Source organism: Dendrobates tinctorius, unplaced genomic scaffold, assembly GCF_039654945.1.
Source record: "Dendrobates tinctorius isolate UK_male_01 unplaced genomic scaffold, ASM3965494v1 ptg000008l, whole genome shotgun sequence".
Lineage (NCBI taxonomy): Eukaryota > Metazoa > Chordata > Amphibia > Anura > Dendrobatidae > Dendrobates > Dendrobates tinctorius.
The window spans coordinates 28699729-28771817 of NW_027361676.1; the positions used below are offsets into that span (position 1 = coordinate 28699729).

The following is a 72089-nucleotide window of genomic DNA, read 5'->3' on the forward strand; positions in this document are numbered from 1 at the left end:
GTAAAACTTTGGTTAATTTTTTATCCCCAAGTTTATTTGATGAAAAGACTGAAAAAGCAAAGAAAACCTGGCTATCGGTAACAGGATTTTTAAATTTTTTTAATGTTCGGTATGTCAATATGCGTTTAAAACACAAAAATTTTGAAATGGACAGAATTTGGATGTTTATTCTATTAGGAGTTTTATTAATTGTGAAAGTATATATGTTTTATATGTCATTATGCAATGTATTCTCATATATGTGGGGTGTACTATACGTCGTCTAAAAGTAATAATTACTAAACACATCGCAGATATAAAAAAGGGAAAAGTTTCTAATACATCAGGAGCTGCTAAACATTTTTTTGAAAAACATACTGGGAGCCTGGAAAGTGTTGTATTTTTTGGTATAGTGAGGATAGATAGACCAAAAAGGGAAGGCAATTGGAGAAAACTATTATTAAAAAATGAGGCATTATGGATTATGAAACTTAACATCAGCATTCCCTTTGTACTAAATGTTCGCAATGACCTCATGTATTTATATTGAGAAAAGAGGAAAGAAGGAGAAAATTTTTATTTTTTTCCACTTCCACCTTTTTTATGTATAGTAAATGTATATTTCTAGATCGAAATACAGTTTTTTTTACCAATGTGTTAGTATTCCATGACTCCCTTACAATAAATTTAGATTACTGATACTTCAATGGTGTTTTGATGACTCCCTTATTATTTTGATCCTTTCTTTATTTTTTCCCTTTTTTTGCACAATAATTGCACTTTCCATTTTTGAAATTCGACGTATGTATTTATATATATTCTGTTTCCTTTGTTGTGCTATTTTGGCTCAAGGTTGTTTTCCTTCAATTGCATGGTTCTTTGTTGTGAACACTTTTGACCTGGCTTCTGAGTTTGGGCTCCATCTGGTGGTTGCTGGTGGTAATGGAGATGGTCTGGCTGACAGAAGTCAATCACCTGAGGAGGATGCTTGGAGGTCAGGTGTTACAGACTGGAGAGATTTAAGTGAGCAACCTTCCCTCAGTTGTTGCCGGTGATTTGGTTTTCTTCCTGAGTATTTTGGAAGTCTGCTTGCCTCCTGCTTTGTCCTGCATCTTTCAGATAAGTTTTTTGTCTACTTGAATCTTTTTGCATTTGATCCATGTTTTGCTTTCCTCTGATTTCTGCTTTGCTGGTGTGAGTTCAGCCTTGTTCCCTGCTGGGACCTGTTCCATATGCCACAGCTCATGTCAGTCTTTTCAGTATTTCTAATCCCCTGTTATATCAGTATCTTTTGTTTTGCGTCCAGTTCACACCAGAGTTCTTATTTAGTGGGGGAGAGGTCGTGTGGCCTCAGTATTTTTGCATATCAGACGTGTTGGATTTTTCTTAGGGTTTTTTGCATGATTGCAGACAGTGCCTTTTCTGTCCTGTTCTAGCTAGACAGTTTGGGCCCCATCATTTGCTTACTCTATTTTCTGCCTGTGTTTGTGTCTCATCTTGTCTCACCGGCAATATATGTTCGGGGGCTAGCTATTCCTTTGGGGTTCTACTCCGGGGCAGTTTAGCTTTCCCTTTTCTCTCTTTAGGCTTAGTTAATTCTTTGGCTGTGCTGAGGCGTCTAGGGCATCGTAGGTATGTCCCACGGCTAATTCTAGTTGTGTTGCCAGTTTAGGGGTCTGCAATCCGCTAAGTTACCAACCTCTCTGGTTATCTGGTTGCCTAGTCTATTCCCCTGCTATCCTCCTTGATTACCTAATCATAACAGTTCTTCACATATGTTCATTGTAAATAATTACATATATGAACTCACTAAATGGGCGTGATATTGTGTTTTTAAGCGATTGCATCATATTCTGTAATTTGTTATGACTAAGGCTCTTGACCAGTTACTGACTACCCGGATGTGATTTTTTAAATGATTTTCAAATAATAACAAAGATATTCTTGATTCAAGGATCCACCATTACCTTTTTTCTCTTGCAAGTCATCTTAAAATCTGAAAATTACTAAAGGATTTTTGGTCACCCATTGACAGAAAGCTGGGTTTGCATCCTAAGGGTACCGTTACACGTAGCGACGCACCAACGATTCCGACAGCGATACGATCTGGCTAAGATCGTTTGTGCATCACTTGTAAGCAGTCATACAGGCCGATCTTCATAACGACGCATCAGCGATCAGCGATGTCACTAACGACCACGGCGATCGTTGGTACCGTGTCACACACTGTCTATATAGCGATTCAGACTTTGAATAGGCGTCCTTCAGCACTATCTTTGCCACGCCCCTCCGCACCGATTGGTGGCCGCAGCTGCGCTCTCATTAATCTCATTGGGCGATGTATTCCAGAACGCCCCTATTGTCCGATTGGCGGCCACTACTGCGACCACATTTTTAAAATCGAACCTATTTGCGCTCCCATCATTTGTTCTGGAGCACAGAGCGCTATTGAGTTCTCTTTGCCTTATTAACCAGCCTAAACGAGACCATCGGAGACGCTACTGTGTTTGTTTCCTCTTTTTCTTCTGGAATTTTGGTCTCAATTTAAAGGTAAGCATTGTTTGCTTTAATACTAATTACCTTCTCCTATTGTTCAGGCATTGCACTGGCATGGTCATCCATTACATTTTTTAGGCCGCGCCCGCCACCACCATTTTGGTTTATTGCCAGCGTTTAGATGAATGGCCCATTTTTTTTCTCTCCTTTTTTTCAGCCATTGCACTGGCATGGTGATCCATTTTATTTTTTAGGCCGTGCCCGCCACCGCCATTTTAGGTTCTTGCCTCCGTATGCATTACTGGGCCAGCTTTTCCTTTTATATAGTAATTATAACCTTCTCCTATTGTTCTGCCCTTGCACTGACATGCTCACCCATTTTTGATTTCCTGCCACGACCACCACAGCCAGTTTATTGCCAGCATTTACATGAATGGAACACCTTTTTTTTTCTCCTATTGTTCAGCCATTGCACTGGCATAGTCATCCATTTTATTTTTTTTGCCCGCGCCCACCACCGCCTTTTTAGGTTTTCCTATAGTTCTGCCTTTTATATGTTCTTGTCAGCCTTTACATTTTTGGGCCTTCTTTTCCTTTTATATAATAATAGTTCGATAACCTTTTCAAATTTTTTTTTTTCAGATGTCTTCAGACAAGCAAGAGTTCATCCGCGAAATCATAGAGAAGTATCGCTCCCTGCCGTGTCTGTGGAAAATAAAATCCGCAGATAATAGCAACAGGATAAAAAAAAGGGAGGCATACGAGCAGCTTATTGAGCTGTTCAGAATTCACAACCCTACAGAGACAGTGGATGAAGCAGTTGTAAAAAAAAAAAATAGAAGGCCTCCGCACCGTGTTTAAGAAGGAACTAAGCAAAAAAAGTCGAAAAAGTCGAAAAAAGCAAAAAATCAGGTGCTGGTACTATGACTTATTGTACTTCACAAGAGACCAGGAGGTACCGAGAAGGATGGAATCCATTTTGGAAGAAGAACCCCTGATCCAGTCAGATTCACCCGCAAGAGATATAAGAACCTTTTTTTCTTCCACCAAAATAGCATTGTTGTGTTGTATGTGCAAACCAAGGTCTAATAGATATAGCATGTTGTAGCATGATTAACAAAACCTGGATTTCTTTGCTTTAATGTTCTTTTTTGTTTATGCTACTGCAGGTGCCCGATGAAGCCTTGTCAACAACTGCAGCCAGTCCCGACAACAACTGCACGACTATGGCCACATTGGAGGATAGCAACGAAACTGCCCTTTCGGTATTACCTCAGCGGCTGCAGTCTTCAACGCGAAAAAGAAAGTCCCCCAGCACAGATACACCTGAATTCATTGAAATTGCAAAAAAAGTTCTTACACTCCAGCAAACACAACCGGTAATCACCGGTATTGCACATTACGTTAATGAGAAAATTCAAACTATTGAAGAAAGTCAGCGTGTTCTCGCTGAGAGGATAATTCTTGAAGCATTAAGCAGAGCGGCAACGGGGAAACTCTGTGACACGACAGCCCTCGTAAACAGACACCCTCAACCGTTTTACGCCTTGACACACAATCAGGAACCTCTGGAGACAGCAATGCGGAGGGGTATAGACAATACACCAAATCAGAGTCATGGATCACCCCAAAATTTCTATTACACTCCACCAAGGCAGCGTTTTAATGACTCTGACCCATATTACCAGCAGTTGTGATTTGTGTTTTGTTTTGTTAACTTATTCATTTTGCTGTTAAAATATTGCCAAACTGTTATGTTTAAAATTTTGTGTACTGTTAATAAAAATTTATGTTCAAATGTAATTGTGGTCTACTTTTATTCATTCTCCATACAATTTTTTGGTTCTGCTACAATTGATGCGTTATGGGATGTGTTAACGTCTGCTGAGGTGCGCTATTGTTTAGGCAATTTAGGAAAGGCCATAATAAAAGGGTATATGTAATAAAACAGTGTATAACTTCCATTAAAGTGTGCATTGAAAAACAAAAATGTTTTTTAAAAGTAGACACAGCAGCGTGAATTTTCACTCATAATGTTTTAAAAAAATTTTTTAACAGTATTGGTTTAACATACAGAACACAACAATCCTAAAAATAGAAAAAAAATTATTGTCTGCGGTCCTGTTCAAGGTAAGCCACCAACCTCTCCAGCATCACCCCGTGTTGCTGTGTTTCTGCTGTTATGTCAGCAATCATCCGCCGCTGCGAGGCCACGAGGTCTTGTAGTAGGGTGTTCAATGCTGTTGAGGTAAGAGTAGAAGTTTAACCAGGCTTTATTCTGTTTCAATATCTAACAACAGGAACATGTTTCTTGTTTTACACTTACGGTTTTGGGGCTCCTGTGCCTCTTCAGAGGAGGAGTTTATAGCCCACCCCAATCCTGTGGCTGCAGCGGCTATGAAATGACACACAAACAAAAAAAATTAGACAGAAGGCCATCATCCTTTGAATTCCAAAATATCTGTTCTAACAACCATGGAGCTTTTAAATTATTAGCTGTAATTACCGGAAGATGATCCAGCAGCTGTGGCCTGAAGTGATGCTGGCGAAAATCCACCATCGGGGGAGGAAAAGGTGGAGGCCAAATTTGAAGGCGGGGTTCGAACAGGAGATGGGGTGGCAAATGTACGTGAACCATCTTGAGATGGTGGTCCAGATGGGGATGGTGCTGGTGGTGCGGGCGTGGATGGTGGAGATGGAGTCGGAGCTGCCGCTGGTGGTGCTGGTGGAGATGGAGTTGCTGCTGGAGAGGGTGGTCCTAGGTGGTAAGGAAAAAATGTACCTGGTGTTAACGTGGAAAGCACCCTTGATAGTCAACGGGTTAAATTTACTGTGATTGCATTTTCCGTGTTTCATGTACATTTCATATAACACTTTTTGAAAATGTTATAATACGTTCACTTTCACTTTCACTTTATAAAATATTAATGGTCCATTATTGCTATGCATTATATTTATGCTCAAAACTGGTGAGACCATGTGCGCGTTAACACGCTGAGACAGTTCCCGGGCAGCCTGCGCACTGTTTTCTTGAAAAAAAAAATTTTTGGCTAAAAAACACTCACCACAACGACGTTCATTGTGTTGCCGGATGCTGGCAATTCTGTTGCTGGACCGATAACGCAAGTCCGCAATTTTCTTTCGAATCTGGGTTGCTGTCCTTTCTATACCAAATTCCCTGTATAGGCCCCTTTTAATTTTACGCAACACTTTTTTTTTTGTGTTGCATTGGATGAGCAGTGTGGTGAAGACACTCATAATCTCTACTATCCATTTGGGTGATGAGGTACCGCACCTCAACATCACCCCATGGTGTAGCACGCCTGGACGCCATGTTTTAAATCTCTAATGTGCGCGACGCCGCATTAACGACGCCCACCTGTGCGTCGTGACATCATCAAGCTGCATGTGCGCCGGTGGTCACACAGCTGCGTCCGTATCGGGGCGATGGCGCAACTGCGACATAACATTGCCATCTATACTTTTGATGCATGAGTGGGCGTCGTTAGAGTGGCGTGGCGCACATTGCCGTTAAAACATGGTGTTCCTGCGTTCAGTACCTTGTTAGTTTCCTAAAGGTTGGTTTAACATCTCATCTGTGGCACCCTGGAGGAATATTTATTAGAAGAACCACATTCACACATTTTATTAACCCTTCAGGTCTTTGACTTTTATCTGTTTATTCTTTTAAATTAAAAAATTGCCCTTTCAAAATTTTCCTAATAAAAAAAGTACACTTTTTCCTTTTTTAAATTTTTTAAACTTTTTGGAAATTGTACAGCGGACCCCATTATGCAATTTGGCCTGTGTATGCTAAAACTTTATATGCGGGGGAGGGGGAAAGTTTTCTGTGTAAATAACAAGAAGACGCTGTTAGCGGAACCAATGTGATTTTTATGTGTATTTTTTATCGTGCGTTATTTGCCGAAACTATGAAAAAGTAATATTTTGGTTATCCTTTTTTTTTTAGTTTGGAATGGTTTTCCAACACGGGTTAAGTAAGTTAAACACCACCAGGCATATTTAAAAATAGACATCACTCCCCTTTCCCCATCACGCCCTTATGTGTGAAAGAAAACAATAAAGCTTTTTTACAGTGAAACGTAGCTTTTATTTTATTTCGTACAATAACAAGAAATGAAAACAAAGAACAGAATAACAACAAATGAGCTTGAAAACAACTACAGTGATCTTTAGGCCACTAGATCTGATGCTGCCATGGTACAGCACCAGGTCCGTTAAAATATGTACAGTAGTTGTCTCTGCAGGCCTTGGCATCATCCCTTGTTCTGCCGTATAGCACAGGTTGTAGTCCAGCAATTGCAGGATCATTTTCCCTCCAGTCGCCAAGCACCACTTCACCGTTGATTTGGTCAGCCGAGCCCACAAATCCTGGAGGACTGTACGCAATAGCATCGCGGCGTCTTAGGAAATTGTGCAGAATGAAACATGCCAACATCACAGCGTCTATGGATTCAAGCTTCAAGTTTATTGGTGTGTGGAATACTCTGAAGCGGTTGGCCATGATGCCAAAGGCATTCTCCACAACATGTCGTGCCCGTGACAAATGGTAGTTAAATATTCTTCTTTCCGCCGTGAGACTTTTTTGTGGGTATGGTTTGACAAGATTCACATGCAGGGGGAATGCTTCATCGCCCACAAAAACAAAATTTAGGTTGCCTTTTGTGTCACAATTGGGAGGCAAGTGCAGGTCACCGTTAGTCAAGCGGTCACCAAAAATTGTGTGCTCTAGCACACACCATCTGAAACTCTCCCATTCATGCCAACATCAACGTTTATAAACTCATAATTGGCATTTACAAGGGCCATCAGGATTATGCTGAAATAGCCCTTGTAGTTGTAATAATACGATCCGCTGTTTGGTGGTTGCATGATCCGTACATGTTTTCCGTCCAACGCCCCACCACAATTTGAGAACTGCCAAATGAGCTCAAAGTCCGATGATATTTTTTGCCATTCTGCCTTTGTTTTTGGAAACGGCATGTAGCTCCGTAGACCTTTTACTATTGCCTTGCAGGTCTCTGGGATTAAACTGCTGAGCAAAGACCTCGAAACTGCAGCAGAAAATTGCAAGTCTTGCAGAGAATGTCCGGTGGCATGGTATTGCAGAGTCACTGCCAATCTTTCGTCCGCCGGGACAGCAGCACGCATCACTGTGTCTTGACGTTCAATAAGCGGCTTTACAGTCTCCAGTAACAGTTGGAAGGATTCCTCTGACATATGAAGATAGTTCCGGAAGTCATGAGGATTCTTCTCCTGCAACTCTCGTACTAATTGCATATGTGAGAATTTATCCCTCTGCTGCAGCTATTCTCGGGTCCACATGCGACGCTTTCGTTTGGATCGCCTTTGTTGCATCAGTTCCTCTTGTTGCCGATCTCCCTCCACGAGTAGTGCAGCAGCAACTACAACACGCTCGGCGGTGTTCATATTCATGCTTTGCAAACTGCAAAATAAACGGCAAAGATTAGAAATTTGGATAAAGCAATAACAAAAAAGGAATGTTAACCCCCCCGTACACACAGATGTTTTAATGATAACATTACAGATAACAGATAACTCAATTAATTATTAATGGAAATGGTAACAAAAAAAAGTCCAATGGCGGTGGCGGGCGCGGCTGTAAAAGTAAAATGGCTGCTCATACCCGAAAAGAAAGCTAACCCATTCAAACAAAGAACAATGGCAGGGGCGGGTGCGGCTGTAAAAGTAAATTGGCTGCTCATACTCGAAAGCAAAGAAAACGCATTCAAACAAAGAACAATGGCGGGGACAGGCGCATCTATAAAAGTTATATGGCTGACCTTAAAAAAATAGAAAGAAAAAGATGCCTGTGAAAAAAAAAACCCTATTATGAGAGCCCAACCAGTACCTACCTTATGCAAAATCCACAAAATCGGTGAAAAGACACTGAAATCACGCAGTAGCAATTCCGACAGGGCCGATGACCCAGAGAGAAAACGCAGTTGTGACTCGCACGGCACCACAACAGATATACCAGCTTAACACAACGCTCAGGTACAATGGACTGGGAGCGACGCTACAGAGTCTTTTATGATGAAGTCGCTGTTGCGCCCACCAATTGGCGCTAAGGGGGCGTTACGAACACAAAGTTTAATCACACCTACGTTGCTGAGTTCGGAGTCGCCAACGAGGTCGCTCGTCGTTGATAAGGGGCGTCAAACACAGCGATGCATGCTGGTCAGCGTGACGCCAGCGATCAAAAAATGATCCTGAACGTTCACGCACGATCAGCGACATCGCAGCAGGGAGCCGGTCGTTTCCACGTGTCACACTCTGTTGCGTCACAAAATCGTCGCTTCAGCGATATAGCTAGCGATATCGCAGTGTGTAACGGGGGCTTAAGTCATGGGACTTCCAGCAGGACAATGACACCAAATATACTTCAAGAAGCACCAGAAAAGGATGCAAAGCTCTAGAGAGATTTGAAGTGGCCAGCAAGAGTTCAGATCTAACTCTCATTGAACACCAATAGATAGATCTTAGTTGAGGCTGGCAACAATTTTGGTGGACCTATTTTTGAGGTTTTGTGTGAAATGATGTCTTATGTTCTATTTTCTGGTGTTGTTACAAAACACACAAAGGAAATAAACATTTCATTTTTTGGAACACTTTCATGGGAGACAATACTTTTGGCTATGACTGCATCTATCTATTATAAGGTGGCAGCTGGACAAGTCCAGAATAGAGTATATGTATCACCGAGGTGCATGGCTTCGGTGATGTAAAAACTGGATAGCAGGCTCCAACTCAGTTAGTGCTGTGAGGTTAATAATTGAGAAGCATGGGTCCATGTTTTTAAGGAGCTGTCAGAACAGATGAGTGGGACTAGCTGCTCCCATGTCTTCACTCCTGATCTGAACAGTCTATTTGATTGGCTATGTGGAGGCAGGGTACAGTCACTGATTAGTAAGGTATTGCTTATTCTCCTTTAAGAGGAATCTACAGCTCAACTGTGAATGACGCCAGTTTCACATTACACCTTTTTTAGCTCTGATCTGTACAGCTCTCTCACTGTGATGCTATGTGGAGGCAAGGTATAGTCATTGATTACTCAAGTATTGCTTGTTCCCCTGTATTTATTTTGTGATGTTATGTGTGGGTATGTTATTTTAATGATTTTCATGTATTTATATAGTCCTTCATTTTTCATATTTTTACTCCTTTTTATCACATGAACATTTCTTTATACAATTTTACATCAGTCATACTGTAAAATAGCATTTTTTTCTTGTTTCTTCACTGCTTTAGGTATCCCCTTTGGAGCATTGGATCTTAATATTTATTGCACTTACTTTCCAAATATTTACTTTGCTTACATTTAGCATAACATCTGGTTGTCAACTTATCTTTTCTCTTGTTTATGTTGATGTTGGGGGAATTTATCAAGGTCTGTCCTCCCGTTTTCTTGCATAAGATGACCAAAAGATTAATTACGTATCCTTAGTGTTCCAAATATTGATGAATAAAAAAAGACTCCAACTATAGTTTGTTCTACTTAAAAACAACCGTAGACAGATGGAGAATTGTGCACAACTAAGATAGGGGTAGACAAGAATCCTCAAAGTACAATGCAAAATGCAAAATGGATAAGTACTTTCTAAGAAAATAAACTAAATGGACATGTGCAAGTTATTGAGAAACTAAAACAACATGGGCTCTCAAGGGAGACAAAGACTCCCTGAGAGACCAATGAAAGTGCAATATAACTCCAACAATAAAATCACAAATTTATTCAAAAATGATTAAACATTGCACCCTGGTCCTCTTCCTGACTTTCTGGCAATTATGTCTCATCATCGTCCACTTCTTGTCACACGTTCCTACTGTCTCCTTCATGTGAATGTGGCTGCTCAAATATTTGGGCATCGCTACATGCGATCTCCTATGGCCTCACTACAAGTGCACCGGGAGAGAGGCCCAAATCTCTAATTGGAAAAGTGAACAGCTCTTCGGACTGTCCAAGTGTGTGATCAGTTGTCTCAGGGCACTCGGCATTGTGGGAGGAAAGAGGATCATTGTGAAGAATATGCAGTACACACTCACGGCTGCTCATACTTGACCATGTGGAAGACAGGGTGGTGGTGGTGATGGCAAAGCGAATGGAAGCATTATCCGCTATCCAAACAACAACCTTTTGACACTGTTCTGGGTTCAATAGTGGTGTGCTACTGCAGCCCTCTAGTAATTGTGACAAAAAGGTCGAGTGAGAAGATGTGGGTGTTTGTTATGGCCCAATTTCAGCTTGCCCATGTTCTCGGCCTCGCCCTCTGCATGCACCATCACCATCTCATTAACTTTACTCTCCTTTGGCACATGTCTTGCCCATTTTAAATGGACTACAATATTTTGCATGTTCACCACAAATGCCTGACTTTGGAGCGAACTTACATGTGATCCGTGTGCGGGAAAACCACAGTTTAAAATATCTGGCCTTTAGGCAACACTTTTTTTAAGCAAACTGGTGTGAATAGTCTTGCCAACAAAGAGTTAATCCACACAGCCGGGAAGCTTATTCACCGCACAAAGAGTTGTGTAAACTGATACTGCAAGTATGTGCATTGTAAGAAGTGCTCCATAAACCAGGGTGCCACTCCAAAGCAATTAGTCACAGTGGCTATACCAAAAAGGAAAATGGATGGCACTCACTGGTTAAAATCTTCTTTATTCAGATACTTTAAAACAATGGCATAGGGAGGATGGGAGCAGGAGTGGAAATGACGACAGCCGTTTCGCGCAGCAGTAGGCTGTGTGACCAGTTGAAGCTCTACTGCAGCGCTAAATGGCTGTCGTCATTTCCACTCCTGCTCCCATCCGCCCTATGCCGTTGTTTTAAAGTATCTGAATAAAGAAGATTTTAACGGGTGAGTTCCATCCGTTTTCCTTTTTGGTATAGAAACTGGTGTGAATATCTAGGCTAAGACACAGCAAAAACAGTTCAATTAAGCCCCAAAATTCCCCAATTTTTATCGCACAGATAGGTGAGGCCTGTGACAGAGATCCCCCATTTTAAATTATCTGGCCTGTATTTTTTTATTTTTACGGCAAAATTGTGTCAATAAGTAGGCTAAGACACAGCAAAAAATATTTAAAGGAGCCCTGAATTGGCACAATTTTGACCACAATGATAGGCGATCCTTGTGGCGGACAAAGCACAGTGTAAAATATCTGCCCTGTAGGTAAAGAACTTTTGTAAGCAAACTGGTGTCAAGAACTTGTATAAGACACTCCAAAATTTTTTTTCATAGAATCATAGAATCGTAGAGTTGGAAGGGACCTCCTGGGCCATCTGGTCCAACCACCTGCACAAAGCAGGATTCGCTAAATCATCCCAGTCAGATATCTGTCCAGCCTCTGTTTGAAGACTTCCATTGAAGGAAAACTCACCACTTCTCATGGCAGCCTGTTCCACTCATTGATCACTCTAACTGTCAAAACGTTTTTTTCTAATATCTAATCTGTGTCTCCTCCCATTCAGTTTCATCCCATTGCTTCTAGTCTTTCCTTGTGCAAATGAGAATAAAGATGATCTTTCTACAATGTGACAGCCCTTTAGATATTTGCAGACAGCTATTAAGTCTCCTCTCAGTCTTCTCTTTTGCAAACGAAACATTCCCAAATCCTGCAACCTTTCCTCATAAGACAGGGTTTGCAGACCGGTCACCATTCTGGTCACTCTTTTCTGAACTTGCTCCAGTTTGTTGATGTCTTTTTTAAAATGTGGTGCCCAAAACTGGACACAGTATTCCAGATGAGGTCTGACCAAAGAGAAGTAGAGGGCAATAATGACTTCACGTGATAAATAATAACACAGGTCAACGAAAAAAAAATTTTTTTCTGGTGTCCAAAATATTTTAATGAATTTGGGGTATTTTTGGGGTGCTGATTCTGAATATGTCATCAGTTTTGCCAGATTGGCTCAAGTTTTTGAGATTTTTGGTATCTTATTTATAGCACTTGTTGGTAAATGCGACGCATCATCTCATTAATTTCTTTGGATTAGTACTTGAACTGAGCAGTTCTCAATATAGTTTTGTGTTAATTAGTGTTCTAAAAGTTTGTTCATAGCTTGATTTTTGCACTAACTTTATGTTGTTGTCTGTTTTCCAGTGAAAAGCATGAACTCATCATGAAGAAGTTGTCTTAACGATCCAGACTCATTCTGTTACATTTGTGGTGAATATACACTGCCAAAACATAGAAGAAACATAACACACTTCGTAAAAAAAGTGTATTTTGCCTATTTTGGGGTTATGCTTGGGGACCAAGACAAGTTTTGGGCACCACACATAGTGTGCAAAGCATGTATCGAATTATTACGAAAATGGAGCAAAGGACAAAGAAAAAGCTTCAAATTTGGTGTTCCAATGGTGTGGAGAGAGCCAAAAAATCATCATGATGACTGTTATTTCTGTGCAGTGCAAGTGCAAGGATTCAATAAGCATAAGAAACGAAAATGGGAGTAACATGGAATCTGCAAGAAGGCCTGTCCCTCATTGTGAAGATGTGCCTGTACCTGTGTTTACCATAAATAACAGTCATCATGATGATTTTTTGGCTCTCTCCACACCATTGGAACACCAAATTTGAAGCTTTTTCTTTGTCCTTTGCTCCATTTTCGTAATAATTCGATACATGCTTTGCACACTATGTGTGGTGCCCAAAACTTGTCTTGGTCCCCAAGCATAACCCCAAAATAGGCAAAATACACTTTTTTTACGAAGTCTGTTATGTTTCTTCTATGTTTTGGCAGTGTGTATTCACCACAAATGTAACAGAATGAGTCTGGATCGTTAAGACAACTTCTTCTTGATGAGTTCATGCTTTTCACTGGAAAACAGACAACAACATAAAGTTAGTGCAAAAATCAAGCTATGAACAAACTTTTAGAACACTAATTAACACAAAACTATATTGAGAACTGCTCAGTTCAAGTACTAATCCAAAGAAATTAATGAGATGATGCGTCGCATTTACCAACAAGTGCTATAAATAAGATACCAAAAATCTCAAAAACTTGAGCCAATCTGGCAAAACTGATGACATATTCAGAATCAGCACCCCAAAAATACCCTAAATTCGATGAAATATCTTTGGCACCAAAAATGCTGTTGACCAGTGTAATAATAATAATCTTTATATAGCACTAACATATTCCGCAGCGCTTTACATTTTGCACACATCATCATCACTGTCCCCGATGGGGCTCACAATCTAAATTCCCTATTAGTATGTCTTTAGAATGTGTGAGGAAAACGGAGTGCCCGGAGGAAACCCACGCAAACACGGGGAGAACATACAAACTCCTTGCAGATGTTGTCCTTGGTGGGATTCAAACCCAGGACCCCAGCGCTGCAAGGCTGCAGCTCTAACCACTGAGCCACCGTGCCGCCCGTGATCTAGACTGTATGCTTCTGTTAATACATCCTAGAATTGCATTTGCCTTTTATGCTGCTGCATCACACTGTTGACTCATATTCAGTCTGTGATCTATTAGTATACCCAAGTCTTTTTCACATGTGCTGTTGCTTAGCCCTATTCCTCCCATTCTGTATGTGCTTTTTTCATTTTTATTGCCTAGATGTAGTACTTTGCATTTTTCCCTGTTAAAAACCATTCTGTCAGTTGCTGCCCACTGCTCCAGTTTATTTATATCTTTTTGAATCCTCTCTCTCTTCTCTAGTATTAGCTATCCCTCCTAGCTTTGTGTCATCAGCAAATTTAATCAGTTTACCCTCAATTCCTTCATCTAAATTGTTGATAAAGATGTTGAACAATACAGGGCCCAGAACAGAGCCCAGTGGTACCCCACTTGAGACATTCTTCCAACTGGATGTGCAGCCATTTATGACCACTCTTTGGGTCCGATCACTAAGCCAGTTATGAATCCACCTAACAGTTGCCTTGTCCATTCCATACCTAGTCATTTTTTCAATAAGGATTGTGTGAGATACTTTGTCAAATGCTTTGCTGAAGTCAAGATATACTATATCTACAGCATTCCTTAATCCACCCAATCATTGATTCCGTCATAGAAGGAAATTAAGTTAGTCTGACATGACTAATTAGTTACAAACCCATGCTGACTCTGTTTAATCACTTCATTCTTATCCAGGTACTGACATACATGTTGTTTAATAATTTGTTCAAAGATCTTTCCTAGTATAGAAGTCAGACTCACCAGCCTATAGTTGCTTGGGTCCACCTTCTTCCCATTTTTGAAGATAGGAACAACATTTGCTCTTCTCCAGTTTTCTGGGACTTCTCCTGTTCTCCAAGAATTTTCAAAGATTATGGAGAGGGGTTCAAAAATTTCTCCTGGTATCTCCTTCAGTACTCTGGGGTGTAATTCATCTGGACCTGGAGACTTGAATTCATTTAGGTTAGCTAAGTGTTTCCTCATTATCTTTCTGTTTATAGATATCCTGGATTCTTCTATTCCCTTAAAAGGACAGTGTAGAACAGTTGATGTTACATTTCCTTTCTGAGAGAAAACAGATGCAAAATAGGAATTTAAAAGTTCGGCCTTCTCAACATCCTGTCTTACCATTTCATCATTTTCATTCTGTAAAAATCCTATAGCATCTTTGACTTTTCTTTTACTTTTGACATATCCCCAAAATCCTTTATTATTGCTTTTGACATCTCTTGCAAGCCTCAATTCATTGTCAGCTTTAGTAATCTGATATGTGCCCTGCAGGTTCTGCAGACAGCATTATATTCTTCTTTAGATATGCCTCCCTCTTTCCATTTTATAAACATTTCTTTCTTCCTTTTTAGCATGTGCTTAAGTTCTGTGTTCATCCATCCTGGTTTCCTTAAATGCTTCCTATTCTTCCCTCTTTTCGAAATTGTTAACAATTGTGCTTTGAGAATTTCATTTTTCAAGATTTCCCATCCTTCCTGGACATTTTTGTCTTTAAGGATATCCAGCCATTGGATCCCTCCAATTCTCTTTCTGAATCCCTTAAAATCTGCCTTTCTGAAATCTAACCTTGACGTCTGAGTCTTCACAGGTCTTCCTCCTCTAGTTATCCAAAATTCTAAAATAGCATGGTCGCTACCTCCTAGGATCCCAGCCACTTTTACCTCCTCAACCATTTCCTCCCTGTTTATAAGGATTAGATCCAAGGTAGCAGTTCCCCTTGTTTTCTCCCCTACCTTTTGGAAGATAAAGTTGTCAGCAAGAGGGGATAAGAATTTCCTTGACCTGTTAGTTTTGCCTGAGAGAGATTCCCAACAAATGTCTGGATAGTTATAATCTCCCATGACAGCTATGTCATTTTTTTTGGAGAAGTTGGCCATTTGATGCATAAAGATTTCATCCATATCTGCAGCTTGCACAGGCGGCCTGTAGTAAATGCCTACAATGGTGTCCTTTCCATTGTTCTGTCCTTGTATTCTTACCCAAACAGTTTCCACAGAACTCCCAGTCTCTGAAGCTTCAATCTCTGTGCAGATATATGCGTTTCTAACATACAATGCGACATCTCCTCCTCGTTTATCAAGTCTGTTTCTTGCAAATAAGTTGTATCCTTCTAGCCTTGTATTCCAATCATGTGTACAGTACCACAAAAATGGCAGAATTTTATACGCACTCAGATGTGATCGCTGTGATGACCAAACCCCTATTTAAAATAGCTGTATTTTAACGCTGTACTATGGAAACGATCTGGCTGTGTTCTACAGTGCCAACAAGCAAATGGAGAAAAAAGTGTGCTCTGGATTGCTTTTAAATAAAATAATCAGGAATAAGATGCAATAACAAATACTTCCTGGCCACTGATACCTGGGGCTATGTATATACGGGCAATATCTGTAATAGGCAGCAGCAGTCAATAATGGAATGGACCCTCTTGCTGTATGCAACAAAGTGCCTGCCTGCCTAGCACTGATATCTATAGACACCGTAATTAGTCCTTAGATGAACTATTGGTTTAGCTGAATTTGTGGATTCAACAATGGTATACCCACACTAACTGATACCTATTCTGTCCCTATTGCTGCAGCAACTCTCCCTACACTGATTCCAGATCTGAATGGGATGAACAGGGTGGCACGGGGTCTGATATAGACCTGATGATGCTGCATGGCCAGCCAATCACTGTAATGCCACAACCAACATGGCTGCAGCATTACAGTGCATGGCAGACAATTCCTGCATGTTGATTTGCGCTCTAAAGAGCACCAAACATGCAGGGCAAGGACCTGAACTCCTGCTGAGCAAAAACGGAAATGCACAATGCTCGCCGAGCATTGCGAACACTGTGACGCTCGGGTGAGTACCGAGCATTACCGAGCATGCTTGCTAATCACTAGTGGTGATGCTTAAGTACCAGGTGCCCCCAGGCAATAGGCCGGGGACACAAAGAATGCGCATGCTGCCTCTTTAAGAATCAGGAAGAGCAGGCGCCACCACCCTAATCATACAGCCAGGAAGTATGCATACAGCAAGCAGAGAGTCCTTATTTTATTACAGGAGAACAAAGGGTTTGGTAGAAATAGGTGTTAGTTGACTAGAACTGTGTTTATTTTTAAATAAAAAAGGAAAACTGTGTTTTGTTTTATTTCTAATAAAAGACTTTATTCTGGCTTTGTCTTAATCTACCATGCAACTATAGGATTAGTAATGGAGAGAGGTGTCTTATAAACACCTCTCCATTACTAAGCCATGGACTTGATGTCACCTGACAATGGCAAAGGTGAGATCAAACCCACAAATATGAACCCCACTTGCAACCGCTACAGGGCAATTGTAAAGAGCTGGGCAAAGCGCCAGAATTGGTGTATCTAATAGATGTGCCTTTTCTCGGCAGCTGCAGGCTGCTATTTTTATTTTGGGGGGCCTATATCAATGGCTCCTTACCAGCCAGTGAATACCAGCCCCCAGCTGTGAGTTTTAGCATGGCTGGTTGTCAAAAATGGGGTCCACCCCATGCCATTTTTTTAATGATTTATCTAAATCATTAAAAAAACAGCATGGGGAACCCTCTATTCTTGATAACCAACCTTACTGAAGCTGACAGCTGAGGGTTGCAGCCCCCAGCAGGGAGTGTTGCCAGGCTGGTTATAGAAAACTAGATTATGGCCCGATGCTATTGCATCGGGAGGATGCGATAGCATCACACCTCTTGCCATGTTAACCCTCAACACACACACTCCTCAACACACACTCCTCTCACCTTTCACCTTCTCCACTCACTCTTTCACTCCACATACGACCCCTTCTCTCACTCCGTCTCTCATACTCACGCCGTCATCGCCGCTGCTCCACGATCCCCGACATCTTCTTCCGCCGGCGCCATCCTGGATCCAGACGTTGTCCACGCCGGCGACATGTTCTTGCGGCGACGCCATCTTGAGTATCGTGAAATCCCGCGATAGTCACGATAGCGTCGCCGGAAGAACATGTCGCCGGCATGGACGACGTCGGGATCCAAAATGGCGTCGGCGAAATCTCGCGAGTTTTCGCCGACGCCATTTTGGATCCCGACGTCGTCCTCGCCGGCGACATGTTCTTGCGGCGACGCCATCTTGACTATCGCGGGATTTCGCTGATCCAAAATGGCGTCGCCGCAAGAACATGTCGCAGGCGTGGACGACATCGGGATCCAAAATGGCGTCGGCGTAATCTCGCGAGATTTCGCCGACGCCATCTTTTTGGATCCCGAGTCGTCCACGCCAGCAACATGTTCTTGCGGCGACGCCATCTTGAATCTCGCGGGATTTCACGAAATCCAAGATGGCGTCGCCGCAAGAACATGTCGGCGGCCTGGAGAACGTCTGGATCCAGGATCGCGGCGGCGGAGGAAGATGTCGGGGCAGCGACAATGACGGTGTGAGTATGAGAAACGGAGTGAGAGAAAGGAACATATGTGGAGTGAAAGAGTGAGTGGACGTGAGTGGAGGTGAAAGGTGAGAGGAGCGTGTGTTGAGGCGGTGTGGTGTGTTGAGGGTTAACATGTGCGTGTGTGTGGTGACGTCACCGGTTACAACTGGACGGAAGTTGTTACAACCGGAAGCTGCTTAGGGCATTTATTATTATAGATGATGAGGAAGAAGCCGTCTGTTGTTGGCGGTGATGGCGTGTAGAGGCTTCTTCAGCCAATATAATAGATTTAGAGTTAGGGGATTCGTGTGTGAGACGACGGCGTTTATAAGCCTTAATCTTGTCAAGTCGATGCTGTTTTTCCTCAGGAGTCTCATTAGCACGGCGTTGTTTTTGTCGTAGTGCTAAAGCTGCTTTCCTTTCACTGGCATTGGCATACTGTGCATCGGTATTGAATGGTGGTATTGATAGGGCAGAAACAGATTGCTGATTAGTTATGTCAGTGAACGGCATATGGGATGAAGTGTATCAGTAAATTGTTCCACATGCTGATGTGGAAGCATCCTGTTGTGAGTCTAATAATAATGATGAGGAAGAGGCCGTCTGTTGTCAGCGGTGACGGCGTGCAGAGGCTTCTTCAGCCAATCTTATGGATTTAGACTTAGGGGATTCGTGTGTGAGGCGACGGCGTTTATAAGCCTTAATCTTCTCAAGGCGATGGTGTTTTTCCTCAGGAGTCTCATTAGCACGGCGTTGTTTTTGTCGTAGTGCTAAAGCTGCTTTCCTTTCACTGGCATTGGCATACTTTTTGTTATGACTCATGTTGGCACAGGTAAAGGAGTCTATTTGGCAGTTATATGGCAGTGAAGAAGGCGTCCTGGAGTATTGTAGAGTAAACAGATACTAATTGACCCTGTAATTGCCCAGCAGTAGTTATGAAGTGGTAGTGGCAAATTGGCCCTGTAGTTAGACACCGGCAGAGGAGCAAGGCAGCAGTAGTTATGGCGGTAGAGGCAAATTGGCCCTGTAATTAGACACCGGCAGAGGAGCAAGGCAGCAGTAGTTATGGCGGTAGAGGCAAATTGGCCCTGTAATTAGACATTGGCAGAGGAGCAAGGCAGCAGTAGTTATGGCGGTAGAGGCAAATTGGCCCTGTAATTAGACACAGGCAGTGAACAGTCAGAGGAGCAAGGCAGCAGTACTTATGGCGGTAGAGGCAAATTGGCCCTGTAATTAGACACCGGCAGAGGAGCAATGCAGCAGTAGTTATGGCGGTAGAGGCAAATTGATCCTGTAATTAGACACCGGCAGAGGAGCAAGGCAGCAGTAGTTATGGCGGTAGAGGCAAATTGATCCTGTAATTAGACACCAGCAGAGGAGCAAGGCAGCAGTAGTTATGGCGGTATTGGCAAATTGGCCCTGTAATTAGACACCAGCAGAGGAGCAATGCAGCAGTAGTTATGGCGGTAGAGGCAAATTGATCCTGTAATTAGACACCGGCAGAGGAGCAATGCAGCAGTAGTTATGGCGGTAGAGGCAAATTAGCCCTGTAATTAGACACCGGCAGAGGAGCAAGGCAGCAGTAGTTATGGCGGTATAGGCAAATTGGCCCTGTAATTAGACACCGGCAGAGGAGCAAGGCAGCAGTAGTTATGGCGGTAGAGGCAAATTAGCCCTGTAATTAGACACCGGCAGAGGAGCAAGGCAGCAGTAGTTATGGCGGTAGAGGCAAATTAGCCCTGTAATTAGACACCGGCAGAGGAGCAAGGCAGCAGTAGTTATGGCGGTAGAGGCAAATTGATCCTGTAATTAGACACCGGCAGAGGAGCAAGGCAGCAGTAGTTATGGCAGTAGAGGCAAATTAGCCCTGTAATTAGACACCGGCAGAGGAGCAAGGCAGCAGTAGTTATGGCGGTAGAGGCAAATTGATCCTGTAATTAGACACCAGCAGAGGAGCAAGGCAGCAGTAGTTATGGCGGTATTGGCAAATTGGCCCTGTAATTAGACACCAGCAGAGGAGCAATGCAGCAGTAGTTATGGCGGTAGAGGCAAATTGATCCTGTAATTAGACACCAGCAGAGGAGCAATGCAGCAGTAGTTATGGCGGTAGAGGCAAATTAGCCCTGTAATTAGACACAGGCAGAGGAGCAAGGCAGCAGTAGTTATGGCGGTATAGGCAAATTGGCCCTGTAATTAGACACCGGCAGAGGAGCAAGGCAGCAGTAGTTATGGCGGTATAGGCAAATTGGCCCTGTAATTAGACACCGGCAGAGGAGCAATGCAGCAGTAGTTATGGCGGTATAGGCAAATTGGCCCTGTATTTAGACACCGGCAGAGGAGCAAGGCAGCAGTAGTTATGGCGGTAGAGGCAAATTAGCCCTGTAATTAGACACCGGCAGAGGAGCAAGGCAGCAGTAGTTATGGCGGTAGAGGCAAATTAGCCCTGTAATTAGACACCGGCAGAGGAGCAAGGCAGCAGTAGTTATGGCGGTAGAGGCAAATTGATCCTGTAATTAGACACCGGCAGAGGAGCAAGGCAGCAGTAGTTATGGCGGTAGAGGCAAATTGGCCCTGTAATTAGACACCGGCAGTAAACAGGCATAGGACCAAGGCAGCAGTAGTTATGGTGGTACAGGCAATGCCAAGCATCCGCACAGCAAGTCGGCGTGAGGTAAATGACGCAATTTCATGAATGCAAGATGGCGTCGACGAAATCTCGCGAGATTTCGCCGACGTCGTTAAGGCTGTGTGCACACGCTGCGGATTAGGTGCGGATTCATCAGCGCAGATTTTGTAAAATCCGCAGGTGAAACCGCAGGTCAAAAGACCTGCGGTTTTACCTGTGGATTGCTCTGCGGTTTTGCCATGCGGTTTTTCATCTCCTCAATAGAGGAGATGGCAAACCGCAGGAGAATCCGCAGAAAGAATTGACATGTCAATTCTTTCTGCGGATTGAAAACCGCAGATAATCCGCGCGGAAAATTCCGCACCGTCTGCACTGCGGTTTTTGATTCCCATAGGGAATCATGGTACTGTACACCGCAGCAAAAACTGCTGCGGGTCCGCGGCGGCCAAAACCGCTGCGGAACTGCAGCAAAATCCGCAGCGTGTGCACACAGCCTCACATCTCTTGCCATGTTAACCCTCAACACACCACACCGCCTCAACACACACTCCTCTCACCTTTCACCTCCACTCATGTCCACTCACTCTTTCACTCCACATACGTTCCTTTCTCTCACTCACTCCGTTTCTCATACTCACACCGTCATCGTCGCTGCCCCGACATCTTCCTCCGCCGCCGCGATCCAGGATCCAGACGTTCTCCAGGCCACCGACATGTTCTTGCGGGACGCCATCTTGGATTTCGTGAAGTCCCGCGATATTCAAGATGGCGTCGCCGCAACAACATGTCGCTGGCATGGGCGACATCGGGATCCAAAATGGCGTCGGCGTAATCTCGCGAGATTTTGCCGACGCCATCTTTTTGGATCCCGATGTCGGCGGCCTGGAGAACGTCTGGATCCTGGATCGCGGCGGCGGAGGAAGATGTCGGGGCAGCGACGATGACGGTGTGAGTATGAGAAACGGAGTGAGAGAAAGGAACGTATGTGGAGTGAAAGAGTGAATGGACATGAGGGAGGTGAAAGGTGAGAGGAGTGTGTGTTGAGGCGGTGTGGTGTGTTGAGGGTTAACGTGCGTGTGTGTGCGGTGACGTCACCGGTTACAACTGGACGGAATTTGTTACAACCGGAAGCTGGTTAGGGCATTTATTATTATAGATAAAGGAACCCATCCTGGGTTTTTCATTCATTTATTTAGTTATAGTGCAGACGGCGGGTAAGGAACACCCCCATCATCCGCTCCTGCTCTTGCTATTCTTAGTGGCAGCAGGTGTAGGTTGATTAGTGTACTAGTCTCAAAACCCCTCACCTGCTGTCATTGTTCTGACTTTAATATAACCCTCATCATTCTCCCCTGCTCGCGCCGATCACCGGCAGAGAAGGGGAGAATGATGAGAGCTGTCTTCAGCACCCACTGCTGGGGAACAGCACTTACTGTATCGCTTCTTCCCTGCCCGCTGACCATGTGGTATTGATGCTGCACACGGGCGGCACACGGTTGCCACACATGTGCCGCAAGTATTACACACACAGACACTTATATCTGTGAAACTGGCCTCACAGTTGAAGTGTACCTAATATAAAAATGACAGACCTCTTCATTCTTTGTATATGAGAAAAAATCTGCAGTGTATCAAATACTTATTTTTCCCACAATATGTAAAAATACATCCTCTGCATCCTCTTTGTAAATAAATAAAAGCTCAAACATAACATAATTATCTGCCATTGACAAGTTTTTTTAAAATCTGGCAAGGCTCTTTACCCACAAATGGACACTTCAGACTAATGAATACATACCCTTGAGGATCTATTAAAGATAAAAAAGTCCATTCAGTGTCTGCTTGTTTATACATACATTTATCAAGATGTTAGTTCTTCATAGGTTTATCTTCTTGAGATGATGCATACTATCCTAATTTTTGAGATGTCAAACCCCAGCGGTAAACTGTCTCCAAATAATGAGCTTTACATGTTCTTATATTAAGGGGCTAATAGACTCGATGAAGTACGGTAACTTGAAAAAGCAAATCTTTCTGTGATCATTAAGCATAGTGCTGAAAAAAAACAAGACAAGAACTACTCTGAAATGTCTTTACTCTTTACAACATCTACAAATAAGTGATTCTGTCACTCTTTACCTACCATACCCTTATCGTGTTTCCAGCTTGCAATTTCCGTGATGAACAAAATGGTACTGCTGGGACCAAATGCTAGAAATGAGAACAAGAAAAAGAAAGACTAAAAATACAGGAAAACAGGAACCCGAGTGCTTATAAATAATATGCCTGAGCTGAGTACGCTTGAAGTTTAAATCCTAGATTGAATCGAAACCCAATTTCACAGATGTTGGCAAACTAATAAAACATTAGATTGCAATTTCAACCTCGGATTAAAAATGTTTTGGTGAATTAAATAAACAAAAATCTAACGTGTCAACACATTTTGAATCTGATACTCTTTTTTACTGGAGACATTTGTTTAGCATTCAATAGCTTCACAAACCTTTATTTAGAAATTTCCCTCCTGTTGTGAAAAGTAAACTTCTTGCATTCTTTTATTGATTCTGCTTCCTCTGCATGCAGAATCCTAATGAATCGTTAATGATGGAGTTGGAGAAGGTCAACTTTGCTGACGTAACATCATATTAATTGTCTAACTTTACAACATATGAAAGTGGTAAAGGGAAAAAATGTAGAAAAAAATGTGTGCTCTAATATAGATTGAAAAGTAACTTCCAAGTTGTAACTTATTCACATCACAATTCCTGGTTGTCAAATTTTCTTACACATTTTTATACTTGAGATGTCACATTTTTTAAGAATGTCACACAATTATGAAAATGATGTACAGTATGTGGATATAATGTAAGCATGAGGCTATGCTACACAGACAAAGGCCAATTTCAGATGACTAAAGGTACTGTCACACTTAGCGATGCACCAGCGATCCCGACCAGCGATATGACGCGGTCAGGATCGCTGGTGCATCGCTAAGTGGTCACTAGTGAGCTGCCCCACAGGCAGATCTCACCAGCGACATAGCAGGGGTCGGGAGTCGCTACTTACCTGTCAGACGAGGCGATCCTGACGTCCTCCCGCCCGCGTCCACGCGTCGCTCGTCAGCGCCACAGGAAGCCCAGCAGGAAGCTGACGACGAGAAACGGCCCAGGACCTTCTCGCGCGATCAGCGATAGCCAGAGGGGGAGCTGGTCGGAGGTAAGTATCAGACATAGCGATATCGCTAGCAATATCGCTATAACGTCACAAAAACCAGTGATGTTATAGCGATATTGCTAGCGATATCGCTTAGTGTGACAGGCCCTTAACACTGTTGCATTTTAGGGATAGCACTCCATATTGTTTTACTAAACTAGACATACATAACTATAGGAATGTATGTTTACATACAGCATTTTTATTTTTTTCTTTATTGTAAATCAACTATCATAAACATTTTGAATTATTTCAGCTGGGTCTTTAAAGTGGCATTGCAGAAACTTCCCAGTAATATTGTAGTAGAATGCTTTGTTGCATTGCAACTCAATTGCATGCATACATTTAAGAACGTTTCGCTATGTGCACCTATTTTGACCACCACTATAGTGCATGCTTTCCTGAAAAGACAGGTTATTTTCTGACTTTCTGTGAACAAGAGTTTATCATCTCATCTAAATCCATCCTTGCAACTCTGAGACACTTTCTCTTCATAACCAGCTCTACACTCCTTGTTCCTGTTCTTCCATTCATCTGAAGATAATATTTGTGACTTAGAGTCCAGCGGGAAAGTAATATAGCAAGTATTTTATATTTAGCTGCAGTTGTAACACTACCCCTACAAACCCTGCCTCTATATATTGTGTTCAGAATCTCTGTTTCAGGCCACATTCACAAGTTCAGTATTTGAGCGAACTTATTTAGGAAAACGTTCATTAATATCAAATTCGACACAAACGTTGCACATTTGGATTTGTGTTCGGATTCCAGAGCATTTTTTTCTCAAGAAATGTGTCGAAAGTTCGGTAAATGATTGCGTTTTTACTCATGCTCTTGTTAGGTCTTTGCTAGGATAGTGGTGCTGTATGATGAGCGGGGGGAATGTGTTTGATGAGGGGAGGGGGTGGGGAGAGGTCAGAGGAGCGACTTTTTTTTATAATTAACTTAATGTGTGAAAATTCCGGCAGCCAATCAGGGCACAGAAACCATCCACAATGTCCAGACAAAAGGGCTTGTGTCTTTGGATGCCAATGTCACATATCCCTCTCCATATAAAGAAAGGACATGTGGCTTCGGCACCATTTTGTAACTGCAACAGCATAGTGAGGCTGCTGCTGCAAGTAGTCAGATAGTAATCTAGATGGTTTATTCTCAGCTAGTGCTGATAGATAAGATCCTCTGTCAAATGGACCTTCCAGCACATAAATCTGGAGTGCTAATTCTGTGGAGGAGCCACAAGTTGCCACTTCAGCACACAAATCCTTTGTGCTAATTGTGTGGTCTAGCCATCAGTCTATATTTCAGCATCTATATACTTTATGCTAATTGTGTCTTCCAGCCACCATTCCACATTTCAGCAGTTAAATCTTTTGTACTAATTCTGTGGTCCAGCCACACTATCTCTGCAAATATATTCAGAATGTTAATTTAGTGACAGGTGACTGACAGATGAGGGCTTAGGTTTGTGAATCAGCTGGCTGAAAGAGGGGAAGGGTGCATCCAACATGAGTTGGAAAAAGTGAAGTTGTGGTTTAAGGAAGAGGGAATAGGTTTAGTGTTAGAGGTGTACGTGGGGTAGGCTGTAATGTTACTCAAAGCTCTACTGAAGAAACACCGGCTCATCCTATCCAAAGACAATTGACAACTTCTGTTACTGGATGGGCTACTCGACTTCATTTCTTTGGCAGCCTCACAGCGGTATGCCTTGTAGATGTGTAGACTCCAAGTTGGGTTTCCATCCGCTGAGTTGCCTGTAGTGGAAGGAGGTCTTAGAGCCCTATTATACTATTTCTCCTCTGGAGAAATTGATGCCACTTTAGTGTTGTGTGCCAATAATAATTTTAAATGTGGAGACTCCAAGTTGGGTCTCCATCTGGTGGGTTGCCTGTAGTGAGGCCTACACCTATCACTCATCCACCTCTTACTTTCTTTCAACGTTCTGTTTATTGAGAAATTTGCAAACAACAAACAGTGATTGAGAACTCAATCAAATCAATACCAAAAACAGTAATACAAATATTCAAAAGATAGAGCAGAAGTTATTTTGTGTGTCAAATTTTCAAACACTGCATACAAAGGAATAGTAGACAGTTTCAGATTTCAAATTTTTGATGACGAGAAGATAACAAGAAACTAGGAAAGGGAAGACAGGGTGGGATCAAAAGGGCAGGTGGGCGTGTGGTGAAGAAGGGAGTTGGGAATGGGGGTAGCACCTTGGGTTATGTGTCTAATGTAAAAGAAAAAAAGATTACAGAGTAATTACTGAGTTAAAGGATGATTGTGTCCTAAATTGGGACCAATATCTTCAAATATTATTAAATTTAGCAGAACTATGATTAACTCTTGCTGCTAGTTCTTCTACGTAAAAAATTTGATCAATTTTTGAGTAAAGTTGTTGTGTAGTGGGTTTGACTGCGGTATTCCAATTCATAGGGATCAAAGATTCCCCGGCTGCCAGGATAAATTGAGCTAATTTGTTCGCTTCTTTATCTTTCTGCCAGAGTGGAAAATTTAATAAAGCATTTTCTGGATTCAAAATGGCACATTTGCCCAGTTCTTTGCGTATGGTTGTGGACACTTCTTTCTAAAAGGGTTGAAGCGCCAAACAAGACCACCAAATGTGTATATAACTGCCATCACTCCCTCCACATCTCCAACAATTTGTCTCTGCAGTATGTTGCCATCTGCGAATTTGATTGGGTGTAATATACCATTTAGTAATATTTTTAAATGAGTTTTCCTGAATTCATACACACAGTGAAGGGCTGTGGGAGTTCCTATAAATATGATTAATTTGTGAGTTAGAAAAGGAGTTACCCAAGTCCCTCCCCCAGTGTGCTATGTATGCCCGTTTTAGAGGTACATCAATCTTAAGTAGAGATCGTAGAGAGAACTCTGACTGGTGCTCCTGTTGCGGCACATAAGATTTCGTAAGAAGTTAAGGGTCTGTCAGGATCGATCGAGTAGTTTCGTAGGCAAAGTAGGTGGGAAAGTTTTCCATGTTGTAAAAAAGTGAAGCCTGATAACCCAGGTAATTTATGTAACTCTTGTAGGGGGAGAAGGGCCGCATACTCAAACAGCTGCTCAATCAGAAGGTGCGCCGCTTGATGAGGCAGGGATCCCACTAGATCGATGATTTTGGTCAATGGTGAGAGAGGGGGGGGCTAGAGCACAACGAGCATTATTCCATATTTTAATTGTGGCCAGGGTGTGGATATTTTTACATTCAACTGGGGTGGGGTCATCAGAGTGCCCCAGTAGGATGGATCGTAGGGGGAACGGTGACATTGATTCTTCTATTTTAAGCCATTGTTTGTCCTTTGAGCCCCTAATACAGTCCACTGTTCTGGTCAGATGTGCAGCCTGATAGTATTTAGCAACATACGGTGCCCCCATTCCACCCATAACTTTTGGCAGTGTAAGTGATTTAGTGTTTATACAAGGTTTACATTTTTGCCAGATATATTTAAAGAATAAGGAATGTATTTTAGCTAGATATGACATGGGTATTTGAATAGGAAGCATATTAAAAATGTAAATAAATTCTGGCAGAATTAGACTTTTTAAGATGTTTTTTCTTACCATTCATGATAAAAATGTATCTTTCCATGAACCTAGGCATGTGATCGTCGAGTCCAATAAGGGCTTAAGATTGAGTTTGAAGAGATCTTTGTCCGACACACTTAATTTGATGCCTAAGTACGTTAGACTCTTAGATTGCCAGGCAAAAGGAAAGCTAGATTTGAGTTTGCTTACAATGCGATTGGCAGCCCCAGGTTTAGCACTTCAGACATAGTTGCATTTACATCCACCTCTTACTGATCAATTTGTACAAATTGTTTGTAACATCAATAGCAGTAGCAACAGCAAGCCCAGAAGCCACGACAAAGATGGCACAGACTGCAATAACGCAAGATCAATGCATTATACTAATAATGGCACCATCAACTAGTCTGCCCAGTCTGTGCTAAAGTAATTGGAGATCCATGACTTGTTCATTTTGATGAAAGCTAGGTGGTGTACACTTATAGGGGATAGTCAGATGCTCTTAGATGTCAGGACACCACCAGCAGCGCTGAAGACATTTTATAAGAGATTACTGGCTGCCGGCCATGACAAACAGTTGACAGTCCGAAAATCTGAGATCTTGCTATCCCTCTGCATCCTTCGCTTCCACCTCTTCCTCTGTAACCATCACCTCTACATGCAGACTATTGAAAGTGTGCTCCAGCATGTAGATGATCAGAATAATGGTGAGGATTATGGCATCATCAACGCTAACCATCTTAGTAGCCATTTCAAAACTGTGCAGAAGGGTGCAGAGGTTTTTCTTCTGTGCCCACTACGCAAGTGTGATTTGCACCACATCCGTACTGTGCTGGCCAAGACTATGCAAAAGGACATACTGCACGAAGGCTCATCATTGCTGACACAGTCACTGCAGCATGTGGAATTCTACAGTGTCAGAACATCACAAATTAAATGGTTAACCAGTAGCTGAAAGACCTCTGAAGCGATGACCTGTGGGGTGCGATCGGTGAAAGTGAGCACACGATTGTGCTTTCTGCTGCAGAGCATCCAGGCCGGGATAGTGGTGGAGAAATTGCAGTACCACCATGTTAAGGATGTGAGCCATGCAAGGCACATGTGAGGTTTCTCCTAGCATAGGGCTGCCACCAGGTTCATACCATTATTGCACATGGCCTTCCAGATTCAGTGGAGCCATTGCTCTAACTCAGCCTAGATAGCTGTCCATAACTCTTGAGCTGTGTGACTGCGATCTCCAAGTCATATTAATTTGAACTCTGCCTAATTGCAGTGAACTGTGACTGTGCAGCATGGAGGTGGGGGGATTCTATCAGCACTGTTGAAATGCTTGTCTGATTAAGGTTGAGGGCGCAGGCTAAGGCCCTAGAGGAAATATAAGAGCCAGAAGAAGTCGAGTAAGTGTTAGGTACAGAATTTTGTCCCTCAAGCCTTGGGCATTCAAAGACTTGTAGAGCAGCCCCTTGACTGCCTGCCCCCACAGCTACAAGAGTCATCCAGTGCGCAGTCAGTGTACTGTAATGCCCCCGCCAATGTTTGCTTGCCCAGGTGTCAGTAGTGAAATGCACCCTGGCAGACAGATTTTTTCAGGGAATGGGTGATGCTGTCTGTGACATGCTGATGTAGCGCAGGCACAGCTTTCGTAGAGAAGTAATGGCGACTGGGCAGCTGGTACTGGGGGCTGAGACAACTATGAACTTTCTAAAACTTCTGTACCCACCAGGCGGAAAGGTAACATTTCCATGACCAACAGATTGGAAATGGAGGAAACATACTTTTATGCAACCACAACTGCGGGACCGAGGGCTGGCTGCTGTGCTGAGAGAGGGTGGAGTACAGAGAACAGGACAAACTGCTGGACTGCGAGTGAGGTGCAGGCAGAGATGTTATGGTGGATTGATAAAGATGTGTTGTGCTATGTGACACAAAAACAGCAGTCGTGTCCATCTCCTTAACCATTGATGAGCTCACAATTACCCTGACTGTAGGGGGTAAACAAGTGGCGTTTCTTCAGCAGGAGACCTGTTTGAGAAGACTTGGCATGGTGATGGAGGAGGAAGAAGCAGCAGATGTGGCTGATGTGATGGTCGGTGGATGGTGAGACCCGCTCGCCAACATTGTACTGAGATTCACACACTAATGCACGATAATCGCGCATTTGCTGGTTCATGCATGTAGTTGTCAAATTATTGCAATTTTTTCTAGTTAGTTTTTTCTTGCAAGTTTGGCACGCAATGTGATTTGGGTCATACTTTTCAGTCTCAAAAAGGTCCAGGCTAGGCAACACTTGCCGCCCCTGCGAACTGCACACTCGCAATCGATGCTGGTCGCAGCCAGAGTTGAGGCTGAGGATACAGTGCTTGTCATGGTTGCATCACTTTGTGTCTCTTGTGGGAAGCTGCAATGTAAACTCCTCATCTTCCTCATCGTCCACCTCCCCTGCTGAGCTACTCAGTTGCATACCTCTGGGTTCACACCAAGTGGGATCTACAATCACATCTTGATTTTCTTTTTTCTTATACTCCTCACCCTGAGAATCACCCCCTCCTCTTTCTGCACTGACACCACAGTACAGTCCACTTGTACCTCTGGTAACGTCTTGTGACCATGGTCTGGCTTCTGCACACACCCTACTTGGTCAGGCCCCGGATACAACATGAAAAAATTTTGAGCTTCGGTGAAGTTGCTTTCTCCTGTGGATTCTTCGGAGAAAACCTCTGATGTCCATGGAATAGAATGTGTGAACAGCTCTGCAGAATGGCATATCTATGGTTCCCCTCATTCAGTTGGGCATTTGGAAATTTGTGATGCAGGGGGAAGCAAGGGTGATTGGGGTGCCACCTCTGAGAATTGTACTGTGTGTGATGTTAAGATGGAGGAAGAGGAGAAGAGGCCACTTGCTGCAGCACATTGGAGCAGATGCTCTTTCTGAGCCTCATCTACAAGATGTACCGTTGAGGGGCTGCCAAAGAAAGCTGTCATGATCCAGGACGGGATTTTGCTTTGACCCGTCCTGGTTAGACTATGGGTTAATTGTGCTGCCTCTCTCTGGCAGCAGGAGGCTATTTAGTGCTCACTGGACCTGGGTCCGGTGTCAGTTATACTCCTGCCCTCGGCTGAGTTAAGTGACCTCTTGTATACGTGTGCCTTGTGCCTGATAACTTGCTTGCTTATTCGGTTGTGATCTGGTTCTGTCCCTGTTACGAGTTCTGCCTGACCCTCTTGTACTGCGCTACCTCTCGTGTATGACTCTCTGCTTGTGACCCGACTCCTCTCTGCTCGTCCCCTTGGTACCGCACCGCCCTCTTGTGTATGACCTTTGGCTCTGTCTGACTACCCGTCTGTTTGTCCCTCTGTACCTCGTTTGCCTGTACTGCTGTGACCTCTGTTTTGCCTGACTCTGAGTTGTTGTGTGGTGTCCTGTCCTATCTGAATACAGGACGCTAAGCCCCGCCCCCTTGCTGTCACATGACCATAGGTCCCATGCAGACTATTCAGTTTCAGTGTCCGCAGGTCCTATGCCTCTTTACTTTCCAGCGCTGACTGGACCCTGACACTATTAGCCTGAAGCACGCATGGTCACCTCTGCTGCCCACTCCACAGGTATCTTTTAGCACTGCTTCTGTACTCAGGACACGAGCACTGGCTCTATGAGCAAGTGCAGTGCGGTGTCTCTGACAAAAGCAAGTCGAGTAGCCAATCCAGCAACGTATATTGACAGTGGTCTTTGGATAGGACGAGACAGTGACATTAACACCTAACCTACGTACATGTCGAACACCAAGCCTATTGCCCCTTCCACCATGACCTCACTTTTTCCCATTCATGTTGCATGTACCTTTCCCCTCTTGTAACCTGCTGTTTCACAACCTTAGGCCCACAGCTGTCAGTCACCTGTCACTAAATAAACATTCACTATTTATTTTCTTTGATAGTTGCCTGAACCATGCTGTTATACCTAGGCCTAATGATTTTTAAGTGTAAATCTGTTCTTCTGATTTGTTTTTGAACCATCGTTTTATTACAAACTATTTGAATTATCTAATTGGGACTCCTGGCTGCACCCTAATATTAGGCCTAACGAATTTTAAGTGGAAATCTGGTCATCTGATTTGTTTCTGAACCACAGTTTTATCACAAACTATTTGGACTATCCAATTATTTGGATTATTTGGATTATCCAATATTAGGCCTAGCAATTTGTAAATGGAAATATGGCCTTCTTATTTGTCACTGTTTCCTCACAAATTATATGGATTAGCTAGTTGGGCCTTCTCGCTGCACCCCAATTTTAGGCCTAATGATTTTAAGCAGAAATCTGGCCTTCTAATTTGTTAATGACACTCAGTTTTATCACAAATGAAATGAATTAGCTCATTAGGTTCCTGGCTGCAACTAAATATTAGGCCTAACGATTTTTAATTGAAAATCTGTCCTTTTGATTTGTCAGTGAAACAGTTTTATCACAAACGATTTGGATTAGCTAATTGGGCCTTCTCGCTTCACCCCAATATTAGGCCTAATGATTTTTAAGTGGAAATCTGGCCTTCTGATTTGTGTCTGAAACACAGTTTTATCACAAATGGTTTGGCTCAGCCTATTGGGCCTCCTCGCTACACCACAATATTAAGCCTAATGATTTTTAAGTGAAAATCTGGCTGTCACGATATATATAGCGACCCAACGGGGGAGTCGGTCAGCAGATGGCACGACACACACATAACGGGATGGAAATGGGGAGAGGAAGGTTTTACTCATAGGGAAATGAGGGAAGGTCACCACCTGAGCTCAAACCTGAGCCTTTCCCTGCACTCCCCTAACACCCAAAGTAGGTCCTTCCCTCCACCACCATCAGGAACCTTGTCCTTTGCTGTCACCTAGCACTGCTGTGGCTAGTGCACTGGCTGGCAAGGGTGCTAGCTTCACCACTGCAGATAGAACAACAGAGGGGACAGTGACAAACACGAGGCAGATGAGGAAAAAACACTGCACATAGTTTCAAGACTCGGTTGCCAAGTTCCACACTGCAGATGACACCGAAACAGGACTCCAAACTCCAGAAGTAGCTGATACAAGAGAGCTGCAACTGCATGGCTGGTCTCCATAGAATAACTCTATCACCAATAGTCAGCTGATGCATCAAGTGACCATTTAAAGTATAGTGGGAGTGGTCACCACCCACATCAGCTGACATAACAACTCTGCAGTTGCAACAGATTGCCAGTGAGGGAAGCTGAAATTAACCCCCGCTGGTCCTGAAAACAAAAAAGCTACATTTAAAACATAGTGGAACCAGAGCTGCCACAAATCCAAAAATGGATCATGACAGTACCCCCTTTCAATGAGGGGCCTCTGGACTCTAAACACCAGACCTCACCAGAAACTACATATGGTGAGGATGCCTCAATCCAAAAAGATTCACCTCTGCAGTCACATGATCCTCAGGTTTACGGCAAACACAGCCCAATGGAGATGGCAATAATGTAGGTTCTCGAGGCAGAATATATTGTGTCCCTGCATTACTGGGGTAACTCCAGCTGCAATGTCCCTGGGCTGAAAATGGCTGACACCTGATATGGCCCAATTACCCTAGAACTGGAGGCCCTAGTTGCATACCTGATGTTTTTGGTGGACACCCACACGTACTCATTCACACACAGGTTCAGACCTGAATGTTCTATGCATGAATTTGCTAAAGGATGGTGAACTCTTTGAGGAACTGACAACAGTGGCATCCCCCTGTGTCAACAAATTCATACCCTCACTACATACAGAGAGAACCACCACCCTCCCCTGATCCCTCCTCTTGAGAGGACACTGAGGCTCAGGGTTTACTTGTGATGATTGAATCCTGCCCCTGCTCCCCAGTAGCACCTTAGCTGCTTCCAGCAGAGAAGAAAGGGCAGATTTAAGAAGGATGGCAGAGGCAGTAGCTCTCAGGTGGCAGTCCTTACAAGACTGGTCCCAACTGACTACTTCACTGGACTGCCAATTTATGATCGGGTTGTGTTTCTTCAGCCAGGGAAGGCCTAGGATGATAGGAGTTTGCATACCCTCCAAGACGTAGCACAACAGGGATTCCTCATGATCCATTGTAGCTACTTTTTTCTATATCCTCTGCTTTTCAAAAATGTACCTGAACATTCTTTTTAAGCAAGAGGACCAATAACTGGATAACTGGATTTTTAGCCCCTTAATGACTGTTGATACGCCTTTTAATGAGTAGTGATACAGACAAGGCGTGCACTCTGTGGATATGAGGTAGGTGCAAGCTGAACCTGGAACTTAGTCCAGACAGTCATCCAGTGAAGAGAAAGCAGCTGCACTCTGGGAAATTTTGATTTTCAATGCAAAAATGTTTTATTTATTTATTTTAATTATTGAAGACACCACAGGGGAATAGTGCGTTGAGGTAACGTTTCGACCCTATGTCGGGTCTTTTTCAAACCTCACTAGAAGAGACACATAAAGATAGACATTAGGATATATACAGTGATAATCACAAAAATGTACAAACTCTGTAGAGGTTTAAACAGATATACATATTTACACAATTACATATTTACACTATATACAAAATCATCATATACAGGATCGTTGTGTGCAAAATCATTATAGAACAAAATTGTACAAATCAATCAGTTAGCCCATAGGATGTTGGAGTTAGATCCAGTAAATATTGATTGAAGCAGCTGTGGAGCTGGGTTACGGCGAGGCCGGCATAATAGAGCAAATCACATAAATGCAACATAATCAGGCAGTGCAAGCATGGAGACTGACCTTAAATCACAAGAGAAAAAGAAGCAATCACGGCAGTATGAATGTGTAGGAGGGGCTGAAAAAGGAGGAAACAAACAAGAGGTTTGGACCAGTATAGGACACTGCAGTAGGGAAAAGAAAGGGGGTAGGAGGGACAGAGGAGAGGCATACCTAAAGTGCCATATGTAGAAGTCCGGTCTGGCAGGGACCAGGCAGAGGACCTGAGATGAGCTGAGGGGACAGGCAATGCAAGAGTTAACAGCATGAAAGCATTCTAAAGTAGCTCACAGTGCAACACTGCCGCAGGACATACCTGGAAGCGTGGGGCAGCTAGCGCCGTCTGTGGTGTAGTGTGCAGGCACTGGTGGTCAGTGAGTTAAAGTAGCCTGGAGACCGGAAGTCAGTGGGAGTGTCTGAGGTGTGCTACTGTGTGGGAAACATCAGTGGTGTGTACTGAAGCGAGGCTTGTAGCGCTGTTGGTGGGGGCGCCTGCGCTGTGTGCTGAAGGTAGAAACTACAAGGAGAAGACAAGACATAAACAAAAGTGTGCCTGGCGTCTGCGTAGTAGCACTGGGGGAAGGGAGGGGGAGAGAAAGAGGAAGGAGTGTCAGGCTGAGCCATGGAGAAAGGTGGATGAGGAGAGAGGAGTGAAGGAGGGCATAGCACAAGGAGGGAGAAGAGATAGGGAGATGGAGAAAAAGTAATAGAGGAGTGGGAGGAGAACATTAAAAGAAGGAATTAATGAATGAGGAAAAAAATGGATGAAATGGATGAAATGGATCAAAGGGATTGACAAGGAAATAAAATAGAATGTAATAATTCTGAAAAAATGAAAAACGGGAAATAAAAATGAAAAATTGAGGGAAATAAAAATGAAAAATTGCTGAAGGAATTGAAAGAATGAAAAGAAACAAAGAAAAAAATGAAAAAATAAAAAATAATAAAGAAATAGAAAAAAATTATAAAATAAATAATAATAATAACCAAAAATTGAAATGGTAATAGGACAAATGGGGAAAAAAAAAAAAAATTGGATTAGAAAAATATCAGTACTTACCCTGATGGGTGTAAAATGTAAGGGTCAGGGTGCCTGAAAAATTAGGGAGAGTTAGTGTACAGAGGGAGCGAAGGTCAGCATGCTATACACAGACCTGCGAATATAAAGTTCACATTTTACGTATGCAAAAGAATCAGACAACAAGCAGGCAAGCAAGAAGCCAGTGCTATTACTTATTTAAGAACCATATCTAGTTCCCTGTTAAGGCCCTTGGGAGATAAGGTCTGTAAGGTATAAATCCAAAAGGATTCCCTTTCTCTTAGGCGTTTAATGTGGTCACCACCCCGTCGTGATTTTTCGACCTGTTCCAATATTTGGAAGCGTAATTGAGAAACCGAGTGGTTAGTGGCTATGAAGTGATGGGGAAGAGGAAGCCATGTCTTTTTGCATCTAATGGTCGATTTGTGGCTTGCTATACGGTCACGGATGTGTTGTGTCGTTTCACCGACATAAAGTAAACCACATGGGCATTTTACCACGTATACAACGTTGTTGGACTCACAGGTGAAGAAACCTTTTATGGTATACTATTTGCCAGAATGTGGGTGGGTGATAGTGCTAGATTTAATAACATTCGAGCAGCATGCACATCCCAAACAGGGAAATGTGCCATTTCTCTCAGTGTTGAGGAAAGTTTGTCTGGGGACCCGGGTAAAACTGCCCAAGTCGGCTTTAACGATCCTGTCTCGAATATTGTGAGGTCTTCTTTTGCACATTAATGGTGGAGTCTTAAATGCCTCGACCTGCGGATATGACCGTGCGAGCATTGGCCAGTGTTTTTGGATGATGTTATAGACTTTAGGCATGATGGGGTGGTGGGTGTGGACGAAGGGAATACGTTCAGGTTTGGATTGAACAGATTGTTTAGGTACCGGGTTGAGAGCCAAAGTTTTTTCTTTATTGAGGAGATTTTGAGGGTAATGGCGAGCCGAAAATTTTTTTGACATTTCATCAAGACGTTCCGGCAGAAGCTGTGGGTTTGATACTATGCGTGTCACACGTTTAAACTGTGAGCGGGGCAAGCTATGTTTGATGGAAGTAGGATGGCAACTGTCATTGTGGAGTAAACTGTTGGAGTCAGTGGGCTTTGAAAAGATGTCAGTGGAGAGGTGACCACTGGCTTCTCTTATGACAAAGGTGTCAAGAAATGAAATTTGTGATGAGCTACAGTTCAATGTGAACTGGTGTTAAGTGAAGGCGACCAGGGTGTCATGAGGACCTGTCCATAGACAAAAAATATCGTCTATGAAGCGAAGCCAACAGATGTTATGCTGTCTAAATAGGGTGTCTTCATAGATGAAAGCACGTTCGAAGGCGTCCATATATATGTTAGCGTACGCAGGCGCTACATTTGCGCCCATTGCGATGCCTTGAATCTGTAGGAAGAATTGGTCACCGAAAAGGAAAAAATTCTCGTGCAAAATCAGAGATAGAAAATCAAGACACATTTGTTAAGAATTTCCAGTGAGGTCAGACTGCTCAAGGAGGTCACCAACTGCTTTTATACCTAGATCATGCTGGATAGAGGTATAGAGGCTTTTAACATCAAAGGTGACGAGGAGACACTCAGAAGGGATATGAGGTAGCTGTTTAAGAGTTTGAAAAAAGTGACCTGTGTCGAGAACGAATGACCTCATGGTTTTAGTGAATGGCATAAGTACTTTTTCAAGAAAAATAGAGATGGGGCCAAGATAGAATTGGTGGAAGCGACAATTGGTCTGCCAGGGGGATTGGTGAGGGATTTGTGTATTTTGGGAAGAGTATAGATGACAGGGGTCACAGGATGCTGATTAGATAAAAATGTGACTGTCTTAGAGTCAATGGTGTTAAGTAATAAGTATTTCCTCAAGAGTATGTCAATTTTATTCCTAATACCTATGGTAGGGTCAGAGGGAATTTTCTTGTAGGTGGATGTATCAGATAGTTGCCTGAGAATTTCGGTGATATAATCTGTGGTGCTCTGTATAACAATAGCCCCACCCTTGTCCGCTGGTTTTATAACGATTTTCTTGTTATTTTTAAGGGACTGAAGGGCCTGCTTCTCAAGGGGGGAGAAATTGCTATAGGTCGGTAAATGCCCAGAATGATGTTGGTCGAGGAGCATGTTGATCTCCTTATGAACAAGATCAACATAGGCCTCAGTGGCATGGTAGTTTTGAGGGGGCTTGAAGTTACTCTTATTCCGTAGACCAAAGTTAATGATACTTAATTCAGGAATGGGGTTCTCCACTGGTGCAGGAACCCTATTCCTGGTTGAGTCTTGAGGAGATCCAAAGTGGGTCTTGAGCCGCTGGTTGCGGTAAAAGAATCGTAGGTCTTGGGACAACCTGAATTTGTCCCATGGGGTGTTGGACAGAAGGACAAGCCCCGCTGGAGGACAGCCAATTCAGCGAGGTTGAGCATGTAGGAAGAAATGTTCATCACCGAGTTGGGGGCCTTACCTGGGACCTCGTAGTCATGCGGTCTGCGTTGTTTCTGGGCGGCCCTCCGAATCGGTCTCCTCCGGGTCGGGTATTGGTTCGCGTATTTTGGTGCTTTGCTAAAAAACGATTTTGTGAGTAGCTGTTGGTGGAACTGTCGCTGTCGGTACTGAGTGATCCCTGGTGACGATATCCAGGTGTTCGTCTGTTGCTGGAGGTAGCAGAGTCGTTCCATCGATATACCCGACCTAGAGAGTAATCCTCGGAGTCTCTATGAAACTTAAAACGTTTCTTGTCTTGTAGGTATTTACGATGCTCTTCTATTGCCTTGTCGGTTTTGGCCTTCAGGGCGCTCCAATCTGCTGCGGAAAGAGATGTGGACAATTGTTCCTCAAAAGCTGTCAGCTTCTGTTCAGACTCCTCGATAGCTGTTTGAAGGAATTCAACGGTGAGCAAAATAATGTCCAAGGAACATTTATTTAAGATTTTTTGGAACTTTTCACAGTATTCAGGTTTCTCAGAAAAAAGCGTGGGTCTCAAGTGGCACCTCAGGCCACGTGGAATCCTGCTTAGCCTATGGTACTGAGCTAGTGTAACTGAGTGTAGATCAAATGATGTCAGTCTCTTCCGTTCTCGCTCGTAATCCTTTGTGCGGAGTTCATGAGCTGGAGTCTTGAGGAAGTCTCCTGGTTTAGTCACTTTCGAGAGGATTCTCGAGGCTGCTCCTTCATCAAAAGCGAATGTTTCAGAAGACATCTAAGGCACAGCCTGGCTTCAGTACACACCACTGATGTTTCCCACACAGTAGCACACCTCAGACACTCCCACTGACTTCCGGTCTCCAGGCTACTTTAACTCACTGACCACCAGTGCCTGCACACTACACCACAGACGGCGCTAGCTGCCCCACGCTTCCAGGTATGTCCTGCGGCAGTGCTGCACTGTGAGCTACTTTAGAATGCTTTCATGCTGTTAACTCTTGCATTGCCTGTCCCCTCAGCTCATCTCAGGACCTCTGCCTGGTCCCTGCCAGACCGGACTTCTACATATGGCACTTTAGGTATGCCTCTCCTCTGTCCCTCCTACCCCCTTTCTTTTCCCTACTGCAGTGTCCTATACTGGTCCAAACCTCTTGTTTGTTTCCTCCTTTTTCAGCCCCTCCTGCACATTCGTACTGCCGTGATTGCTTCTTTTTCTCTTGTGATTTAAGGTCAGTCTCCATGCTTGCACTGCCTGATTATGTTACATTTATGTGATTTGCTCTATTATGCCGGCCTCGCCGTAACCCAGCTCCACAGCTGCTTCAATCAATATTTACTGGATCTAACTCCAACATCCTATGGGCTAACTGATTGATTTGTACAATTTTGTTCTATAATGATTTTGCACACTACGATCCTGTATATGATGATTTTGTATATAGTGTAAATATGTAATTGTGTAAATATGTATATCTGTTTAAACCTCTACAGAGTTTGTCATTTTTGTGATTATCACTGTATATATCCTAATGTCTATCTTTATGTGTCTCTTCTAGTGAGGTTTGAAAAAGACCCGACATAGGGTCGAAACGTTACCTCAATGCACTATTCCCCTGTGGTGTCTTCAATAATATAAAAAAAAAAAATGTTTGCATTGAAAATCAAAATTTCCCAGAGTGCAGCTGTTTTCTCTTCACTGATACGCCTTTTAATGGCGGCAATTAAGGGTTCTTATGCCTCAGCTCATCTTTTTAATGGCACTGAAAAATAAGTGTATAGCGCCCCCATAGTCAAAGGGTTAGGTTTGTGGTTAGGGTTGGGATTAGGGTTAGGGGTGTGTTAGGGTTAGGGTTGGAGTTAGAATTGAGGAGTTCCACTGTTTAGGTATATCAGGGGGTCTCCAAACATGACATGGCTCCACCATTGATTCCAGCCAATTTTGCATTTAAAAAGCCAAACAGTGCTCCCTCCCTTCTGAGCCATGCCATGGTCCCAAACAGTGGCTTTCACCCACATATGGGGAATGAACGTAATTAAGAGAAATTGCACAAAAAATATTGTGGTCCATTTTCTCATGGTATCCTTGTGAAAATAAAAAAAAATGGTTCCAAAGTAAACTTTTTGTGAAAAAAAGTAAAATGTTCATTTTTTCCTTCCTCATTGCTTTAGCTCTCATGAAGCACCTGAAGGGTTAATAAACTTCTTGAATGTGGTTTTGTGCACCTTGAGGGGTGCAGTTTTTAGAATGATGTCACTTTTGGGTATTTTCTGTTATATTGACTCCCTAAAACTCACTTCAAATGTGAGGAAGTCCCTGAAAAAATGGTTTTGTAAATTTTGTTGCAAAAATTAGAAATAGCTGGTCAACTTTGAACCCTTATAACATCCTAACAAAAAAAAATTATGCTTCTAAAATGGTGCTGATGTAAAGTTGGCATGTGGTAAATGTTTTTTATTAACTATTTTGTGTGACACTACTCTCTGATTTAAGGGTACAAAAAAGTAAAGTTTGAAAATTGCAAAATTTTCAAAATTTTTTGCCAAATTTCTGTTTTTTCATAAATAAATGCAAGTTATATCGAAGAAATTTTATCACTATCATGAAGCACAATATGTCATGAAAAAACAATCTCAGAATCAGTGAGATATGTTGAAGCGCTCTAGAGCTATAACTTCATAAAATGACAGTGGTCAGAATTGGAAAAATTGGCTTGGCCATTAAGAACCAAATTGGCTCTGTCACTAAGGGGTTAAATATATGCCAATTTCACTTTTAAACATTTAATTTTAATTAACTGTGAGACAAAGCAAAAATAATTAATCAAAAGATTTGGAATATTGTTGGATGATTGCTCTCCCTAATGTGTTCCTTTATTGTCTTCTAATGTCTTGCATATTAAACTCCTTATTAATATCAGTCACAAGTTTTTCCCCAATGTCTTTATCATGCTTATGTTGTAAGAAGCATTTTTTTAAATCATTTTCAATAGTGTGATAGAATCATTGTGATAATTATCATTTTTGTTTATATGCTTACATAACTTTTCTTGGGTGTTTTATCTAAGATACCCCTTCCCTTTTCATTTGTATCCTTCGATCTTTCGTGGGCAGGACTTTTATTCATATTTACTTAGCAATGTTTAGTTATACTTGTTTGTTATCTAATTATTTATTCCTAATAGAGATGTGGAAATAAATTAGAGTAGAACTGAATTTTACCATAACCTGTTATTGCTAAAATGAAGATTTTTTGTAATTCTCTTCTGTGCAGATTCAGCGAAATGGTGGTCACCTCACAAAGTTAAAAATATCCTTATACTTACCTTAACTTTGACCTCTCTGGCCCCTCTGCTGCTAACCATTACCCATCCGGTCCTCATTGTATCTTCTGATTAACGCTGTTTGTGTTGTAATCCCCAGGCTTCTCACAGTGAACCAAGACTTCCTGCTCTGATGAAGCCTAGAATGTTTCTGTGCATGCGCGCTCAAGATCATGGCACATGTCATGACGATATTTTTCCATAATTTTCTGCGTGCTTGCGCAGAACCCTCCTGAGCTTCATCAGAGCTGAGAATCCCTGCTTACTGTGAGAGGCATTAGAGTTACTTTCAAGGTGCATGCCGAAGATCAGAAGATATGACAATGACCTTACCATTGAGGTGAGGAGTGGAGAAGCTGGAGAAGTGAGTGGTGAGATGACAATAATTATTTTAACACATATACCTGTGTGCTGCAGTCATTAGCAGAGTCCACACATTTTGGGTATGTCCATTGTTAGTCATACTTACAGATGAAATGTTTCTGCAAATATTTATAAAACAATTTGACCAATGGGTATAAAGGAAGAAAGACATAATCAGAAAGTGAAACAAATTAGATGCAATAGGTACAGCAGAGTCAAACAAGCAAATTAGATAACTATTGTCAAGAGTTTGTTAAAGAATTATAAAAAAAAAGATTTGTGCTGTGTAAGATTATACCTATAGACCTACCAAGACAGAAGATGCTAAATTGGTGTTCTGTATCCACCCTTTTCTCTTTTGATTTGTAAAAATTATTGATAAATACATGTGCAAAGCAGCTGTATATTGCATGTGTTACTTAAACAATTATGTCCCTGATTTATTCTATTAACCGTCCAAGATCTTTCAGATATGTTTTTATGTTTACCTCATTTATTGGTAAAAATGATCAATGTACACCAAGACTTACCTAGTTAAACGTCTATAATATTTCATAAAGTCCAGTGTAGAAACAGGAAAGGCTATTTTGTTAAAGAAAAGCTTTAAAATTATGGGATTGAAAAGTATGAAGGTAAATACATGAGAGAATAAAACATTTAATGTTTCACAGATTTCATTCTCAGATTCTCTTTTCTTTTTTGAGTATTGAAGAGAAACTGGTAAAAAGGTTGATCTTAGCTGACAAATTTATTCCATTGCATTCGCTAAGTGAATAAAATGTAAATGAAAAATTAAAATCACGTCAAGCTGCATGTCAACCTTACATTGGCCAAATCAAGGTTTAATGAACAAGGCCTTTTGTGGTTGTAAAGTTGTACTTTTGGCAATTCATCTTGATTCTTTGTGCAAGAATAACTCTACTTTTAACTTAGTCCATTCCCCAATGGATTTCTGTCAAAATAGATGAAATACTGTATAACTCTATTTAACCAAAGAGTAATTGTAATTCACTGTCTTCATTTTATACATGTGTATGTTCCTCTCTCTGATTGGCGTAGCATGTATTAAAAACAGCATAATATAACTCCCAATTACTGGTACCAGTGAATTGCCATAGTAGCCACATTCTTAAAAATGGCTTCCTAGCCAACCAAGTAAGAATGTCAATGTCAGGGCCCAATAGACTGCTTGCTATTTTATACTGGAATAAACAATATATTCTATTACAGACGTGTTGTAGGTTAATATATGAACAATTAGAGAAAAGCCACTTAAAGTTCCCTTCTGGGATTTAAACAAAAGATAAAGTAAAACAAATAAAATTGTTTAGAAAAAAATAAAATAAAATCAGGTCTCTAATTTAGGGTCTGATTAATTTTGACGTCTGGTCACTCATAAGAAAAAGCCATCACAGTGAAGTGAACCAGGTAAAGAGGAAAATTAAACAGAATACATACTATTAAAGGGTTTTCAACTGCCAGTCTCTAGATACTACCAAGCTGTTCATAAGCAAGTGTAAAAATTTGGTGAAGGTTGATACCTTTTATCATCCACACACCATTGTTTCGCAATCAAGCAGAATATGACATGTCAAAAGGGCTATCTAACTTATATTTAAAAAAAATACTTACAGATGCAATAAGAAAAAATAAATAGAGAAGAAAATAAGCAGTATCCATTCATTATTTCCCTTTATAATCCAGTGCTGACATGCCAGCACTTTATTTTTTCTCTTGGTAGATCCCTATTATGTTATTATGTCTCTTCTGTATGTTAATATTCTGCTATTTTTAGTTTTGTATTTATCATTTTATATTGCCATTGATTTAATTTAATTATTTCTTAAACAATGAGGTTTGAATAATTTTCTGCAATGAGCTCAAGATGAATCATGATTACTCTTTTTTTAAATGTCATATTTAATAATTTGTGGGTTATAATGCACTTCCAACCTACAATGGGAATTATTTATCAGACACTGCAGAAGAAAGTCAGCGATAACAAATATATTTTTCCTTGCAGCAACTTAAGTGCAAGATTATTTGAGTTTCTTTAGCAGGTGAGAAGGGTAATTGAATTTTTGAAGCTACTGCCTATTTTGTACAGGCAAAAAGTTCTGTTTACAGCCTTAATTTTTAAATAGTCATCACTACTGCTCCTATTCCCCAAAAGAACTCATGCAACATTGTATACCCCATCCTTTCTTATACACACAGAGTGCTGCTACCTTATATTCTCCCGTTCCATCAATTCACGCTTCCACCTTCTGCTTTTCCCTCTCCTAACCAAAAGGAGCTTCTGATTTTTCCTGTTTTTCAGCCCCTTGCCCTGACATATTTCTTCCTACTTTTGACTCCCCTAACCATCAGACAAAGCACATGCTATCTTGTGAACTCTCCACATAGACATAAATAGTCCCACTCCCTCTTCCAACAGCCCATGCTGTAAGGATTGGCGTGCAGCAGGGCTTCATTTTATAATTAAAGGGGTCATACAGGTTTGCGTGGCTGCAGGCTTCAGAATTCTCACTTCGCATGCCCTGCACACTTTTAGGATTCTGCTCTCCACAAGTATGCAAATTATATACCTCTGGCCACTTTCTGACTAGACATGTCTGGCCCCCTCATTTCATTTTCATTGGGTGAGGTCACGCATGTCTAGTCGGCACATGACCACATGTATGCAAACCATTGGCATGAGAGAATCTTGACAGTGTGAAGTGTGTGCTGTGAGAATTCAAAAGTCTGCAGTCACATAGAATGACTGCAGAGTCATCACAAACTTAGACAAACCCTTTAATGCTCCTAACATAATAAACATATGAGCATTAGTCAGTATCACAAAAAAGTTAACATCCAGGTACCTTATAGATGATTTTAAACAATCCAACATGCCATCAGCTCTTCAACATGGAGCCAAGGTCAAGAAACTCAACTATGCATGAAAACATAGGAACTGGGATGCAGAAAATGGCATAAGGTGCTCTGGTCTGATGAGTTCAAATTTTAAATATTAGCACGTTTGTTTGCTGACTAAAGGCCTCAAGAATTATACAATAATTAGCGTCTGCAGGGAAAAATGAAACATGGTGGATCTTCTTTGCAAGTTTTGGGCAGCATTTCAACAATTGGATTTGGAAACCAGACAGCTACTACTAAGACAACCCTTTTTTAAATGCTATATTCCTCAGTGAAAAATAAAAATAAAAGTTGTTTTCTGTTAGGATTATTTAGTATTTACCCACTATTAATTATCCAGGTGTTTAACAGGAATACCACACTCCTTACCTATAATGTTAGATGCTTGAATAATCCCAAGAAAAAGTTTATTATATGGAAGGAGATCAAAAATAGCCGAGCTGATGTAACTTACCTATAGGAAACTAAATTTAGTAAACCTAACCATCCAAAATTCCATCATAAAGATTTTCCACATATCTTTGAAGCACTCAATACAGAGAAAAAAAGGCTGGAATAGCCATGATCATAAAAAATTCTGTTTCATTTGAGCTAGTAGAGGAACTAGGTGATGATTTGTGGTGATATCACATTTTTAGTCTGTCATCTCAACAATCGCCTTTGCACTATTGCTAATGTCTATGACCCCAATAAAAGACCCTTTCAAATTCCTAGACAAACTAATAAAAAAAATACAGTGGGTAATGAAAGTATTCAAACCCCTTTAAATTTTTCACTCTTTGTTTCATTGCAGCCATTTGGTAAATACAAAAAAAGTTTATTTTTTTTGTCATTAATCTACACTCTGCACCCCATCTTGACTGAAAAAAGCAGAAATGTTGCAATTTTATTAAGAAAGAAAAACTGAAATATCACATGGTCATAAATGTTCAGACCCTTTGCTCAGTATTGAGTAGAAGCACCCTTTTGAGTAGTACAGCCATGTGTCTTCTTGGGATAGATGCAACAAGTTTTTAACACCTGGATTTGGTACCATTCTACCTTGAAGATCTTCTCCAGTTCCGTCAGGTTGGATGGTGAACGTTGGTGGACAGCTATTTTCTAGTCTCTCCAGAGATGCTCAATTAGGTTAGGTCAGGGCCCTGGCTGGGCCTGTCAAGAATGGTCACAGAGTAGTTCTGAAGCCACTCCTTTGTTTTTTTAGCTGTGTGTTCATTGGCTTTTTGGAAGGTGAACCTTTGGCAAAGTCTGAGGTCCAAAGCACTCTGGAAGAGATTTTCATTCAGGATATCTGTGTACTTGGCCGCATTCATATTTCCTTCAATTGCAACCAGTCGTCCTGTCCCTGCAGCTGAAAAACACCCCCCTAGTATGATGCTACTATCACTATGTTTCACTGTTGGTATTGTATTGGGCAAGTGATGAGCAGTGCCTTTATTTCTCCACACATACCACTTATAATTATCACCAAAAAGTTCTATCTTTGTCTCATCAGACCAGAGAATCTTATTTCTCATAGTCTGGGAGTCCTTCATGTGTTTTTTAGCAAACTCAGTGTGGGTCACTCTTGGGTCACTTTGCCATAATCGCCCGACTGGTGGAGGGCTGCAGTGATAGTTGACTTTGTGGAACTTTCTCGGATCTCCCTACTGCATCTGTGGAGCTCAGCCACAGTAATCTTGGGGTTCTTCTTTACTTCTCTCACCAAGGCTCTTCTCCCATGATTGCTCAGTTTGGCTGGATGGCCAGGTCTAGGAAGACTTATGGTGGTCCCAAACTTCTTCCATTTAAGGATTATGGAGGCCACTGTGCTCTTAGGAACCTTTAGGAACCTTAAGTATAGCAGAAATTCTTTTGTAACCTTGGCAGAGCTGTGCCTTGCCACAATTCTGTCTCTGAGCTCTTTGGCCAGTTCCTTTGACCTTATGATTCTCATTCTCATGAACAGCATGTGACTTAAATATGAGTGTCTGACCAAAGGGTCTGAATACTTATGACCATGTGATATTTCAGTTTTTCTTTTTTAATAAATTTGCAAAAATGTCTTGGTTTCTATTTTTTTCAGTCAAGATGGGGTGCAGAGTGTATATTAATGAGAAAAAAATGAAGTTTTTGAATTTACCAAATGGCTGCAATGAAACAAAGAGTAAACAATTTAAAGGGGTCTGAACACTTTCCGTAAAGAGCGAACTGATTCTTCTTGGTGACTTTAACATGGTCCCAGATGGACATATCGACTCATCTACCAAAAGACACATTTCTCCATGTTTAAACCCTTGGCTAGAAAAAAATAAATTTTTTGATGTCTTCCACTGCATGAACACATCTTCCAGGGAATACACTAATTTTTCGGATGTTTATTAGTTCTCATCCAGAATTGATCTGATCTTGACTGATGCTTTCTCTGTTTCTAAGTTTTAGGAGATTTCTATTTTACATAGATCCATCTCTGACCATTCCCCTGTTTTAGGAAGAATCTCACTAGGCCCACCCATACAAAACAAACAGTTATGGAGGTGTAACTCCACTCTTTTACAAATTCCTTCTTGGAGAACCGAAATTGAAACTACTATCAAACACTTTTTCGTCGACAACTTTTCTGACAAAATCAGTTCATTTCATGTATGGAACGCACACAAAATGGTTGTCAGTGGTGTTCTGATGAAAATCTCTTCTTTTCATAAAAGGAAACAAAGAGAAATAATTATATCACTCCAGCTCTCAATAAAAATAAATGAAGACTCACAATTGAGTCTTGCTTCCCCATCGTCCAAGTACAACAAGAAATACTGTCTCTTAGATAAAAACTCAAAAAAGAACTCTTTTCTTCTTATGACTCATACAAAAAACTTGTAAATTTAAATCATACTGTTCCCTCAACAAACCGAGCAGATTTATGTCTCAAAAAATAAAACACACGAGAACTAAATGAAGAATTGACAAAATTCTATCCCAAACAGGAGATATTAAATTTCACCCTAAAGATATTGCAGGTATCTTCATCGAGTACTACTCTAATTTATATAACTTTGACTTAGATCCCACCATTAGTACTCCAAGCGAAGAATCTATTAACAAATTTCTCTCAAAAATTAATCTCCCAAAATTAAAACAATCTGATCTGGATTCCATAACTCTTCCCTTTTCCTCTGAAAAAGTTCTATTAACAATACAAAAATAAAAATCCATGAAATCTCCTGGCCTCGACGGTTTCAATAATGAATATTAGGCTATGGCCACACTATCAGTATTTAGTCAGTATTTCACATTAGTATTTGTAAACTAAAACCCGGAGTGGGTCAAACATGCAGAATTGGTGCACTTGTTTCCATTATACCTTGTCTTCTGATTGTTCCTCACCAGGTTTTGGCTTACAAATGCTGAGAAAAAATACTGAACAAATACTGATAGTGTGACTGTAGCCTTACAAAAACTTTGGTGAACTACTAGCCCCGCATTTTACAGAGATATTTAATTTGGCATCGGCTTAGGTATCTTTTCCATCAGAAATGCTGGAAGCTAATGTTATTTTGACCCATAAACCAAGGGAGATCTGACTCAGGTAAAAAATTACAGACCAATCTCTTTAATCAATTCTGATATTAAAATTTATGCGAAGATCTTGGCAGGTAGACTAGAGGCTTTACTTCCTGGTCTAATTAATAATGATCAGTTAGGCTTGGTTCAGATTTGCGTTCAGGAGGGCTGCATATGGCTGCCTACTTCCTACTTTCTTCCACCCTGAAGTTCATCCTATGCTCCACCTACATCTGTATGCGTCCTGCATTTCCCTGCGTACCTATCTTTAACATTGGGTACGCAGGGACATGTGTTGTATGCGGATGCGTCCGCATGCGGCGATTTAACGTGTGTGGCAACGGCACAGACAATCCCTCCATAGGCGGAGCTTCATGGAGGAAGAAAGGGGAAGTAGGCAGCTATCCACAGCCCTCCTGAAAGCAAATTTGAACCTAACCTTAGGCTTTGTTTTAGGTCGCAAATCAACTGATGGAACCAGAAGATTCCTGAACATCATAAATAAAATCAACTCCTCAAATATTCCATCCATCCTCCTGGCCCTGGATGCAGAGAAAGCGTTTGATAGGATTAACTGGATCTATCTGAGGCTCTCACTTTCCAAATTCGGATTTGATAATCAGAGTTTAACTTCTATTTTTGCACTCTACTCTTCCCCAAGAGCTAAGATTTACGCTAATAACCACCTCTCGAACTCCATTAAAATATCCAATGGCACTAGACAGGGTTTCCCCTTGTCCCCTTTACTGTTTGCCTTGGCAATTGAACCTTTAGCTCAATCTATTAGGGACAATCCCTCTATTAAGGGGATGCTTACTTCAACCCGTAATTCCAAAATTGGACTCTTCACCCATGACCTGATTCTGTCATTAACAGATCCTGTTGATTCCATCAAATATTTGTTATTCACCCTGAAAACCTTTTCAGATGTCTCATATGTTAAAATTAATTCCAAAGAATCTCAGATTCTTCAATTTTACTTAAAATAATCTACCATTAATGACATTAAAAATATATCCTTATTTACCTGGGAAGATAACAAACTATCATATTTGGATATTACCCTTTCAAAAAATGTTAACTCTATCATCCCAATAAATATAGATAACATTACTAGATCAATCTCCAATGACCTTTCCACCTTTGGTAGCTCTGAATTGTCTTGGGTGGGATGAGCTATTGTAGTCAAATCATTTATCTTCCCTAAAATCTTCTACATTTTTAGGACTCTCCCAGTGATCATACCTCAATTCTACATCACCAAAACTCAAAATATGCTGAACGATTTCATTTGGAACCATAAAAAGCTAGGGCAACAAATATTCTATTTAAGAATAAGCTACATGGAGGTTTGGGTGTTCCTAACCTTTCTGCATACTACTTGGCTAATTTAATTAAACAAAGTAATTGCTGGTTCACACAGGAATCCATCCCTGCATGGTTGGATCTTGAATTAGAGCATAACAAATACTACCCATCAGGGATCTTCTATTCAAACATCTTCTTAATCCTAAGGTACAGGAACCAAAACACCTTATTTTTCAAGCCATCATATTAACCTGGAAGAAACTAGCTACATCTGCTAATAAAGTGAAAGAAATTGACCAAATCAAAAACCTCACTCTCTTGTCTGTTGATGCTACTTTCAACCACAAACTACACCCTTCAAAAATTTCATTACTTTTTCATGGAAAAATGCTCTACCTCCTAAGTTGTGCGATATCATTGAGAAAACCTCTTTACATAGCTCTTAAGAGCTTGGATACGCTTTAGCTAGCAATTTCCATCATAAATATGTTAAAAAATGGGATTATTAGGCCTCAATTTTCCACAAGATTTCTGTCTCTTCACCAAATCCACCTAAATATTGTTTGTCTCTTTCTTATACACAGTATGTGGTAATATGTGTGTAACAAATCCTACCTCATAATTTGTTTAGTTGATATAGTTATACTATTACATTGTTTATTTTGTTCATATTTCAGTGTAATTTCCCCCTATTTGATATGTTGTAACAAACTAAGTTCTCCCTATGGCTACTTTCACACATCAGGTTTTCGGCGTCAGGTGCGATCCAGCGTCGTGCCGGAATGCCGGATCCGGCAAATGTTTTGTAAAACCTGAAGTGCCGGATCCGGTTTTCTGCCGGATCCGTCTTGTTCTTGACAGACAAAACCGGATCCGTCTCATCCGGTTCATCCGTTTTTCTATCCGTTTTTCTATCCGTTTTTCGACGGATTACGCCGGATCCGGTTTTTAAAATTGACCCTTGTGGCCTTCCGAACGGGATTGGCTACTGGAAAACTAGATATAGCATGTTCCTACAGCCCTTCTTTGACAGGTTGTAGAGAAGAAAGTGCAGGTTGGAGAGAAGAGCAAGTTACTGGCAAAGATGGATGTTGTCATTGGAAATATTACCACTAGAAGTTCTGTGACGGTTTCAGGGACAATTTTCCACTATACTTTATGTCACCTCAAGGCAGAGTACACTGGGATGACAGAGTGTGAGAGATTTTTGCCCTAAACTTGTGTACCTTCTGGACCAACAGTATATACCTTTGCCAACCAAAGTTGGCTATCTTGTCATGGTCTTACTATTTTTACCTTTAGGCCACAGGTGTGTACCTGGTTGTGTTTTATGCAAAGTATTTCACCTTTTAACAAAAGTTGTGTACATTGGTAGGAAATCACCAACAATAAACACAACTTTTTCGGTGAAATACTTTGCTTCAAACACAACCAGGAACACAACTGTGGCAAAAAGCTAAAATTTACCCACAGTTATACCTGGTTTTGAATATCTTTTTACCTTTGAAATACCCTGTATTTAACCTTTTTTTAAAACATAGTTCACCGCAGAAAGAAATGACAGACAACCATTGTGAAACGATAATTTAACTTTTATTTAAATTTTTTTTTTTTTGTAAAATGTTTTTAAAGTGCAAAAAACTTTTTTAATAAAGGTTTTAAACCCAATGGGCATTTTTATTACAAAAAACACACATTACAATTCTGTGTACTGTGGGGTGGAAATACTGCTGGAGGGGCTGCGGGACACTTCGACACTGGGTGTGTGGAGAGAGGACTGGGATCGTAGTGGGGAAGGAACAGTTAGAGGTGAAGGTGTGGAATAAACTACAGAATGGGTGGACATGTGGGAAGCAGAAGAGGTGGTGGGTGGTGGAGTGGAGGGTTGGGCAGGGACTGTAGGAGCAGATGATGTTGATGGAAAGTTGTATGGGGAAGGAGTTTGGTACGGGGAAGGAGTTTGGTACGGGGAAGGAGATTGGTACGGGGCAGGTTGCTGGAAGTGGGGAGATGACTGGTACTGGGGAGGTTGCTGGTACTGGGCAGGTTGCTGGTATGTAGTAGGAGGGGGAGGATGGAAAGTGGCTGGAGGGGGTGCAGATGTAATAGGAGGGGGAGGATGGAAAGTGGCTGGAGGGGGTGCAGGTGGAGGAACTACAGTGGTGGGAGGTGGAGGTTGGGAGGTAACCTGCTGTAGAGCACCGTGGCACGAATGCATTACATGCATCTGCTGGGTAGGAGATAGTGTTGCCATGCGCTCCACAACAGACCTGAAAAAGGTGTGGTTTGGCGAAGATCTTGCTTCTGAATGCATGGTTTGCAGAAGTGTCTTCACCTCCAGAATGCTGGAGTTGATCTGCTGAAAGCCTGCGGAGATTTGCTCTGACAAGACTTTGAGACAGTTCTGGAAAGATGCATTCAGATGCAATAACTCTTGCGCATAACTCTTTTCCTGACCCCTCTGCCGCTGCCGCTCAGTACCCGCAGGTGTACTAGAGGCGACAGGGGCAGAAGGGTGGGGTAAAGGGAAAGCGATCTCCTCACCAGCAGCTTCATGTAATGTAGGCGGCCACGATGCTCCTGTGCTGGTGGATGGGACAGATGGGTCGAATGTGTGGGAAGGCTGGGAAGGTGCAGATGTACCGGGGCGGTCGAAGTGTCCCTCGGTGCCGGTCTCCTCAGGGATCGCCTCAGAAGGGTCCAATCGTGCAGGCTCCCGAGTGCTGCTCACCGTGCTGTGGAATAAAGAGAAAAAAAAACAATTAAAATACTGACATGGTATGGCCCTGGCTGAAAAAAAAAAGTTACATCTAACATTTTTTTTCACATGTGGTGTGTGATATTTACCTTCTGGTGAGCATTGTTTCCCAGAGGAACGACAGGGCTTGTGCGTACTTGTACTTGCTCCTGCGTCCTCCAGATCCACTCGGGGCCCGCATCTCTTTATTGAACTCCTTCTTGAAACGATCCCTCACAGACCGCCACCGATTCACAATTCTGTTCCCTGAAACGAGAAAGGAGTGGTTAGTATACAACATCAGTGTTTCACAAACTCCAGTCCTCATGGTCCCCAGGGGTCATGTTTTCAGGATTTCCATAGTAAATAGAAATCCTGAACACATGATCCGTGGGGACCACGAGGACTGGAGTTCGGGAAACACTGGTTTACATCAAGCAACCGTTACTGTATATACTTACGCTCTTTAATCTGGGCCCGAGCTTCGAGGTCCTCCCAGCGGCCCACAAGGAGAGAACAGATTTCCTCCCAGAGTCGTCGGGTAATGATCAGGTCAGCGTGGCGGCGGTCAGCCATATTCCAGAGCGGCTCCCTTTCTCTGACGAGATCGATGAGGCGGTCCACATCAATCCCTCCATCCTCACCGTCAGAGTCGGGAGCACGCTGTGAAGGCTGTTAAAGAAAAAGACAAAAATAACATAATTAGCCTCCACAAAAGAAATGAAATAAAAAGTGCAAAAAAACAAAGCAAAAATATTTATACTTACACGCTGGTGACCGCCGCGTTGCTGTCGCCGACGACCCTGGGAGGCACTGCGAGGACCTCTTGGCAGAGCACCAGATTGGGAAGACTAGAGAAGAAAACAAAAAATGTTATGTCTTTGGATGTAGGCATTTGTTTGCTGTGTGTGGTCTGCAGAACATTGTTTTCTATGTGTTGTGTGTAGTGTGATGTTGTGTTTCTGCGTTTGATGCAAAAAACTTACGAATTGTGAGCCCACTCCAGGTGTCTGTCCACCCCTTCCTTCTTCTTCTGGGAGCTCCTCTTCATCTTGTGATTCCTGTTTTGAAATAAAAGGCAATGAATAGACATATATTACAGAGATGATGGATTTTGGAAATAAAAACTTACCGTCAAACGCTGACGATGCGAGGGAGGGCTCCCAGAAGAAGATGTGCTGTCCTGCTGATGGCCAGACTCCATGGCTGTGGGTATTGCTGCTGCCAGTGATGCCATTTCTGCTGCTGCTGCTGCTGCATCTCTTTGGCGGCTGTTGAATAAAGAGAAACAAAGGGCCAATGAATATCTTGATATTCCATGGCCCTAGTTTGGAGGAATGGGGGATTTGATAATTACCGTCTCTCATCTGCTTCTGGACTCCCCTCCCGTTCAGCATGCTGCTCCATTTGGGGTGGTGCTGATGGTGCTGCTGCTGCAGATGTCTGCTGCCTTCTCCTGCTCCTGGTTCTTGGCTTGGGTGGCATGTTGGGTGTGGCTGAGGGTCCCATTGTCTTGCTTTTATATATCTCCTGTGGGCAGAGCTACTGAGCATGCTCAGACCAAAAAAACCGGATCCGGCCACCGGATCCGGCTTTCGCCAGATCCGGCGCATTGCGGCGCTCATAGGCTTTCATTGTGTGAAAAAGCCGGACGCGCCGGATCCGGCGGGTACGGCTTTTTCGCCGGAGACAAAAAACGTTACAGTAGACGTTTTTTCCAGACGCCGGATCGCGACACATTGCGACACATTGCCGGATCCGGCGAAAACCGGATGAAACGCATGGCCATCCGGCACGATCCGGCGCAAATGCAAGTCAATGGGGGGAAACCGGATCCGGCATTGCATTTCGCCGGATCCGGTTTCTGTAAAAAGCGCCGGATCGCGCCTGACGGCGAAAACCTGATGTGTGAAAGAGGCCGCTGTTTCCCAACGTCCCCATTTCCCTTTTTCCTCTCACCCTCTCTGTTAATAAACAAACCCCTCAATTCCTATCCTACCTACCCCTTTTCACTTACCTCTCCCCCTTGTTAATTATAAAAATTATTGGAAAGGAAAAATAAAAATAACAGAGTCTCACCTACTGTACACCATTCAAATGATGTCAGCGCTAGGTCTTCCAGCACTTGGTGACATTATTACACCACGTGAGCGCTGCAGCAAATCAGTTGCCATTAACACACTTCAGTTCTCATACATCTCTAATACATCCACGCTTAATCTAAAGGAATTAATCACAAGTTGTTTGAATTTTTGGGTACCAGAAAATTTCTGAAAATTAAAAGCAAAGTTGATTCTCAGCTGGTCGATCCATGTCCTCAACGCTAAGAAATATATGTAGATATCTATCATGCAAAACTATCAGGGAGGAACTGAATGGCTCCAAATTTCTTCTGTAACAGGACATTTAATGTCATTAAGATCTATCCTCTTTGTAAAGAAGGACCTGGAAGTGATCATGTGGCTTCCACAGAGCCCTGATTTCGGCATTAAGTAAGTGTGAGATTTCATGAAGAGCCAGAAGCCAGAAGAATTTTCACAAACCTACATACACAGAAGATCAATGGTTAGTTCTCCAAGATTTTTGGAACAACCTCCCTGTTGAGATGCTTCAAAAACTATTGCAAGTGTGACTAGAAGAATTGTTGCTGTTTTGAAGGCAAAGTGTGGTCACACCAAATATTGCTTTCACTTAGATTTCTCTTTTGTTCATTCACTTGGCATTTTGCTAATTGTTAAAAATAACCTATTAACACTTCTATTTTTTAAGCACACTATTACTTTAGAGCATTTTCCCAGATGTGCCCAAAACTCTTGGACAGTATTGTTTTTATAAACCAACTAGCTTAAGTCACACTCACTTTTTTGTGAAGTCATGCCTATTTTTCAGTAAGCCACTTATCCTTGCCAAGAAACGCATTCAAAGGCCACGATTCATCAAGAGGAGTGATTTTCTTGCTGGTCTTGGAGAGCGGACGTTTAGGAGTTAGGAGTTACCATTCAACTCAGCAAAAATCTCACTTCAGTCTCTGATTGGAGTAAGATTTCTGGCGTAGAGAGAACACCAGCGCTCATCATGTATTAGACAAGTTGTGGAATCACGCCCCCCATGCACCTGTCTGACACCGGCTCTGCCCATTTAAGTGGAGCTTGGAAAAGTAGACATGAAAATGCCAAAAGTGGTAACATTTTTGCACAAATCAAAATTACGCAAAAAATGTGACGTTTCAAACAAATTTACATCAGAATTCTGCTTAAATTGCTTTGATGAATCAGGGACATGTAACTGAGATGTTACGTGTTGTCAACAAAATTTCATCAGCTGACATGTGCCTCTAACAGGCAAGGATGGAACCGCAACCGCAGGTCCCTAATGTGTTGACATTTCAACCAAGGGTCTACAGGAGAACCCTGTGGTTGTCATTGCCGATCAGCTGAGCTCCGTCCCGTGGCTGGCGCCCTGCTACATGTACCAGAAGCGATCAGATGATTGTAGCTTCAAGTCTTCTAAGGGGACTATTGAAGCAGGTAAAAAGAAGTTTTTAAAAATATTGCAAAAAAATAAAAAAATATAAGTTTACATCACCTTCTTTTTGCCCCATTCAAAATAAAACAATAAAAAGCACATATTTGGTATCTCTGAGTTCAGAAACACCCGATCTATCAAATATAAAAATAATTATCCAATTGGTAAACAGCGTAATGATAAAAACAATTCAAAAAGCCAGAATTACATTTTTTTTGCTCGTCGCAACCTTACAATAGAATGCAATAACAGGTGATCAAAACATTACATCTACCCCATCTAATTGTATTAATAAAAAAGTCAGCTCATCTTGCAAAAAATAAGCCCTCAATCAACCCCAGATCCCCAAAAATTTAGACACTACGGGTGTTTTTTTAGTAAACTTTGAATTTTTTTCACCACTTAAATAAAGAAGAATCTGTACATGTTTGGTATCTGCAAACTCATAGTGATCTGGAGAATCATAATGGTGGGTCAGTTTCAGTATTTAGTTAACATGGTAAAAATACAAAAAAAAATTGTGGAATTGAACTTTTTTGCAATTTCACCACACTTGGAATTTTTTTCTGGGTTTTCCAGTACATTAGATGGTAAAATAAATGGTGTCTTTCAAAAGTACAACTTGTCTCACAAAAAAACAAGCCCCCACATGGTCATATTGACTGCAAAATATAAAAGTTATGGTTCTGGGAAGAAAGAGAGCGAAAAACAAAAAGGAAAAAAATGCAAAATGGCCTGAGGGTGAAGGGAAGTTAAGCCCCAAAATATGTTTCATTATGTTTAACTTTCCTAGTTATACCAAAATAATAAACTCAGTGGTGAGACATCACTATTTTGTAGGGAAGGTGACCTGATGAACGGACGGACGTGTCAGAATAGAGAAAGATAGGTTTGCACAGTTTAGACAGGTGTCAGTTACTACAGTGGGGAAACAGCTAGAAAAGTGTAGTGGACGTGCACTACCTTGGGCTGACCATTAGAGGGCAGGGAGGAGCGTGAGCAAAGGACTTGACATCAGCTTAGGGCTTTAGAAACCGTTGGTCATGGAGGGCGGAGTTACAGTGACAGGGGACCGGGAGAGATATAAATACTGAGGGAGGGTTCCAGAAAGTTCCAGTCCCCAGGGGGAGCTCCAGTGACAGGAGGACTACGACAGTTTGTGCACTGTGAGGAAAACCAAATCAGGGGGACTGAGGAGAGAGAACATCAGGGGGGTGGTCCTGACAGGAATACCGCAATATAGACGAGATACAGAAGTTATTTTGACGAGGCACAGGAGGTTACGGATACCGTTTTAAGGAAGACGTTGTGACCAGTGAAATTACTGTTGGTTTACGGGCCTAAGGCGGCCACAGTGACAGACCTGTCAAAAGCGTCAACAAGAGTGAAGGGAAAGGACGTATATACACGTCCCTGGTAAAAGTATGGTGTTCTGTGGAGTATTGTAATCGGTGAGCCTTGAAGGGAATTGCGGAGTGCTGTGAGGCTGTCAGGCGGACAGCGAACAAATAAACTTGGACCTGTTGTACCCAAAAATGGCCTCTACTTGTCTCTGTTCATCTCTACACGGTATGATAAGGGACCACCCCCCCAGCTTGGTCCGCACCTCTACATTTGGCATAGACGGCAGGATCGCCGCCGCTAATACCCCATCTTCTGCGGCAGGCCTGACTCAAATAATGGAAAAGAACTTGGACTATGCTGCTTGGAATAAAAACACTTGTGGATTACAAATAGCTTACCTGTGGAATATGAATTGGAAGCGCTGTGACAGATCTGCATGGTCAGCAGAGGATCCGGGGCGGTACCAGGTACTGTGCAGTATGGCGGTGTTGCTTCAGCGCAGAGGAGAGGTCCGGGTGTTTGCAGTTGTTCAGAATGGACTGGGACCCCCTCCAACGTACCCCAAAAGGAAGCAGTATGTGCCCAGAGACCGACACCTCCATATATTGAACCCCGGCAGGTGGGTGGAGAGGCCTGCTGACGCCCCACCCCACAGAGGGAGTGACACCGAAAAAAAGCTTGGGTGCGGCTGCTTGGCGCCATTTGATTGCTGCCCACCGGTCGGTATGAGACGCTGCTGGTGTCGGGGCATCGGCCGCCTGGAGTGGCAATGGCGGCGGGAGAATGAACTGCGCCAGAAAACGTCATACTCGGGTCCCTGGGCAAGAAGCGGAGCTGGTGCAGAGCCCGTGCGGAGCCCGTGCAGAGCGGCCGCCATTGATACCGGTGGAGAACTTCCCCGCGGAGCCCCTGAGCCTGGAGGCTAGGCCCGCTGAACACCGAGTTGGAGAGCGGAGGCTGCAGGAGGAGCCGTGTGGCAACGTCATGGAAGCCGCGGTGCAGGGGGAGGTGAGAGTTTCCCCGGCCCTGGCGGCGGGTTCCCAAGCATCCCCCACCATTCTGCCACAGCACGCAGCCTCCAACGTACCGGAAGGCCTGGCTGCAGAGGGCCCTATGGTATACGTTGAGTTGAGCGAGGCCCCTGCCCCGTCCCTGAGCCATCCCGCCCGGAGTCACCAGTGCGGAGCTCGTTTACAGAAGACGCGGCTGCGCTCCCTCGGCCGGTAAAAGCTCCATCACAAGAAGTGGCCGTCACTCCGGCTCTGCTGGAAGTTTTGGATGCGGCCTACCCTGCGGCCGCGGTTATGCCAGCGTTAGAACTGGCTGCGGCCTGTTTGACAGGCCCTCTGGACCAGCCCTCCGGAAACACGGCTGCTCCCATCCGCCACCCGGCCCCAGCGGCTGCTGGGCCGCAGAAACCATCGGCCGCCTCTGCCCCACGCCCTTTCTCAGCAAGGTCCCGCCCACCGGACTCTGGGACTGGTGCGACATCTTCCGTTTGGGTTGCGGAGGTGATAAAACAGAAGAAGATCCGGGAGCAGGAGGTATGGAGTCTGCTTCACTCAAAGGGGGAGGCTGGCATGGCGGTGGAAAGATCCTGGGGACGGCTGGTGTACACCCACATGGACAGGGGGTACGGTTTTATCCGTGATCAAACTGGCCAAAAGGTGTACGTAAACGTAGCCTCCATACGCCACGGCCAGGCCCTGGAAGTAGGGGACTTTGTCTCCTATTATAAAGAATACTGCCCCCTGCGGGTATTATGCTGTGGCAGTACTGGCGGAGCGGACCCCCGTGAAAAGGACTGGCATGGACACTCTCGGTTCCTCCAGGAGTTCCACGGCCGTGGAGCCCTCACCTCTGATCACTGAGACTGGACAAAAAAAAAACTGTTAAGAGTATGATGCACCGTTGTGCAGGTCTTATGGACAGTGACGTGGAGAGAGAGAATTTTGTTGGTTTAATGTATTATGTTGTTTCTCTTTCTTTCTTTCTCTCCTCTGTATCTTTCTAAAAGGAAAATGTGAAAAAATGTTTGCCTGACAGAGCGGGGGTACGAAGAAGCGGGAGAGTGTCCAGGTCCAAGGAAGGGGGGAGGAGAGCTTGGGATGTTATACTGTTGTGTGTTGAGTTTTAAAGCAAAGAAAAATGAAAAAAAATATATAAAAATGGGGAACTTGTGATATTGTAATGTTATTTTGTTGTTTAATATGCACAAGTAAATGCAACAGGTCCGGGTAAGAGAAGGTCTGAGGGACCAAAGGGAAGTGTGAGATCCGAGAAGGGTCTATGTGTGGAGAAGGTCTGGGAGACCGGGACACCGACCATGACATATAGCTGAATGAAAGGTAAAAGAGATGGAAGACGTGAGAAAGACAGCCGTCCTAGGTCAGGTCCCTGACACCACGGACACCCCTGAAGAAGGAAGGTGGGCGCCGGCAATGATCTGGTAGGTGTGAGGCCTCGATCATGGCGTACCGGTTAGTGGAAGGTGACAGAAGGGGAGAGTAGGGGAAGGTACACGCCATAGAGAGAATATTTGTGTACCTAGCCCAATTTGAAAGATGTTGTCATGTGGCGTGTGCGCTGGTGAGTAGCAGTAGGCTGCTCAGAGCATGGTGCTCCCAGTATGGTTCAGTCCCCGCAGGAAGTGGGTTTGGCCCAACAGCTGGTCCAACAACAGAGTGTAGGTGAAGCTTCAGAACTACGAAGGCAGGGATTACCAATTGTCGAGGACAACAATAGACAAAGGAAGGCGGAGTGTAGGGAAGGTGACCTGATGAACGGACGGACGTGTCAGAATAGAGAAAGATAGGTTTGCACAGTTTAGACAGGTGTCAGTTACTACAGTGTGGAAACAGCTAGGAAAGTGTAGTGGACGTGCAGTACCTTGGGTTGACCATTAGATGGCAGGGAGGAGTGTGAGCAAAGGACTTGACATCAGCTTAGGGCTTTAGAAACCATTGGTCATGGGGGGCGGAGTTACAGTGACAGGGGACCGGGAGAGATATAAATACTGAGGGAGGGTTCCAGAAAGTTCCAGTCCCCAGGGGGAGCTCCAGTGACAGGAGGACTACGACAGTTTGTGCGCTGTGAGGAAAACCAAATCAGGGGGACTGAGGAGAGAGAACGTCAGGGGGGTGGTCCTGACAAGAATACCGCAATATAGACGAGATACAGAAGTTATTTTGACGAGGCACAGGAGGTTACGGATACCGTTTTAAGGAAGATGTTGTGACCAGTGAAATTACTGTTGGTTTACGGGCCTAAGGCGGCCACAGTGACGGACCTGTCAAAAGTGTCAACAAGAGTGAAGGGACGGGACGCATATACACGTCCCTGGTGAAAGTACGGTGTTCTGTGGAGTATTGTAACCGGTGAGCCTTGAAGGGAATTGTGGAGTGCTGTGAGGCTGTCAGGCGGACAGCGAGCGAATAAACTTGGACCTGTTGTACCCGAAAACGGCCTCTACTTGTCTCTGTTCGTCTCTACGCGGTATGATAAGGGACCACCCCCCCAGCTCGGCCCGCACCTCTACAATTTCCTTAAAGATTAATTCATTTATTTATTTAACAAAGCAACCAAATATCAAATAATTAATTATGACTTATACACATATTTTTAAATGTCTGATATATTGAGAAATCACTGTACAGATTAACTTTTGTCACCTACATTACTAAATCTCATACTTTTGTCTTTCCAATAAAATAACTTTAGTTGAAAAGTTAGAAAACATTTTTTTCTCTTTCTTTTAAAAACTCATTTTTCAGAATAGAGATTGTATTTTTGCTAAGTGATTATATCACAAATGATGCATATGAGTGGCTCCTAAAAGATTTTAATTTTCACTTAGCATGCTTGTTTAATTAATTAAAGTGTTTTAAAGTGGATTTAGTACACGAGCTGTAGGAGATGTTGCTAAATATTTGCCTGGATGAACATTATATGAGTTTCATTTGCTTTTTTGTTTGTTATATGAATATATTTTAATTTTATTTCTTTAAAGAAAACTTAGTCCATTTTAGTTACAAGAAGAGATGTATTCAAAGATCAGAATCTTTAGTAAATTGATTTTCAATGCATGCCGGGAACTCAATTATTACCTCTGAGAGGACATTAATAAATTTTGAGATTTCTTTATGAGTATTGAAATTACAATAAACAACCACCTTGTATATTGATCGTGTGCTCATAGAAAACTCATGTTGTATTTTAATTTATTAAAAAATCAATGCTGTAGGATATATAGGACAATACACCAGGTCTCTGATCCTTAACTGCAGCTGAACTGATGTGTCATGATTGTCAATGAAGAGTCCGGTTTTTATTTTATTCTTAACAAGTAACCAATAGTTTACTGTATTTTTGTTTTATTTTATTTAGAGGGGATTACTTTTTAGCAACCCTACAACTACAAGAGTAATACTTATTATATCTTTGGTGTTTTTTAGTGCATAAAATTTTGCCTTTTTTAATTTTTTTGTATGTGTTAGATGATTTCTAACCAGTGTTCTAAAAGTGACAAGCCAAGATGAGAAAGGCACACTATTGACTCATGGAAAATGATCCAAAGGTATTTCCTTCTTTAAAGGACAGCATTGCAGTGTACAACATGATTGGTTACCTTCCAATATGCTCAAGCCAATGGAAACTTAGGAATCTGAATTGAAACTGTATTGACACACATTAATTGACATGCAAACATACCAACCCTTATTCAGTTATTTCTCTTAAGAGGGTTTTACACATAGCGATATCGCTAGCAATATCGCTAAAGCATCACCGATTTTGTGACTCAGCAGCGATATCACTAGCGATATCGCCATGTGTGATACTTACCTCCGACCGGCTACCCTGCTGTCTGTCACTGATCGGGCGAGATCGTGCAGCTCCATTTCTAGCTGGGCGCTTCCTGCTGGCGCCGACGACTGACGTGTGGACGCGAGCGGGAAGACGTCAGGATCGCCGCGTCTGAAAGGTAAGTAATGACCGCTGCTGTGTCGCTACATCGCTGTGAGATCTGCCTGTTTGGCCGCTCACTAGCGACCATTTAGCGATGCACCAGCGATCTTGACCGGGTCGTATCATGGTCGGGATCGTTGGTGCATTGCTAAATGTAAAGGGGCCTTTACTGTGAGCTGGTAGTTGACGTTGTTAACATTGAATACAGCAAAAGGTTCCATGATGCCAGATTAAACAGGATCTGATAACTCTTATACCTATTTAGAAAATCCTTGAGAAACTTTCATGGAATGGTGTGTAGTGTTATTCCCCTGATATGCTTAGTGGCTCAGTGGTGAGAACTGTTTCATTGCTTTACTTGGGCCCTGAGTTCAAAATCCAAGGACAATACACTCACTGGCCACTTTATTAGGTACACCTGTCCAACTGTGTGTTAAGACTTAATTTCTAATCAGCCAATCACATGGCGGCAACTCAGTGCATTTAGGCATGTAGACATGGTCAAGACAATCTCCTGCAGTTCAAACCGAGCATCAGTATGGGGAAGAAAGGTGATTTGAGTGCCTTTGAACGTGGCATGATTGTTGGTGCCAGAAGGGCTGGTCTGAGAATTTCAGAAACTGCTGATCTACTGGGATTTTCACGCACAACCATCTCTAGGGTTTACAGAGAATGGTCCGAAAAAGAAAAAAAATCCAGTGAGCGGCAGTTCTGTGGCCGGAAATGCCATGTTGATGCCAGAGGTCAGAGGAGAATGGGCAGACTGGTTCGAGCTGATAGAAAGGCAACAGTGACTCAAATTGCCACCCGTTACAACCAAGGTAGGCAGAAGAGCATCTCTGAACGCACAGTGCGTCGAACTTTGAGGCAGATGGGCTACAGCAGCAGAAGACCACACTGGGTACCACTCCTCTCAGCTAAGAACAGGCATCTGATGGCTACTTTCAGCAGGATAATGCGCCATGTCATAAAGCTCGAATCATCTCAGATTGGTTTCTTGAACATGACAATGAGTTCACTGTACTCAAATGGCCTCCTCAGTCACCAGATCTCAATCCAATAGAGCATCTTTGGGATGTGGTGGAACGGGAGATTCGCATCAGGGATGTGCAGCCGACAAATCTGCGCCAACTGTGTGATGCCATCATGTCAATATGGTCCAAAATCTCTGAGGAATGCTTCCAGCACCTTGTTGAATCTCTGCCACGAAGAATTGAGGCAGTTCTGAAGGCAAAAGGGGGTCCAACCCGTTACTAGCATGGTGTACCTAATAAAGTGGCCAGTGAGTGTATATCTAGGAAAGACTAGAAGCAATGGGATGAAAGTGAATGGGAGAAGACACAGATTAGATATTAGAAAAAACTTTCTGACAGGTTGATTAATGATTGGAACAGGCTGCCACGAGAGGTGGTGAGTTCTCGTACAATAGAAGTCTTCAAACAGAGGCTGCACAGACATCAGTCTGGGATGATTTAGTGAATCCTGCTTTGAGCAGGGGGTTTAACCAAATGACCCAGGAGGTCCCTTCCAACTCTACCATTGTATGATTATATGCTCGGTAAGAAGTTTGTATATTTTCCCTAAGGTTTTTCTCACACTCCAAAAATATACTCATAGTGGATTTAGATTATGAGCCCCAATGGGGACAGTGATGATAATGTCTGTAAAGCACTGATGGAGCTACAGTATTTGTAAAACAAAAAAAATTAAATATGCTTCCTGGAAATGTATGAATAAATTGACAACTTGACAAAGATAGTGGAGCAAAAGAAAAAAATTATCATATAAGATCACATGAAAAAAACAAAAAGGTTATGAATACGAATGTCCGTAACTGTATTCTAATCAAGTCTAAATCTAGTGGTTTAGTTAACTAACATGAGGAATATTGATGGCATATTGGAGTAGGTTTTGAAAGCTAACAAGGTGTTTCATGACCTGCTGGTTAGTTATTAAGTGTTTTCGGCACTTTCTTGTCCAACAAGGGGATTTGTCCCTGATGAAAAGGAGTGTGATATAATGCAAAGTGTGATTTAATGGTTAACACGGTGAGGTGAAAATGCACCAAAATTTTGGCATAAATACAGTGATGGAAATAATTATTTGATCCCTTACTGATTTTGTAAGTTTGCCCACTGGCAAAGACATGAACAGTCTTTAAGGGTAGGTTAATTTTAACATTGAGAGATAGAATATCAAAAATAAAATCCAGAAAATCACATTGTATAAATTATTTAAATGTATTTACATTTTGCAGTGAGAAACAAGTATTTGATCCCTCTGGCAAACAAGACTTAATACATGGTGACAAAACCCTTGTTGGCAAGCACAGCAGTTAAATTTTTTTTGTGGTTGATGATTAGGTTTGCGCTCATGTCAGGAGGAATTTTGGTCCACTCCTCATCACAGATCATCTCTAAATCATTAAGATTTTGAGGCATTCGCATGGCAACTCTGAGCTTCAACTTAAGTTTTTTATGGGAATAAGGTCTTGAGACTGGCTAGGCCACTCCATGACTTTAATGTGCTTCTTTTTGAGCCACTCCTTTGTTGCCTTGGCTGTATGTTTTGGGTCATTTTCTTGCTGGAAGACTCAACCACAACCCATTTTTAATTTCCTAGTGGAGGGAAGGAGGTTACCCCTCAGGATTTTACAGTAGATGGCTCTATCCATTCTCCCATTGATCTGGTGAAGTAGTCCGGTGCCCTTAGCAAAGAGACACCCCCAAAACATATTTTCACCTCCATGCTTAACAGTGGGGACGGTGTTCTTTCGGTCATAGGCAGCATTTCTTTTCCTCCACACACTGCGAGTTGAGTTAATGCCATAGAGCTACATTTTTGTCTCATCTGACCACAGCATCTTCTCCCAATCACTCACAGATTCATCCAGGTGTTCATTGGCAAACTTCTGACGGGCCTGCACATGTGCTTTCTTGAGCAGAGGGGCAGGCACTGTAGGATTTTAAACCTTTACGGCGTAATGTGTTATCAATGGTATTCTTGGTAACTGTGGTCCCAGGTGTCTTGAGATCATTAACAAGTTCCCCTTGTGTAGTTTTAGGCTGATCTCTCACCTTCCACATGATCAAGGATAACCCACAAGGTGAGATTTTGCATGGTGCTCCAGATCGATGTCGATTGACAGTCATTTTGTATTTCTTCCATTTTCTTATTATTGCACCCACAGTTGTCTCCTTCTCACCCATCATCTTACTTATGGTTTTGTGGTCCATTCCAGCTTTGTGTAGGTCTATGATCTTGTCCCTGACATTCTCATAAAGCTCTTTGGTCTTTACCATGTTGTAGAGGTTAGAGTCTGACTGATTAATTGAGTCTGTGGACAGAGTCTTTTATAAAGGTGACTATGTAATACAACTGTCCTTAATGCAGGCAACAAGTTGATTAGGAGTGTCTAACTGGTCTGTAGGAGCCACAAAGCTTAATGGTTGGTTGGGGATCAAATACTTATTTCTCACTGCAAAATGCAAAGAAATTTATATAATTTATACAATGTGATTTTCTGGATTTTATTTTTGATTTTTTTTATTCTATCTCTCAATATTAAAATTAACCTACCCTTAAAATTATAGACTGTTCATGTCGTTGTAAGTGGGCAAACTCAGCAACGGATCAAATAATCATTTACTTCACTGTATCAGGTACAAAGTAAGAAAATAAGTAGGTAATAACAAATCTGGCAAAATGTAAGACTGTCTAGTCTTAAGAGTTAGGCTATGTGCACATGTTGTGGATTCTGCTGCAGATCCGCAGCGTTTCTGGCCCTGCGGGTCTGCAGCAGTTTCTGCTGCATTGTACAGTACCATTGTTTTCAATGGTCAAACCAAAAACGCTGTGCACATGCTGCAGATTTTTCCACGTGGATTTGCTATGGGTTACAATCCGCAGCATGTCAATTCTTTGTGCGGAATCCGCCGCGGTTTCACACCTTCTCCATTGTGAGGTGTGAAACCGCAGGGCTAAACCGCAGGCTAATCCACAGGTAAACCGCAGGACTTTTGACATGCGGATTTACCTGCGGATTTTTACAAATCCGCGGGGACAAATCCGCAGCTCTCCAAACTACGTGTGCACATAGCCTTAGACAGTATTGACAAATAGCCATCATTGTGTAAACTGCAGTCTACGTCAAGTCTGGGACTTAATGAAAGCTTATTTTCAACATTTTAATAAGAATTTATCAATTGTCTTGTGCCAATGTTTTGGTGAATTGATGCCATCTTTAGCTTTTAGGTGCATCTATAATTGTTATCAGTTATTTTTAACCCCTGTAAGAATAGGGCATGTTGGAAGCATGGCTGGGCTGAGCAGACTGTTACGCCCAGCAGTGTTGCACATGTATGACTCACTGTGCCACAAGGCCAGGCCTACCCAGGATGAAGCATAACTAAGCGACCTCCTTGGTCTTCACTGGGGCCTCTAATGGTGAAGTCAAGCTTTTGCGGCAGGCAGCAGGCAGGTACCTATCCTGGGCAGAACCCAGTACTGCAGCTGCTGACCCCAGATTTCAGGTACCCTGACACTACTTTACTGCTTAGTTCAGACACACTGGTCTAGGATTCAGGATCATGGTTAGGTCACTCATGGACTGAAAAATAGCGTTCGTGCACTGGCTGCACTGGGACAAAGGGACTTTGAGAACAAAACTGGCCACTCCAGGACCAGGGGACTTTGGGAATAGGACTGGCCACTCCAGGACAAGGTGACAATGTTCAGGCAATGGCTCCTCTGAGACCATGGGTCAGAGTTCAGGAACTGGCTGCTCTGGGAGCAGGAGATGAGGTTCAGGCACTGGCCACTATTGGACCAGGGGTTGAGGAACAGGCTTGACCGCTCAGGGACCAGGAGACAAAGTTCAGGCACTATCCAGTCTGGGAGCAGGTGATGAGGTTCAGGCACTGTCCGCTTCAGGACCAGGGGACAAGTTTCAGGCACTGGCAGCTCTTTCAGGCACTGACTGCTCTGTGACAAGGGGATGAGGAACAGGCACTGGCCACTCCTGGAGCAGAAAACTAGGTTCAGGCACTGGCTGCTCTGGGCACAGGGGACTACAGACACAGGATTCACCATACCAGGACCAGGGTATAACGTTCAGGATCTGGCCACATCAGGACCAGGGGACTTCATAACTCACTAGCAATACACTTTACTAACTAATAATTTACTAAGTTGCTTGGTGACTCCCTTGGGGAAAGGGAGTAGTTTATACAAGCTGCCTCTCAGCTATTGGCTGGGAGCCATTTTGCAGGTGTACTACTTATGCTAAATACCTCTCAACTACAAGCTGTGCTCGCTGCCCCTTTAAGAACGAGGAAGCATGGGCATGCGTGTACTAGGTGCACCGCTGAACTGTGGCGCAGACACGACGAAAGTAGTAACAGGAGCAACAAAATGAGAGACAGTGTCGCAGGGCTGGGTCAGTGAGTAAGCAGCTGTCCATGCATGAAGGGGGAAAGGGACACCATGCAGGTGTGCTGGCAGTAGAATTACAAGGCAATTCTTTTTTGTGTTTTCATTTTTTTCCCCCTTTTTCCAAGAGCCATAATTTTTAAATTTTTTAAATTTTTCCAGCAATATAGCTGTGTGATACGCTGTTTTTTTGTGAGCTGTACTTTTGAAATACATCATTTCATATGTTTGGCGAAATAGCAAAAGTGCGGTGAAATACTCCAGACATACAATTTTCCAATTGTTTTTTGAAATTTTTATTTTCAGTGTTCATTTTACCATAAAAATACAGTGGGGAAAAAATGTATTTAGTAAGCCACCAATTATGCAAGTTCTCCCACTTAAAAGGATGAGAGGACTGTAATTGACATAATAGGTAGACCACAACTATGAGAGTCAAAATGAGAAAACAAATCCAGAAAATCACCTTGTCTGATTTGGCAAGATTTATTTTTCAAATTATGATGGAAAATAAGTATTTGGTCATTAACAAAAGTTCACCTCAATATTTTGTTATATATCCTTTGCTGGCAATGGTAGAGGTCAAACTTTTTCTGTAAGTCTTCACAAGGTTGGCACACACTGTTGGTGGTATGTTGACCCATTCCTTTATGCAGATCTCCTCTAGAGCAGTGATGTTTTGGGCCTGTCGCTCGGCAACATGGATTTTCAGATCCCTCCAAAGGTTTTCTATGGAGTTGAGATCTGGAGACTGGCTAGCCACTCCAGGACCTTCATATGCTTCTTACGAAGCCACTCCTTCATTGTCCTGGCGGTGTGTTTGGGATCGTTATCATGCTGAAATACCCATCCACATTTCATCTTCAATGCCCTTGCTGATGGAAGGAGGTTTGCCTCAAAATCTCATGATACATGTCCCCATTCATTCTTTCATGTACACGGATCAGTTGTCCTGGTCCCTTTGCTGAGTAACAGCCTCAAAGCACGATGTTGCCACCCCCATGCTTCACAGTAGGTATGGTGTTCTTTGGATGCAACTCAGCATTCTGTCTTGTTTCTACCAAACAGTTCTGCTTTGGCTTTATCAGACCATATGACATTCTCCAAATTCTCTTCTGGATAATCCAAATGCTCTCTAGAAAACTTCAGATGTGCCCAGACATATACTGGCTTAAGCAGGGGGACATGCCTGGCACTGCAGGATCTGAGTCCCTGACGGCATAGTGAGTTACTGATGGAAGCCTTTGTTACGGTGGTCCCAGCTCTATGCAGGTCATTCACTTGGTCCCCCTGTGTGGTTCTGGGATTTTTGCTCATGATTCTTGTTATCATTTTTACCCCATGGGGTGAGATCTTGTGTGGAGCCACAGATTGAGGGAGATTATCAGTGGTCTTGCATGTCTTCCATTTTCTTATTATTACTTCCACAGTTGATTTAATCAAATCAAGCTGTTTGCCTATTGCAGATTCAGTCTTCCCAGCCTGGAGCAGGACTACAATTTTGTTTCTGGTGTCCTTCAACAGCTCTTTGGTCTTCACCATAATGGAATTTGGAGTATGACTATTTGAGGTTGTGGACAGGTGTCTTTTATACTGATAACAAGTTCAAACAGGTGCCATTACTACAGGTAAGTATTGGAGGACAGAGGAACCTCTTAGAGAAGATGTGTCAAAGAGTCAAAAATCTTGCATGTTTCTAGGTGACCAAATGCTTATTTTCCACCATAACTTGAAAAATAAATCTTGAATAATCATACAAGGTGCTTTTCTGGATTTGTTTTCTCTTTTTGACTCATAGTTGTGGTCTACCTATGATGTCAATTACAAACCTCTCTTATATTTTTAAGTGGGAGAACTTGCACAATTGGTGGCTGACTAAATACTTTTTTTCTCCACTGTAACATGAGAATATGGTTTTCCAGGTCAGTGTGATTATGGCGATACAAAGCAGAATTTTTTTTTTTAATTTTGCTTTCTGAGAGCCTTAACTAGAGATGAGTGAACTTTTTAAGGTTTGGTTCAAGGTTCGAATGGTTCGACGAACATACTCGAACCCCACTGACTTCAATGGGAGACAAAACCAAATGCACAAACAACACGTTCAGGGGAGCCAACAATCTGACAAAACAGCTAAAATTAGGGACAGATACCAGGAAAAGTGGCATCAATTGACTCATCAATTGCGCTATTAATAAATAATTAATAAATAAATTGACATGGGTTCCCCTGTATTTTTGATAACCAGCCAGGCAAAACTATAAAAAGTCTCACGTTGAAGCGCTGATCTCACTGAGGTCATTGCAATTCAGGGGTCCTGCCGAGAATGCAGCAGTGTGATGTCATCGAGGTTACCGCTGGCACTGAAGCTGCTCTCGCAGCAGCTCATTCCTCAGTAGTTCTCAGCCTAGACAGTCGCATCTTGACAACGTCCAGGATGAAAACTGTTTATTCCCAGACATGAATTACAGCGTTGGACAGAACGACGGACAGGTGAGGGATATAGTTATTTTCTATTTTTGCTAGAGGACTGGAGCACAGTAGCACGACAGCTCCAGCTCCCAGTAGAGCAGGAGCCGAAGGTCATTAGCATATCACATCCAATGCTCTCACATTGGGTTCCATACGCTGGTTTGACTCCAGCCTTACAACGCATTGTACAGTGGCATATCTTGACATTCCTGGGCCCTAATGTAAGACCTATAACAGTACTGATCAGTAGAGTTGAGCGAAACGGGTTGGTCAAATTCAAAAATAGCCGACTTTCGCTAAAGTCGGGTTTCGCCGATCGAAACCCGACCATAGCGTCAGGTCGGCCTAGAGGTCGCCAATCCAAGCGCCAAAGAGCGTTTCAAAAAATGATTACAGCACCATTTCTCAGCCAATGATGGAGGACGCACACTGTGGGCAATGCGATTACATCGGCAGCGGCCCCCACCATGTGAGAGAAGGGCATTGAAGTGATTGGCTGGCTTTGTGTGGCATCACAGTGGGTATAAAAAGCCGTGACCGCCGACCGCTATCTTCTGCCGATCTTGTGCTGCTGCTGCTGATTCTGAATAGGGAGAGTGTTAGGCAGGGAAGAAGAAAAAAAAACTTGCTTCTGCTGCTAGCGCTTTTCACTGTACAGTTAGGGTGCAGTGAAAGGGGAGGATTTTTGTTGTGTGCAGCAGCGCTGGTGGTAATTAGGCTGCCCTTTAAGGTTGCCTGATAGCTGCATTGGTGTGTGCATACTGCTGTTCAAACTGCTTTCTTCAAAGCACTCCAACTTTTATTATTTGGTTCTGGTGAGTTACTGAGCATTCATTTTTTCACACACCCTATAGCGGTGTACGCTCCTCACACACTACCGTGTACCGGCTGGTATCACGGACAAATAGAAGCTATCTGAGTGTGACTCTGGAAAAAAAAGCCGAGGAGTTTGTCCATTTTTCCAGACCTACACCTTATAGAGCTGTCCGCTTTTCAAACAGTCAAGCTATCTGTGTGTGACTCTGGAAAAAAAAGCCAAGGAGTTCTTCCATTTTTCCAGACCTACACCTTATAGAGCTGTCCTCTTTTCAAACAGTCAAGCTATCTGTGTGTGACTCTGAAAAAAAAAGCCGAGGAGTGTTTTTCCATTTTTCCAGACCTACACCTTATAGAGCTGTCCGCTTTTCAAACAATCAAGCTATCTGTGTGTGACTCTGGAAAAAAAGCAGAGGAGTTTTTCCATTTTTCCAGACCTACACCTTATAGAGCTGTCTGCTTTTCAAACAGTGAACTATCTGTGTGTGACTCTGGAAAAAAAAGCCCACACTTCAGATTACTCTATCGAGCTCTTTTCACATACCATGCCTGGGTTATCCAGTCAAATCCTGAATTCCCCAGTCCAAGAAGAATCTGACATGGAGTGCACTGATGCACAGCCACTGCTAGGTGATTCTCCTGGTACATTGATCCAGAACACTACATTGCCCTTGCAGTCTATTGAGCCAGAATCTGACCCTGATGAAACTCAGGTGCCCCTTCCCGCATACTATACCACCTTACACGGTGACACAGAGGAAGGTAAAGAGGAAGGCGCAGATGACTATGAAGAGGAGGTGATGGATGACCCAGTTCTTGACCCGGATTGGCATCCATTGGGGGAGGAGGATGGCGCTGGCAATAGTTCAGATAAGGAGAAGGATCCGCAGCAGGCATTGACATCGCAGCAGTGGTTATCTGGCAGGCCCATAGCTGTCCAAAAACATGGCACAAAAACTAAAAGAGATGCAGTACAGCTTGGCCAGACGGTCAACTTAGCACAGCGTGCAAGACCAGAAAATGTATACCATAGTAGGAAGAGTGCAGTGTGGCACTTCTTTGTCCAAGATCCTACTGATGAGGCAAAGGTTACCTGTTATGAATGAGTCACCGTAGGAGGCAAAAACAGAAATACTAGCTAAGTCCAGAAAACCAGAGAAGTTGGCAGCTATCGGATTGCAGACCCCTGAACCTATCAACAACAACTAGCAGTAGCTGTCAGGGGTTCCTACGGTGCCGTAGACCCCTCGATCACAGCCGGAGAACTAAATAGCCTAAAGAAAGAAAGGGAAATCTAAACTGCCCCAGAGCAGACCCCAAAGCAATAGGCAGCCCACAACATATAATGACGGTGAAGCAAGATGAAAAAACACTCATACAGATAGAAAGATAGGCTGAGCAAATGATG

General features: G+C 42.7%; 1 long non-coding RNA gene across 2 annotated transcripts; it reads right to left on the reverse strand.

The window, feature by feature from the left end:
* Positions 1-4225: 4225 nt before the first annotated feature.
* Positions 4226-35079, reverse strand: LOC141089496 (uncharacterized). 2 transcript variants are annotated; one of them, XR_012232307.1, is made up of 7 exons: positions 34804-35079; positions 34662-34721; positions 34512-34566; positions 23121-23183; positions 4982-5233; positions 4802-4870; positions 4226-4715 (listed from the first exon to the last, which is right to left on the reverse strand). It is a non-coding gene; the product is annotated as an uncharacterized lncRNA (long non-coding RNA). The 2 variants fall into 2 exon arrangements; XR_012232306.1 differs by having other exon boundaries at positions 23116-23183.
* Between the last annotated feature and the right edge of the window lie 37010 nt (positions 35080-72089).